The sequence below is a fragment of the Trichomycterus rosablanca genome, chromosome 1, assembly GCF_030014385.1.
Source record: "Trichomycterus rosablanca isolate fTriRos1 chromosome 1, fTriRos1.hap1, whole genome shotgun sequence".
Classification (NCBI taxonomy): Eukaryota; Metazoa; Chordata; class Actinopteri; order Siluriformes; family Trichomycteridae; genus Trichomycterus; species Trichomycterus rosablanca.
In genome coordinates this window covers 317,675-380,903 of record NC_085988.1, presented here as the reverse complement: position 1 = coordinate 380,903, position 63,229 = coordinate 317,675, and the positions used below count along the sequence as shown (strand labels likewise).

The following is a 63,229-nucleotide window of genomic DNA, read 5'->3' as shown; positions in this document are numbered from 1 at the left end:
CCTTTACCACTGGTGACCATGATGATTTCTGAGCTCACTGACAAAACGAGGACCAACAAACTGGACCAAGTCATGTGACCTACATACTCATACCAGACAAGACTTTTGATTAAACATTTTTACCCAATAAAGTTATCATTAATTATTGGTGCATGCTGCCATTAACACAACAACAGGCCCAAACTAGCATGCATGGCTAATTTTAAGATATTAACTGTCAAAACTTAATGAAAGAAAACCACAGCGAGAGCCAGAAATAGCTGCGATGAACTGTTGATGTTTATGAATCTTTAACACCCTGTGTTTATGTAGCGACTGAGTTTTTGTCTGTGTCGCTGCTCAGATGGATGTACGATAAATGTCACACTTAAAAAATGATTATAGTTTTTAAGGTTTATTTTAGTCCAGCGCTCCCCGACCTTATTTGCTTCTCGGACCGGTTTCATATAAGATATTTCACTGACCGCAGGGGATGGGGGGATTTAAAATAGAATAACTATAGCTTTTTTTGCTGCAACGAGACTCTGCTCCCACCTAGTGGTGATTGGAGACAATAACACCTCAAGAGTATTAGAAATTGAACTGCTCTTGTAGTGTCTCTAATTATTAATTCTTTCTGTGCGGCCCGGTCATAAATGACCCACGGACTGGTACTGGTCTGCAGCCCGGTGGTTGGGGACCACTGCTTTAGTCTATTTACTTTGTGAAGTTTCAGTTAACACTTAAAAGAATAAAGATGTTTTTGTATCTACGTATTTGACCTTATCTTACCACTCTGGAATGGAAACTAAGGAACCGATAAGGACAAGCAATGCACCTTTGCTGGCCAGAGATGTCAGGAGTCCTTTATGTTTGCTTGGTTTGTGTTAGTTACCCTCCTTGGCCAGGAGTGGAGGTAAAATACAAATGGAGAATTGGATGCGACTAGATTGGAAAGAAAATTGGGGTAAAATGCTAAAAAAAGAGACAGAACACGGCATCACGTACGAGGCAGCTGATAAACTGTGTACCCTGATTTTTTAGTTCTGCTAGAGATGGACGAGAAACCCACCGTCACGTTGTTAAACATCCACAAACAGACACGCGATCATAAAGAACATGCACAGCTTTCTTGTCATGTATGTACAGTCAGTGATGGACTACACAGGGATGAAATGTGTAGATGAGTGACTTCCCTCCAGGATTTTTATTTGTGGTCAGATTTGTGGTTTTTTTATGCTCTGTAGATACGAGCATTTTTTTGCTTAGCGTCAGGTAAACCATGGCAACCAAACGCCCACAGACGACAGTGACATTTACATTTTCCACATTTAGCTGAAGGTTTTATCCAGAGCGACTTACAGACGTGCTTCAACAGTAAACAATTCCCTACTCTAGTTGAAGTAACAGAATCAAATAAGTGCGTAGTAAAGAGGTGAAGAAGATCTTTAATCGTCTTTTGAAGACAGTGAGAGACTCAGATGTTCTAACAAACAGGGCCGTCTGATTTCCACCTGTTTGGACGCTCAAAGAAGTTTAAAGGGGAAAAAGATTTTCATGTGATGTGAAAATGTGATGTGAAAGCAGCGGCGCATCAGCGGCTACGAGCTCAACCAAACACATCATTTGCTGATGGCATTAAAAAGTCGATATGATGCTGGAAAAATGCATCAGAAGAGACGATGTAGAAAAGTGCAGAAACTTTTTGAAGATCCTCGTATAAATAGGACTAGTTTGACTATCCATTTTAAGTACATGGAACAGTGGTCTCTTTTTAAAGGTTTATAAAAGAGTCCCAAACTGTTTTCTTCTTCTGACTGAATATTTCATCAGGGCAACCACCAACAAACTGTTGTATAACTGTTGTAATATATGAAGTGTCCCTGTCCAATAATATACAGCAACCACATCGTTTTAAATGTAAGCGCACTATTACATCTGCAACTGCAGCAGCGTTCATAAACTGCCTACCAGAATTACCAAATATATCAGCATCAGAACCTAAAGAACTAGATCAGGCAACTCAAAACCAAGAGACCGTACTGCGCACAACCTTAGATAACGTAGCCCCACTCAAAACTAAACTGATTAGGGAGAAAAAACTTGCTCCTTGGTACAATGACCACACATGCGCACTTAAACAAGCAGCACGGAAATTAGAACGCAAGTGGCGTCACACTACACTGAAAGATGCTCTAACTGAGTATAAACACGCCCTTATAAAAGCTAAATCTTTATATTATTCGTCCCTAATAGAGAAAAATAAAAACAATCCTAGATTTCTTTTCGAGACAGTGTCCAAATTAACTAAAAACGTCAATGAAACTGAATCTAATATACCGCCTGACTGTACCAGCGATGATTTTTTAAAATTCTTTAATGACAAGATAGAAAAAATACGACTTCAGAGTCAAAGTGTGTCACTTCCCAATGTTAAGTATAAACTCACTCCGAGCAGCATTGGTGATAATAGTAACGAGTTAATCCAACTAAATTCCTTTAATCCAATCTCCCAAAATGAACTAACTGTGTTGATTAAATCATCGAAGTCATCATCGTGTATACTCGATCCTGTTCCAACTCGTTTACTTAACTAGAATGACTATGCTTGCGCATTTTTGCGCAAGGGACTTTTGCCTCTCGATTCCCCGCTCCCCTGTTGTGAGCCACTTAGTACCCATTATCATGGTAATGACCCACAGCCTGTCTACACACAAACACCTCTCATCCCCCTCTGCCCAAATTCTACAGACAGGCCTGAGTGAGCTAGTTTCAAGAAACATTATACAGGAATTGGCAGCAAGATTTATTTAAAATAATATTCACAGGAAAAAAATCTTACAAAAGCAATAGACACATTTGCAATTTAGTTTTTTTTGTTTGTTTATTTAATGTTTTTACAAAACTATAGGTACTACTATATATATACAGTGTATCACAAAAGTGAGTACACCCCTCACATTTCTGCAAATATTTCATTATATCTTTTCATGGGACAACACTATAGACATGAAACTTGGATATAACTTAGAGTAGTCAGTGTACAGCTTGTATAGCAGTGTAGATTTACTGTCTTCTGAAAATAACTCAACACACAGCCATTAATGTCTAAATAGCTGCAACATAAGTGAGTACACCCCACAGTGAACATGTCCAAATTGTGCCCAAAGTGTCAATATTTTGTGTGACCACCATTATTATCCAGCACTGCCTTAACCCTCCTGGGCATGGAATTCACCAGAGCTGCACAGGATGCTTCTGGAATCCTCTTCCACTCCTCCATGATGACATCACGGAGCTGGTGGATGTTAGACACCTTGAACTCCTCCACCTTCCACTTGAGGATGCGCCACAGGTGCTCAATTGGGTTTAGTCCATCACCTTTACCTTCAGCTTCCTCAGCAAGGCAGTTGTCATCTTGGAGGTTGTATTTGGGGTCGTTAGCACTGACAGGCTGACCTCCCACGTCTTCAACCTCTGCAGCAATGCTGGCAGCACTCATGTGTCTATTTTTTAAAGCCAACCTCTGGATATGATGCTGAACACGTGGACTCAACTTCTTTGGTCGACCCTGGCGAAGCCTGTTCCGAGTGGAACCTGTCCTGGAAAACCGCTGTATGACCTTGGCCACCATGCTGTAGGTCAGTTTCAGGGTGTTAGCAATCTTTGCCATCTTTGTGGAGAGCAACAATTCTAGTTCTCACATCCTCAGAGAGTTCTTTGCCATGAGGTGCCATGTTGAATATTGTTACGACGAATTTTTTTGTCGAGAGGCCTTGAAGAAGCAGTCGGAGAATCCAGAAAGTACTCTTCAAAAACACTTTATTAAGTGAAAGAAATGATCTGTGAATATATGTCAGAGCTAAGCCGATCGGCGCTCTTTTTCTCCTGCAATCCAGATGATCACCAGCCAAAAAAGACAAGAGCGCCTTGCGTCTGAGCGCGCGGTTTTTTAAATTAAGCTAGGCTCCTCCTCCTTCACTGCTGGTGGAGCCAATGAAATGTGCAAAAAAAAAAGGCCCAGGGCTCCGCCCCTCCCCTACGGCAGACATCTGGAGGGTCCCTAACGGGGGAACATGGTAGGCGCCATTTTGAGTGCACCTACCAGACAAAGAGCCACGTGGGGAAATGTCGTAAAACTTCTCACATTGAATTTATGTTTAATAATGATGTTATGTTCCAAAAAATCCTAACCATCCCCCCATCCCCCCACATTAACTTTTAACTTTAGGTTAGGTGTTTCTAGATTCCAGGAGAAAAGGATAGCCGTCAGCGACCCCCAATTTAACCCCTTCTGACTACATGGCCACTGGGCTAAACTTTTACAATAAAAGGTATCTAAAAAATAAAAGGCTGCCAGTCAAATTAAAGGAACCGTACCTATCGCAACAGCTCCTACCCCTAAACCAAACAAACAAACAAAAAATAATAAATAAAATAAAATAAGAATAGGAAAACAAAATAAAGCAATTTAAAAATAGGAAATCAAAAGCGAGAAGAAAAATAAAAACAATGGGTGCGTAGCTTCTACAGGAAGTCCGTTCAGGTTGCCCTCCACCGGACGGAGCTGCAGATATTCAGAAGGGGCCCATAGCTCCTGTTTCTCTGCATGGCTTCTACTGTCTCATGGATTCTCCCCTGTCGGTCTTACCTGTTTCCGCAGCACCAAACATATATACATCGTAAACAATCCTGAACTAACCCCTTGCGTTTTGTAGCTAAACTATGTGTGTTGCACTTAACTAGTGTTTTCAAAGATGGTCTATGTGTCTGCGAACTATATGTTTATGTTTTTCTCTCCTAGTCTAACTAAATCCTCCCCCATCTTCTTGTTCCGTTCCGTTGACTCCACTGGACTCTTCTTCCACATAGTCGGTTTTGTCGGGCTTTCTGCTGTGTTTTGTTCCCTGTAGGCAGGTCCAGTTGGTGGCACTTCTGTCCCTTGGAGTGGGTCTTCCAGTCCCCACAGAGTCTGCCTCTGCCAGTCCTTCCAAGTCTCCTTCCTTCATCACGGTGTATGATCAGTAGTGCTGGTCCTCTCTCCTCTTGTCTGGTCGGTTTTACCAAAAGAGTGCACTTTCAAACCCTGCAGCAATCTGGTTCCTAGCCTTAAATTCATCTGGGACCCCCTTGGGACCCCTATATCATCAATTCACACGGTCTTGTCGAAGGATCCGCCAGGTTTGACCTCTCGGGTGTCTCTTCGATGGCTGTGGTGATTGGTCAGGACGTCCGCGGCATCCTCCACTCCGTGCTGCTTGTAAATCCTGAAAGGCATAATCAGAAAGACCAACGCACACTCCCCAGACCAATTCCCATGCAACCTTCGCCGGATTCTCATATCTCCACACAACCACACTAAATCCGCCCTACTGAATTTTTGTGCATTCAGCTGGCTGCCTGTATAATTCCCATCACTATCCAGGATAATGGTTTCCTTACACCATCCTTCTGAAAAATGTCCCCTGTTTATCGGTCCTGGTTTGTTGCTCCTGAAACAGGTGTAATTGCCTTTATAGGCTTTGATGTTAGTTGGGGTTGGTTCCTGAGTTAATGGGTGGGACATGGATAAGTTCCCACACCCTACTGGCTCAATCTCATTGAACAATGACAGTAGGCATGTCCAATTTCCTGAAATTACTGGATGAGTGGCCAAATTAGGTTTTGCAGCTGCGCATACAAAACAATCTTTAACATCTATGCTCTTTACTGTAAATCTGACCCATTCTAACCACATATTAGGCTCCTCATACCCAGTTTCCACCGCTAACTGATCGCGCCAGGCCATTATTTCCGTTGTCGCTATGGCAACCGGCTGTGACTTCTGACTACTTTCCCCTAATTCCTCTATCTTGCCAGTTATGTTGTTCGTAACTATGGTTGTCTTTGGTTTTACACACACTATGCCCAATGGGTCCTCGCCTTGTACATCTACTCCTAAGGTAAAATAGTAATTACGTTGGGGACCCCACCCATAGCTAGACAGCTTGGGTAGGGTTAGAAGAACTGTCTTTCCTCGCAACTGAAGTTTTGTGCCGAGATAGGCTTGGGGCTTGTCGTCCAAACCTAATGCATGCCCCCTTGATGAACGGACCGTCGGGTCATAATGAAATCTATAATTTGGGTTCGAATGAGTGAACACTGATCCCCAAGTGGGACAGTAGGGTTCTGGTGAGGGATAGGAGACGCAGCCATAAATATGATGACCCCTCCACCTATTTTCTTCACCACAATCCACTACTCTGCACACATCAAACAACACATTGGTGGATCGGTTGTAATCTATCTCAATCTCGAAGCACTTGGTGGGGATTCTATGGTTTTGCTCAAGGGATCTTTTTGATCTCGACCCTGGAGCAGTTATATTCACAAAGTCGCACAATTCGAAAAGTCCCAGCAGGTGACACAGTCCTCTGAAAGTTAAACACCTCATGGTTATTACTGGGCTACTCCCGTATCTAAGGTCAAACATCAATTTGTGTTATACTCACCACCTTGGTTTGTCTACCGCTTTTCCCCTTTCTCTTACTAGTCTGACCCGCCTTAAGCAGAATTAAGAATTACCCTCAAGGATGGGTGCCTGCAGATCCTGTCCAGTCCCTGCGAGTGTTCTGGTCGGAGGTTCAGCACGGACGCAGTGGCTCAGATGATACCAGTTGTTACCTTTCTTCCCTCTTACTCTGACTGCATGTGAAGTGGCTTCAGTCACCTCCCAAGGTCCGGTCCACCTCGGCTGATCCCACTTTCTTTTGTGTACCTTGATCCTGACCCACTGTCCTGGTTCCACCTTAGACAGCAATGGTACTCGTTCCTCTCCTTCTTCCGGTTTCTGGGGAGAGATACTGATAACAAACTTAGTTAAAGCTTCCATGTAATTGTCTACCTCTTCAGCGTCTACTCTACCAGGAAGTGTGCTGGTCATATTAACAGTCTTTGCAGGTGCAAAGGTGATGCTTGGCTGAAGCAGGGCGTCACTAATCTTTGAACGCCTAGCATTAGATAGTGTAAACGCAGCTGAGGTCAAGAATGCTACCACCCCATGCGATGTGTTGATTACCAAAGGATGACACATAACAATGTGGGCTGTTTTGTCCACTGCTGTGGCTAATGCTGCCAAATGTTTAGTGCATTGTGGTTGTCCCTGTACTACAGGATCCAATTTTGAGCTATGGTATTGGAGAATTTGTCTTTCCCCATTCCTCCCCCCTCTCTGAAAAAGAACAGCATTTACAATGCCCTCTTTTTCAGAGACATCCAGATAAAAAGGTTTAGTGTAGTCAGGGGACTGCAAATGCTCTGCGAGTGCGAGTGCTTGTTTTACTTCTACAAAACTGGCTTCCAGGTTGGTATTCCACTCAATTAGAGCAGTGAGGTTACGTTGACCCAATCTGGTCACTTCAGACCTCAGTGGTGAGGTTAGGCCTGTGTAATTTGGGATGTAATTTCTACTATAGCCTGTCAGACCTAAAAAAGATAACATCTGGCTGACTGTTTTAGGTTTAGGGAAGGCTCGGATAGTTTGTACAGCTTTCAAAGTCAATGTGTGTCCCTTTGGAGAAATGCAACGACCTAAGAAGGTGACAACGGGTTGGCAAACCTGTAATTTGGATTTGTTGACTTTATATCCTGATTGTGCTAGCCTACAAAGGACCGTCTGTGTGTCTGTCAGGCCTTTTCTGCCAGTTCTAACTTAACCAGGCGTTGTTGCATATGTTGTAGAAGGTCCGCCTGGTCTGACTCCTTTTTATTGTGTTTGGTGATGCAATGAACCACAATGGCTGTCCACTCGTCCTCTGGTTTATTCAGCAGTCCCACTACATCATCTAGTTTGTCCTGTATAGCAGTTGGGAGTGCTTTGACAACTTGCGTCTTAAATAATAACGAGTTTACTGAATTATGGTCATGTCGCTCTCCCGTACACTGTCTCCAGGTCTTCTGAGCTCGCCTCAAAAATTCACCTCCCTCTTCACCCTTATTCATAGTCATACCATCTAACGCCTGTAGGTTCTGTTGTGTGGGATACATGCTGCGTAACGCATCCCAAACATCTCCTCTATGGCATGAAAAAGGGGTACGAGAAGACAATGCGGTAGTTCCTAGCTGCGTTTCTATTCGCCCAAAGGGTTCCTTGTAATCCATTCTCAGCATTATGGCTCTAAGATCACCCATACATAAATTGTCAGCTGCGGTTAACTGTTCAAACTCCTCTATCCAAGGTTGGGCTCCTTTAACTAGGGGAGGTAAACTATTCACTAATGCTTGCATATCGCGGTGAGACCATGGAACAAAAACCTGACCCCCGGAGGCAGTTTCAATCAGTGGGAGTTGTAGGTGTTTCCCGCTTCTTAGTCTGAGTCCGTCGTTAGGGTGGTTGATGGGCTGTCGATGCATTTTATCTAGCATATAATCGTCCTCTAGGTGTTCCGAGATTGACGAATCAATGGGGTTCACAGGTGGTGGAGTTACAGTCATAGGAAGTGCCCTATAGTCTGTACTAGGGGATTTAAGTGGTGCAGTGGGCATGGCTACAGGGTGGGTCCATGTGACAGTCAATGTGGTGGGGTGACAGTCCTGCTGGTTTACCTGGGGGTGTGTCATTGGGTGGGGGCCAGCTGATGTCAAGTGATAACCAGTCACTGTTATCTGTTCAGGGGGTCCAGGTGGCTTGGATATGAGGGATATAGTCGGGAGAGCTTGGAAAGAGGATCTGGTCTGGTCAGAGCATACACTTTCTTGTTCTGATTCACCACAATCACTACGGTTACCTTGAGGTGAGTGTGTAGGTACCTGTTCGGGGAATCTTACAGTGTTACTTTCAGGTCTCTGTTGTCTAGTGCCAGCTGGTGACTGTTGTAAATCAGCCATTCTATCTGAGGTTTGTTTCTGTTTCTGTCTTAGGTTAGCCATCTCGGCGTTTAAGGCGTCCAACATGGCCAAGTGTACATTTAACTGCCCTCCGGTCACTACCATCGTAGTCCCTTGGGCTTCCGGACGGTGATGTGTGGGTGGAGCAACATCATGACTGAGTATTGTAGTTGACTGGGTGGGTGGTTCAGTGGAATGTGTACACATGTTAGGGTCATTGTGGTGGTGCAACTCCTTAGGTGTAGTTACCTGCTTAGTAGGATCTGAATGCTCCTCATCCCTTAGCGACATCTGCTGGAGAACTTTTAACATATTACTTACATTTTCATATGGAGGAGGGGCCTTAGGTAGGGGTACTGCACCAGAATTCAAAACTGATGGATCAGGGACTGGTAATTTAGGCTGAGGTGCGTCAACGTCTGGAGTCACAAGTCCTTTGCTCATTTCTCTATCTGCCTTGCTTATTACAACTTTCATATGTTGCAAAGCCACCTTAGTTCTAACTAGTTGGTCCTGCAGCTTTGTCAGCTGTCTTCTGTAGGCTAAAGACTTCAGTAGCCCTCCTCGATCTAATTTCTCCTGCTGTGCCCCAACTTCTCCCTGCTGGTGTTCCAAGATTTGTAATCTCTGTGCAGCTGGAGGAACAGGCTCACTTGAAACTGGATACAATCCCCTAGTTACCCAATTATAAAAATTTTTTTTTATATTTCTCACCTTCCTTGTCTCTACCTTTTGCTGGTGTGGTGTCTTTGATCCTATTGATAACTACCTGCTGCAATTGTCTTGCTGTTAGATCTCCCATTTTAGGTTAAGTTTACTGTATATATTGCTATCAAAGACCTGAGCCGTCAAAGTCAAACACAAGTGTGATGGACTGGATAAAGTGTCAAGCTAAAAGGCAACACACACCAAGTTATTCACCTGGGGAAGAACTGGTCTTACTCAGAAATGGGGAGTCGCAGATAATGTCAGTCACTCGTGATGTCACTTTAGCTCCGCCCCTTGAGGGTCGTCCAGGGCCCCCAGTGGGATTCCTCCAATTCACTATCAACTACAGAGGGGAGCACATACAGTATTTCTAAAGTTTAACATCAACACTACAATGGAGGCCTTAAACTTTTGGATCACGTAGACATGTGTTCCTAACTTCACAACCCCCACACATTAGAACAAAGAAACAATAGAACAATCTCTCAACAATACATGCACCAACACACCCAGCAAATCTCTTATCACAATCAACAAGCACTGTGTTACTCTCAAATAATTTTAATCTTATTCATTTACATTACATTTTCAGCATTTAGCAGACGCTTTTATCCAAAGCCACTTACACAATGACCTGAACACGATGAGCAATTGAGGGTTAAGGGCCTTGCTCAGGGACCCAACAGTGGCAACTTGGTGGTGGCGGGGCTTGAACCGGCAACCTTCTGCTTACTAGTCCAGTACCTTAACCACTGAACTATCACTGGCCCCTATTCACTATAACAATAGGGGAGATTGATTAAGGAGATTTTCCTTAATTACTTGTGAAAATGTTTTACTCTTTTCAGTTGTGAGGGATAATACTTTTCACAAATGGATGAATTCTACTCTAAGTGCCCCCCCCTTCCTAGTTTAAGAATTAAAACCTATTGTTCGGATACAATATGCCAGGGCTTGCAAGTCAATGGATTCTTCCAGACGCCACCCACCTTAAAACACACTTAATAAGGTACCATATCATATACTTCGTCTCAACTCATAGTTATCTTAAGATTATAAAATTAAATTATCTACAACAACTTACACACCCCAGGCATACGAAGACAAAATAGCCGATGGACAAGAGATACGGCAAGCTGCGCACAAAGAGCCAAAATGGTCGGCGGACAAAAGATAACACGCTGCGCATCCAGAGCCAAAATGGCGCCGACGAACAAAAGAAATCGAATCCCGTTACCAAAACAGACAGATTTGTTAGAATTTAGAACGATCGAATCAGGCGAGTCCCGTTACCAAAACAGACAGACTCTCCTTTCACTCCGATAGTGCCCCGGGCTCCGACCCAGCCGAACACAATGGTGCCCTGTACAGTTTATTTAGACCGGTCTGGTTCAAACTCAGCAATCAGGAAACATACATTTTAGCTCCAGCATATATTCACAGTTTTAAACTATCTAATAATACTTTAGTAATTTAATCAGACACTTACGGATTCTGAGATTCAATTTCACACTCACTACGCTAAATAATAAGTGCAGCTAATCTATACAGAGAACGTCTGTTTACCTTGTGTAGGCGCGCCTTGTACCGAGTACAAAAGATTCTCAGAATCCAGGTCTTAGCTCAGTCAGCTGAATCAATTTGATGCTATTTCAGGCCTCTTCGAACCATCCTCTGCTACCATCTGTTACGACGAATCTTTTTGTCGAGAGGCCTTGAAGGAGCAGTCGGAGAATCCAGAAAGTACTCTTCAAAAACACTTTATTAAGTGAAAGAAATGATCTGTGAATATATGTCAGAGCTAAGCCGATCGGCGCTCTTTTTCTCCTGCAATCCAGATGATCGCCAGCCAAAAAAGACAAGAGCGCCTTGCGTCTGAGCGCGCGGTTTTTTAAACTAAGCTAGGCTCCTCCTCCTTCACTGCTGGTGGAGCCAATGAAATGTGCTAAAAAAAAAGGCCCAGGGCTCCGCCCCTCCCCTACGGCAGACATCTGGAGGGTCCCTAACGGGGGAACATGGTAGGCGCCATTTTGAGTGCACCTACCAGACAAAGAGCCACGTGGGGAAATGTCGTAAAACTTCTCACATTGAATTTATGTTTAATAATGATGTTATGTTCCAAAAAATCCTAACAATATCCAGTGGCCAGTATGAGAGAATTGTACCCAAAACACCAAATTTAACAGCCCTGCTCCCCATTTACACCTGGGACCTTGACACATGACACCAGGGAGGGACAACGGCACATTTGGGCACAATTTGGACATGTTCACTGTGGGGTGTACTCACTTATGTTGCAGCTATTTAGACATTAATGGCTGTGTGTTGAGTTATTTTCAGAAGACAGTAAATCTACACTGCTATACAAGCTGTACACTGACTACTCCAAGTTATATCCAAGTTTCATGTCTATAGTGTTGTCCCATGAAAAGATATAATGAAATATTTGCAGAAATGTGAGGGGTGTACTTACTTTTGTGATACACTGTATATGTGTGTGTGTATGTGTGTAATTGTAGATATACATGTTATTCACACTTATCACACACCTAGTTTTTCTCAGTTCTACATTTGCGACAGGTGTACTTGTTGCAAACTCCAAACTGTTTTGTGCTGCGGTTTCTAGTGCAGAGCGTCTGCACCTGACACTGCGTCGTTTTTCCAGGAACAGGCGAGGGATGTTGCTTTTGTGTCATAGCCTTTCCCAGCATAAAACGCTGCCGAAGTTCCAGTGCAAGGCCATGTATAAAATCTCTTCTGCTTTCGGTGGACCTGGTGCATGCTCTGTACAACACATATGCGTTCATCGCTGCTAGGTCAAGCATGTTGTAAAATACGACAACGGGCCACCTGCGTGTGGCTGCACGTACCGTATACACACACGCCATCTGGTCCATTATGTCGACACCACACTGCAAAAAAAATATTTTAAGAGGTGAATGTTACATTTTGAAAACAGTGCAACATGTATAAGTACATTAAACCAGTGCGGCATCATTATGCATATACATACCTTCATGGAGTTGTGATCTGTAATAGTGTTTGGTTTCCGTTTGCGCTCATCGCCAACTAGCACATGCTGGTGCATGGTGCTGAGAACGCAGACCAACTTGTTCTTCCTAGGAACATACACTGTCAGTGTGGCACTGCCAGATTTATAAACTTGTGTGGACAATTCAGCGTGGCCCTTGGCACTTTTTGCTGGAGGGGGAATCTCCCGTCTAATTTTGTTGATTGTGCCGAGCAGAGTTGTGTTATGGTTCAGCAGTCTGTTAGCCAGTGCCATAGATGTGAAGAAGTTGTCCATGGTGACAGTTCTTCCCATGCCCAGAAATGGCTCCATGAGCTTCATGACGACATTCTCAGACAGTCTTTCACCCTTGGGACGACTGGGGTCCTTTACTAAATATGGAATGGCGTTGCACATATACTTCGTCTCCAAGTCTGCAGCAATCCAGAACTTTATGCCAAATTTATCAGGCTTAGTTGAGATGTACTGCGTGAATGGACAGCGGACCTTGGTGGGAAACAGCTGCTCGTCGACAGTAATGTGTTGTCCCGGTACGTAACACAGATGACAGTTACATATGAAACGTTGCCAGATGTCCGAAACTGCAGCGAATCTGTCGGTCTTCACACGTTCAGCACGGGTGTCTTTGTTGTCAAACCGCAAATACCGCATGATTTCTTTGTAGCGGTCATGGTACATCGTCTCCTTGATTGCAGGCACGGCATAATTTTCTGACCAAGACTCTATCATTGCACCAATTGGGCAGAGCGTTGCTCGAAGAAACAGAACTGATATGAAGGCCATCAGCTCACTGACAGAAAGGCTCCAGCATTCGTTTGTTCTCCGGGCTTCGTGGACGGTGCAGTCTGTGATGATCCGGAGCATCTCCATGCTGAACAAACACAGAAAGCTCTGGAGTCTACTCGTTATCCTCCGCTGCATGAAAGAAAAGAACATTTAAAAATGTTAATTACATATAACTTTTATTTTACTGCACTTTGCTTGGCTTAAATTGTATTACATGTGACAAATTAGATTTATCTGAAATAATACAAAGAAAAAACGTACACAAGCAATTGGGAAAAAATGGGAAAAATGGAAAATAATAAATAAATAAATAAATAAATAAATAAATATTTATAAACACAAGAAAAGGCTCACAAACAGTAACATTACCTTGGCATACTCTGTGGGTCCTGCTCTCTCATGGAAAGTAACATCTGTGCTGAATTCATTCTGCAGAAGGGGTTTAGCATCTACCGTCTCCCAAACTGTCCCGTCCTTTGCTTTCAAGCTTGGTGTAGGTGTCTTGTTCTCTGCTCCCAAACGTTTCTTTCTGGGAGGGCTGCAAAGCTCTTCATCGGATTTATTATTGCTATCCCCATCTGTCGACAGTTCTGAGCTCAATGATTCTCGGTGTCAGAATGAGCTACTTCATCCAAAGTTAGTACCTCTCCTCCATCTGACTCACAGTCATCAATAGCATTCAGTAACTCCAACACTTACAAAGGAGTATAGGTCCTCTTATGTGCCATTGTGTTTCCGTTAGCTCCACACAGGATAGCAGGAAAATGAAAATGATCTGTTCTCATCTGTGTCTGCTTTTATTCAGAATCATAAGAACAGGACTACAGCCATGCAAATAGTTGTAAATCATTTCACGTTGGAGGTGTAAATGTGTGTACTACATGTGTGGTATGTGTAACATCAGCAATTAGAAAATGATTAACGGCAGTCATTTACATTAACTTCTTCTTCTCCGATCTCCATCTCTGGTTTACACATATATGCATCTCTTACTTTATATACTTGAATTCTATATACTTCATATTCAATTCTATATACTTTATACATATATATATATATATATATATATACAAAACAACCCGATGGCCCTCCGAGAGGCGGGGTGGAAGAAGGGCCAAACCAGACTGACTTCTTGGCAACGACTGGAACGGATATAGGAAATGATTCTAAGATTATGAGAAGATGCAGGTGTGGATGGGAGAAGGTGACCACTTTTAGGGGTTTAAGGATTCACGAGGGGAAGAAGAAGTGTGAAGGAGAAGGCCAGCAGCAACATTGCACTGCAACTGCAGGTCAGACAAGAGGAGCCCAAAGCCAGGTCGCTAACCACAGTGCTGAGGGTTCCAACGTTGCCAAGGGAAGGCAGGCGGAGGACATAGGAGGGCCCGTGGTGGACACTTATCCCATAGAGGGTGTCGCAGAGGAGAGCACCCCTGGAAGATCTTCCAACCCAAGCTGTCAAGAGCCAGGCCAAAGGACAGATAGGAAAGAACCTGGGCGGAAGCAGCCAGTCAAATGGCCTAAAGCAAACGAGGTGGCAGTTTGGCAGCAGCTTGACAAGGAACTCAGCATCATATTAGAGCATGCTCTGCGTGGCCAGGTGGAAACCAAGCTAAACCGCATGGGAGACATCCTGTACGAGGAGTGCAGAGGCAGGTTCGGAGTAGTGCCAGCAAAACAGAGCAGGGGCCCAAAGCAGAAGGGAAGGAGGGAAAGAGAGATCGAGGAATTGATAAAGAGGCGGCGCCAGCTTCGAAAGCAGTGGAGGAAGGCAAGTCATGAGGAGAAGGAGGGCCTAAAGCCACTGTGGGAAGAGGTGAAAAAGAACCTTGCCAGCCTGCGGAGGGCAGAGCGCATCAGAAAACGCAGAAGGCGGAAAGAGAAGGAGAGGAGCAGCTTCTACAAAGATCCCTTCAAGCATGCGAGACAGCTCCTGGAGGACAAGAGAAGCGGGAAGTTGGAAATCACGCAGCCGGAGCTAGAGAGTTACATCAAAGAGCAGTACAGTGATCCAGCAAAGTCAACTCCTCTGGGTTCACCAGGTTATGTTCCTCGCCCAGCCCCCCCATCCTTTCTGTTCAATGCGGCTCTCCCAAAACTCAGTGAGGTAGCAGAAGTCATCCGGAAAGCGAGAGCAGCCTCAGCCCCAGGCCCCAATGGGATACCTTACAAACTGTACAAGTACTGCCCAGGGGTCCAGAGACATCTGTGGAACCTTTTGAGAGTGGCCTGGAAGAACCAAATCATCCCTTCAGAGTGGCAACGAGCGGTGTCAGTTTTCATCCCAAAGGAGGCGAACTCCACCACCATTAGCCAGTTCAGGAGTATCGCGCTCCTGAATGTCGAAGGGAAGATCTTCTTCTCCATCTTGGCCAAGAGGTTGACTACCTATCTTACAAGCAATGGGTACATTGACACCAGCTGCCAGAAGGCAGGCGTGCCAGGCTTCCCAGGGTGCGTGGAACACTCTGCAGTCATATGGGAGCAGATCCAAAGAGCAAAAAGAGAGAAAGGTGACCTACATGTGGTGTGGCTAGACCTTGCCAATGCGTATGGGTCTGTTCCCCACCAACTAATCGATTATGCTTTGGACTTCTTTTATATCCCTGTCTGCATTCGTGCCCTGGTAGCCAAGTACTTCGAAGACCTCAGGATGTGTTGCACCCATCAGGACCTCACCACAGGCTGGCAACAGCTGGAAGTAGGCATTGCCATGGGATGCTCAATCTCACCCATCCTGTTTGTTGTAGCCTTTGAGATCATCCTAATGGGGGCAAGGAAGATGGTCGGAGGAATAAAGCTACCATCAGGCCAAAGGCTACCACCAGTGAGAAGCTATATGGATGACATCACCACCATTCTTCAAACAGCAGCATGTACATCGAGACTGCTAAAGAGGATCGACGAGCTTCTAGGGTGGGCGAGGATGAAGATCAAACCTGCCAAATCGCGCAGCCTGTCCCTTAGGAAAGGGGTCAGAAGTGACCATACCATCTTTTTTGCAGGCGGTGAAGAGATCCCATTGCTCTCAAGCCAGCCCGTCCGTAGTTTGGGTCGTACCTACACAGCAGACCTCTCTGACAGTCAGATGGGGGAAGCAGTGAGGAAGCAACTCGCAGATGGTCTGGCTAGTATCAATCAGAGCCAGCTCCCTGGAAAGTATAAAGTATGGAGCTACCAGTTCATACTATACCCAAGGGTAATGTGGCCTCTGAAGATAAGCGAAGTCCACTCCTCGGTGGCAGACAAGATGGATAGATTGGCCAATTCATTTATCAGAAAGTGGCTGGGACTGCCGAGATGCCTATCAGAGGTAGGCCTGTTTGGCAGGAACGCGTTACAACTGCCACTGCGATCCATTGGCCTGGGATATAAGCAGGAGAAGGCGCGGATGGTGCTGGAGCTGAGGGAATCCACGGACCAACTGGTGAGAGCAGCTGGATCCCAGGTACGAACAGGGAGGAAATGGAAAGCCCAGGAAGAGGTTGATAAGGCTATCAGCAGGCTAAAACACAGCGAGATAGTCGGCCGAGTCCAGGAGGGTCGAGCAGGACTTGGAAGGAGCGAGACCCCCCTCTTCTGGTCAAAGGCATCCAAGGAAGAACAGAGAGCTATGGTGGTGGCAGAAGTGACAAGAACAGAGCAGGAGCACCTTAAAATCAAAGCGGTGTCTCAGAGCCGGCAGGGGGGATGGTTGTCATGGGAAGGCATAACAGACAGGTCTCTGTCATGGTCGGATCTGTGGAAGATCCCCCAAGCCAGGCTCAGCTTCCTGATTAGGGCCACCTACGACACCCTTCCTTGTCCCAGAAACCTCCATCAGTGGTTCGGCACAGAAGAGGTCTGTCCCCTCTGCAGTACCAGCAACGCATCCCTCCAGCATATCCTGTCAGGCTGCAAGACTGCATTGTCCCAAGGCCGCTATAGGTGGCGACATGACCTGGTGTTGAGGAAGCTGGCAGAGGTGGCAGAATCATGCAGACAGAAGGCTAATAGCAGATCTGCTGCTCCAGGAAAACAGCCAATTCTGTTTGCAAGGGCTGGAGAGAACGTCAACCTCTCTCCCCAGCGGGTAACATCTAGAATCCTCACAGCTGGTGGTGAGTGGACCATGAGGGTCGACCTGGGGAGGCAGCTCCAGTTCCCCAGGGAGATTGTAGAAACATCACTCCGGCCAGACCTGATTATGTGGTCTGAGCCACAAAAGACCATCCTGTTGGCAGAGCTCACAGTTCCGTGGGAGGAGGGTATGGAGGCTGCCAACGAGCGGAAGCGTTCCAAGTATGCAGACCTTGCTGAAGACTGCAGGGAGGCTGGCTGGAAGGCCATTACGTGCCCCGTCGAGGTGGGATGTAGGGGCTTTGTCGGGTCTTCAACTGTTCGCCTGCTCCGCGACATGGGATGCACGAGAGATACAATTCTCTCATACTGGCCACTGGATATTCAACATGGCACCTCATGGCAAAGAACTCTCTGAGGATGTGAGAAATAGAATTGTTGCTCTCCACAAAGATGGCCTGGGCTATAAGAAGATTGCTAACACCCTGAAACTGAGCTACAGCATGGTGGCCAAGGTCATACAGCGGTTTTCCAGGACAGGTTCCACTCGGAACAGGCTTTGCCAGGGTCGACCACAGAAGTTGAGTCCACGTGTTCGGCGTCATATCCAGAGGTTGGCTTTAAAAAATAGACACATGAGTGCTGCCAGCATTGCTGCAGAGGTTGAAGACGTGGGAGGTCAGCCTGTCAGTGCTCAGACCATACGCCGCACACTGCATCAACTCGGTCTGCATGGTCGTCATCCCAGAAGGAAGCTGACGCACAAGAAAGCCCGCAAACAGTTTGCTGAAGACAAGCAGTCCAAGAACATGGATTACTGGAACACCCTGTGGTCAGACGAGACCAAGATAAACTTGTTTGGCTCAGATGGTGTCCAGCATGTGTGGCGGCGCCCTGGTGAGAAGTACCAAGACAACTGTATCTTGCCTACAGTCAAGCATGGTGGTGGTAGCATCATGGTCTTGGGCTGCATGAGTGTTGCTGGCATTGGGGAGCTGCAGTTCATTGAGGGAAACATGAATTCCAACATGTACTGTGACATTCTGAAACAGAGCATGATCCCCTCCCTTCGAAAACTGGGCCTCATGGCAGTTTTCCAACAGGATAACGACCCCAAACACAACCTCCAAGATGACAACTGCCTTGCTGAGGAAGCTGAAGGTAAAGGTGATGGCCATGAAAAGATATAATGAAAGATTTGCAGAAATGTGAGGGGTGTACTCACTTTTGTGATACACTGTATATTGAACAGACGGTGCTAGTTCTATGTAAGATTTATGTAAGCAAATGTGTGTTTTGTATTTAATGTGTTAAAACTGTAAGGGACTGTGCACCCAAGATTTTCACTCACCTTTTACACCTGTGTTAATGTGACGTGACGATGAAAGTGATTTGATTTGATTGTACCACCTGACTGCAGAAACTGTGGGTTTATTTATTACAATAAACAGAAACAGGTGCACATGCTAAACATTACAGCTGCTGCTACATTAACAGGAACACTTGGTGATTGCTTTGGGAATGTGGTATTAAAAATCAAACCCTTCATTTATTTGGTACAATTACATTTTTACATTTTCAGCATTTAGCAGATGCTTTTATTCAAAGCGACTTACAGTAGTGTGACAGTATACAGTCTAAGCAATTGAGGGTTAAGGGCCTTGCTCTAGAGCCCAACAGTGGCAACCTGGCAGTGGTGAGGCTTGTACCGGCAATCTTCTGATTACTGAACCAGTATTTTAACCACTAGGCTACAGCTGCCCACAATTGAATGTGTCACACTTGTGTTTCTTAAATGTTATTAAATGAGCAAAGCAGTTCCCACACTGTGAGCACTGATATGGTTTCTCTCCAGTGTGAATGCGCTGGTGATTTTTAAGAGCACTCTGTATATAAAAGCTCTTCTCACACTGTGAGCACTGATACGGTTTCTCTTCAGTGTGAATGTGCTGGTGGGTTTTGAGACTACTCTGTTGATTAAAACTCTTCCCACACTGTGAGCAATAATACGGTTTCTCTCCAGTGTGAATGCGCTGGTGGGTTTTCAGATGACTCGGTTGATTAAAACTCTTCCCACACTGTGAGCACTGATACGGTTTCTCTCCAGTGTGAATGCGCTGGTGTATGTTGAGATTACCCTGTGTATTAAAACTCTTCTCACACTGTGAGCACTGATATGGTTTCTCTCCAGTGTGAATGCGCTGGTGTATGTTGAGATTACCCTGTGTATTAAAACTCTTCTCACACTGTGAGCACTGGTATGGTTTCTCTCCGGTGTGAATGCGCAGGTGTTGTTTGAGATGACTCTGTGCATTAAAACTCTTCCCACACTGTGAGCACTGATATGGTTTCTCTCCAGTGTGAATGCGCTGGTGACTTTTGAGAGCAGTCAGTGTAGTGAAACCCTTCCCACACAGATTCTCATGTTCAGTCTCAGACTTCACCAGAGTCTCATATTCATCATCATTGCAGCTCTTGATGTGATTGTGGAGGTGATTTTGGGTTGTAGAGGAACATGGACACGAGGAGCAGGAGGAATCATCGTTCAGTTCTGAAGCAGAAAGAATCAAATATATTTCTATAAATAAACATTGTTAGTAAATGTTAAAAAGGAAACACATTTTTCACCCAAACTGAGATCGTGTGTTAAAGTCCTGTAACCTGATTCATCCTGAATTATTAACACACACAGTTAAACACAGTTGTGGTGAATATTATCATCACCCTCGTATATTAAATATATCATTTAAAATTACGTCTTTACTGAAACTACTTGGACACAAAAACAAAATCAGACTAACCTGTGATTCATTACAAATTAGACTCACTGCCACCGGTCACATGACCTTAATTAGCCTATGAATGAAGATTTTTAACCAGTTTTATTCACTGTTCCTTTCTTCACAATGGCGTAATGTTTAATCTATCATTATTTACATGACATGTAACTTGTTCTGACATGACATGACATGTAACATGTAACCACTAGGGTGGTACGCACGCTGAGACGCTAGCCTAGTTGTTTGTTTGTAGCCTTTAGCTAAATAACTTTTTATATACGTATGTTTTAAACATATAATTTATACGTTAATCTTCCGTGTGTTGTTGATTTAGTTTTATTTTGTTTATCGTAAAAAAGCGCTTGTGTTTACTAACGTAAATTCGTGCTGTGTTGGAAACTAGGAAACTTCTGCTACCGGCATCCGAACGAAGCCGGTTTTGTTTGTTTTTGTACTTCAGCGCATAAACATCATAATTATCCAGAATTAAAACCGTTTTCGGTCCGCACGAAGCGCGTTTGTGTTTGGTTGTGTTCTGTATTTCGGCTCTTAAAACACCTCTGTTTTGTGAGGAGTTATAACCGTTTCTGTTCGTAGGAAGCGCGTTTATTTGTTTTGTACACCAGCGCATAACACCGTTTTCCTTTAGAATTACAGCCGCTTTTGTCCGAACGAAGCGCATTTGTGTTGCTTTGGTTGGTGGTTTTTGTATTCCAGCTTATCATCGCCTGTTTCATCCGGAATTAAAGCCGTTCTTCTGTGACTACCAGCAGAATGAATCCAACATAAACATCATCTCCAACTCATCTTGTAAAGCTAAGTATATTACTTTGTTACTATGGCCCCAGCAGGAGCTTTGTATCCATGTTCCGAGTGTAATATGTTCAGTTATTCCTTCTCCGTGTTTAGTGATAACTTTACATGTGATAAGTGTAGATTAGTGGTTAGTCTGACGGAGAAGATCTCAGTGTTAGAAGGGCGCATTCGGGCGTTAGAACAGACTACTACTAGTGAGGGCTTAGATTCAGCTGTAGCAGTCCCGAATGCCAGCAGTTCAGGTACAGAACCCCAGACTCCGGCATTAGAGCCCTCACAGCGGGGCGACTGGGTGACGTCTCGGCGACATAGTCGTAGGGAAAAGCACCGACCATCTCAGTTGCACGTGTCCAACAGGTTTTCCCCACTCAGTGAGCCACCCGCTGAGAAGCCTGTTAATGTAAGTGCTCTGGTTATAGGAGATTCTCAGCTCCGACACGTGCGTATTGCGACCCCCATAGAGACACCAGCAACCATAGTCACTTGTATTCCGGGGGCCAGGGCGCCTGACATCAGAGCAAACCTGAAAGTGCTGGCTAATGCTAATCGTAGATTTTCGAAGATTGTTATCCACGTCGGCACTAATGATGTTCGTTTACGGCAGTCTGAGGTTACTAAGAGTAATGTTAAAGAGGTGTGTGAGTTAGCTAGGTCGATGTCTGAGGCAGTAGTGTGCTCTGGCCCCTTACCGATTCGACCCAGTGGCGAAACCTACAGCAGGTTGTTGTCGCTGAACCGCTGGATGTCTAAATGGTCCTCATAAAACTGCATCGATTTTGTAGATAACTGGTCCACCTTTGAGGGAAGGCCTGGTCTTTTGAAGCGGGATGGTGTCCACCCCACGTGGGAGGGTGCTGCTCGCATTTCTTGCAGCATAGGTGACAGGCTTTACCACCGCGTTAGTGTAGCGGCAGATAGTGTTAAATGACTATCCAGAGCCAAGACCAGGCAGCAGACTAACAGGCCTAACCAACTGTCTGCGAGTCACCATCGGACGTCACCCGGAATCCTTAGGTCACAAACCATTGAGACTGTGTCTGTTTACCGTGGCAGGTGTAAGCCAAAACAAAATCAAAAAGTATGTCATAATAACTTAATTAAAATTAATCTAAATGAGCATCATGAAAACCCTAGTAAAGTTAAACTAAAGTTAGGACTTCTAAACATCAGGTCACTTGCATGCAAAACAGTAATTGTAAATGAAATAATTACAGATAATTGTCTTAGTGCCCTGTGTTTAACCGAGACCTGGGCTAGACCTGATGAGTATCTAGGTTTAAATGAAGCATCTCCGCCGGGTTACAGTTATGAACATAAGCCACGTCTTAGCGGTCGTGGTGGAGGAATAGCCGCAATTTATGATAAAGACATAGGTCTTACTGTAAAATCAACTCCCATAACAAACTCGTTTGAAGTTCTTATCTCTGACATAACCAATAAATGTTCATCTGATAAAAATAGTATGTTTAAACTGGTTACTGTTTATCGACCCCCTGGTCCTTACTCAGAATTTCTTAACGAATTTGCCGATTTTCTTTCTAAATTAGTCTTATCAACTAAGAAAGCTCTAATTGTTGGTGACTTTAATATTCATTATGAGGATAAGTGTAATCCACTCAAAATTGCATTTGATTCTATTTTAGAATCCTTAGGCATCACCCAAAATGTAACAGGACCCACTCACCGCTGTAAACATACCTTAGATTTAATACTTACTTATGGTATAAACATAGACAACCTGGAAATTATACCACAGAATGACTTAATCTCTGATCACTCCCTACTAATATATGAAGTGTCCCTGTCCAATAATATACAGCAACCAAATCGTTTTAAATGTAAGCGCACTATTACATCTGCAACTGCAGCAGCGTTCATAAACTGCCTACCAGAATTACCAAATATATCAGCATCAGAACCTAAAGAACTAGATCAGGCAACTCAAAACCTAGAGACCGTACTGCGCACAACCTTAGATAACGTAGCCCCACTCAAAACTAAACTGATTAGGGAGAAAAAACTTGCTCCTTGGTACAATGACCACACATGCGCACTTAAACAAGCAGCACGGAAATTAGAACGCAAGTGGCGTCACACTACACTGGAGGTGTATAAGATTGCTTGGAAAGATGCTCTAACTGAGTATAAACATGCACTTATAAAAGCTAAATCTTTATATTATTCATCCCTAATAGAGAAAAATAAAAACAATCCTAGATTCCTTTTTGAGACAGTGTCCAAATTAACTAAAAACGTCAATGAAACTGAATCTAATATACCGCCTGACTGTACCAGCGATGATTTTTTAAAATTCTTTAATGACAAGATAGAAAAAATACGACTTCAGAGTCAGAGTGTGTCACTTGCCAATGTTAAGTATGGACTCACTCCGAGCAGCATTGGTGATAATAGTAACGAGTTAATCCAACTAAATTCCTTTAATCCAATCTCCCAAAATGAACTAACTGTTGATTAAATCATCGAAGTCATCATCGTGTATACTCGATCCTGTTCCAACTCGTTTACTTAAAGATTTACTCCCAGCTATTGTAAAGCCCCTGCTTACATTAATCAATGCATCCCTTAGCCTTGGATATGTACCTAAACTGTTTAAAAGTGCTGTTATTAAACCCCTGATTAAAAAACCTAATCTTGATCCACATGTTTTATCTAATTATAGGCCAATTTCAAACCTTCCTTTTGTCTCAAAGATATTAGAAAAAGTCGTTTCCAAACAGCTATGTTCTTATTTGAATGAAAATTGTATTCATGAAAAATTTCAATCAGGATTTAGACCCAACCATAGTACCGAAACCGCATTAATTAGAGTAGTTAACGAGTTGTTAATGTCTTCTGATAATGGATGTGTCTCTTTTCTTGTTCTATTAGATCTTAGTGCAGCGTTTGATACGGTCGATCATAACATTTTACTGGAGAGGCTAGAAAATACAGTAGGTGTTAAAGGACTCGCACTCTCTTGGTTTCAATCATATTTGACTGACCGCTCTCAATTCGTTTATGTAAATAATAAATGCTCAGAAACTACAAAAGTAAAGTGTGGTGTTCCACAGGGGTCGGTACTTGGACCGCTATTATTTACACTCTATATGTTTCCACTAGGTGAAATTATTCATAAACATGGCATAAACTTTCACTGCTATGCAGATGACACACAGCTGTATATATCAGCCAAACCAAATGATACTGACACAATCAGTAAGATAGAAGATTGTGTAAACGACATAAAAAACTGGATGTCGTGTTATTTTCTTTTACTTAATTCAGATAAAACTGAGGTTTTACTTGTTGGCTCTAAAGCTGCAAGAGACAAGTTGTCTAACCTGGTGCTAAACTTAAACACGTTCTCTGTTACTCCCAGCCCAGATGTAAAAAACTTAGGTGTCACAATAGATTCAGATCTCTCCTTTGATACACACATTAATAATATTACTAGAGTTGCTTTCTATCATTTGCGTAATATCTCTAAAATAAGAAATATACTATCTGTTAATGACGCCGAAAAACTGATCCATGCGTTTATAACTTCTCGGTTAGATTATTGTAATGCTCTTCTAACTGGATGCTCTGGTAGATCCTTAAACAAACTCCAGTTAGTTCAAAATGCAGCAGCTCGAGTGCTAACTAGAACTAAAAAATTTGATCATATCACTCCTGTTCTATCATCTCTACACTGGCTGCCAGTTAAATTTCGCATTGATTACAAAATACTTTTACTAACCTATAAAGCGCTACATGGTCTGGCTCCACAGTATCTGAGTGAGCTTATTAATTACTACAACCCAGCACGTCCACTTCGTTCACAAGATGCAGGGTTACTTATAGTTCCTAAAATTAAAAAGACCAAAGCTGGTGGAAGAGCATTTTCTTACAAAGCTCCACAACTCTGGAATAATCTTCCTGCCTCTGTTCGGTATTCGGACACAGTCTCAATGTTTAAGTCTAAACTGAAAACATATTTATTTTCTCAGGCTTTTGATTAATATAGACAAAGGTGCAGAGCTTGGGGGTTCTTGGTCATAGAAACTTGTGGTGATCAGGGATGTTGGGTCGCTGTCGTTCTGCCTCTCTTGTCCAATCACTCTGGTTTGGGTAGGAGAGGTGGGCGCTGATGTCCTGTGAAAGCCTTCATGACCTTGTTACCTGCTCGCTCTCCCTTTTAGTTATGCTGTAATAATTAGGGCTGCCGGAGTCTAAAACTCTCTGTAAAACTGTTTGTCAACTAGCATTGTACATTATTAACTACATTCTCTGTTGTTTTACCCCGAGGGCATTCTGATGGAAACCTGTTTACCCGCCGAGGTTAAGGATTAAAGTCGAGACTGCCGGGACAACGATGCTGCTCCTGTCAGATGTGACGGGTCTGGAGTAATTGCAACGACAAGAAATCACTACAGACTTTATTGAAGACTAGAGCGGATAACAACTCTATTATTATTTAATTGTTTATTTATCTATTTATTACCACTGTATGACTTTTAGATCATTCAATTCTGTGTTTGTATGATTTGTGTAAATCGTGTATTTATTTAAAGTATCCTCCAGACCACCCAAGAAGGATGGGCCCTGCTGAGTCTGGTTCCTCTCAAGGTTTCTTCCTGTAATTTTCAGGGAGTTTTTCCTTGCCACAGTCGCCCTCGGCTTGCTCAACAGGGGTTTTTGTATCTGTTGGTCCTGGATTTTGTAAAGTTGCTTTGAGACAATGTATATTGTAAAAAGCGCTATATAAATAAAGTTGACTTGACTTGACTTGACTTCTTATTTCCATGTCCTATCAGTTTATAAGTCTATTAAGTGATCCCTAAAGTGTTTATCTCAAACTTCTATGAGAGTACAGCAGTTATTGTGGGAATACATTTCTCTGTCACATATTTGTTTCTGCACAAACATAGACGTCGTTTCTGTTCCTGATTTCTAGACACATCTCTGATGCTCGGAGCCCGGCACACACCATAATTCAAGGAGTCTGTAAAGAATTTGTAGCCAACTCATTTGCCGAAGTAGTCAGTGTGAGATATTATTGTACATTTGGCTTTTGTCCACTTCCCCCTCCCTTCGCTGCTCTCTAACTGTGATTTCTTGCAGGAACACTGTGACCTTCTAACAGTCGACCTTCACTCTCCTCTCTAAACACTTTCCACTTTTCACCCAAGCTTTTACCTTGTAAAGTTTTTTGTAATAGTACCATCAGGGGCTGTATTATTTGGTATGAAAGCACAACATGAACCTCCAATCATTACACAAACGCCCCCTTTTCTGCTTATATCATGTCTAACGCTAAACGCTTCTCACAAACTGTTAAGATAAATTATCAGTGTTCATAAACTTTTGGTGACTTGTTCTCCTCTAGCCTCTGTGTTGCAACAGAGGTTTTTATTTCAGCACTAGTTAACCACGCCCCTGTTTAATCAGGTTTTATGTCCCCACTAGATCCTATCCTATCTGAGCAGCAGATCTAACAAATGGTGGAGAATGCGAGCAAGTCAGTTCAGGTAAGTGATTTTTCTCAGAAATGTTCTTATCTGCTGGATTGTCAGTCTGGAGAGGAAACGGTGAGCTGAAACTGGTCAGCATTTAGAGTACGGTTCAGAATAAAGTGTTGATTGGAGGTTCCACACACCTATCTGATTACTCTGGTCTGGGATCCCTTATTTATTGTTGTTGTTTTAGGTTTCCTCTCTTCTACTCCTGTTGTGTCATTAGTTATTATTTGGTTGATTATTATTGTTACTCAATTTAGACTCTAATTCACGATAAAGCTGCCCACACCAGAGACCCTGAGGTGCAAATAGATTGGTCCTGCTTGACTACCACCCTGTCTGAAAAGTTTTCTACTTCACCTTTATTGTCTTTACAGGTAGAGGATGAAGTTTATGACTTTCTTGTGGACACTGCTGCCACCTGTTGTTCCTTAAGTGGTCGCCAGTACAATAGTCCAGTCTCTAACAACAAATTAAGGTCTGTGGGTATAGAAGCGGTCTCAACCAACTGTCCAATTACACATCTGTTATCTGTTGATACGGTTTTAGAACCAATCATTTCCTTTACTCATCGATTCGTGGTCATTACAAACTTACCTTTTAATTTGGGATGCGATTTAATGCAGTAAACATGGCGTCACTATTTCCTTATTCTGAGTAACACTAATTCTGAGGCTCGTGGTTTCTCTGTTTCAAACGATCATCCACAGTTACAGGATGTACAATGCTCTCATGCTCTTTCCTCTTTCTCTATCCCTGAACGCCTGTTCTCAGTTCCTATTTCATTGTAGACCACCCACAAGAACGAGGCCGGTCTTATTCCGTGTAATTCTTTAAAGACACAGGAGCCAGTATTTGTAAAACAATATCCCCTGTCTGTTGATAAGGAGAGTGGAATACAACCTGCCATCTTATCATGTTTAGCTCAGGGCATCATTGTTCCTACTGTTTCTGCCTATAACAGACCTGTGAACCCACGACTGTTTGGCTATTATTCATGAATCTTCTAGTATTAGGCCAAGAGGCGATACACATCTTCCAATAACTCCACCTGTAACCTTCCTCCTTTAAAGAGATGTACACAAAAAAATAATCTGAGAGAGGTTCCCTGCACTTCTTATACTGTGTTATGTTTTTTAAATAAATATCTTCTTCCCAAGATGATGCAAAATAAGTCCAAACAGTTGATCAAAGTAGACTTTGTAGGGTTCAAAGCTTATCCACCTTACCAGGAGTCCACATCAAATGAATCTGAGTTATTCCGCATAATGCGGTCCTTGTCCAAACCCTTAGTTAGTCCTTATTAAAGTTTTATGTCCTTTTCCAAAATCCAGCAGTTAATAATGGGTAGTGGATTCCCAAACAAACTCATTTTATCTAAACATCAAAACAAACCGAGTAGCAAACCGCTTTAGCTTCCATCAGGAAAATGCTGTGTCTAATTCCTTTCACAAAAGAAAATATAGGTAATTACCTCTCTGTTGCCCCCTAAAGGAGACCAAGGGAACTGACCAAACGTAACTTTATGGTGTTGGCCACCATGTCTGTTACACACCTTCCTTTGTGGATATGCTGTGTGTAAATTACCCAATATTGTGGTTGAGGCTTCTTCTCTCCCTTACAAGTCTGCACAAGCAGCTGAACTTGTAGCATTGACACGAGCCTGCACTATTTTCTCTGGACAGGTTGTGAGCATTTACACAGACTCAAGGTAGGCGTATGGGGTTGCACATGATTTTGGGAAAATATGGTCAGAAAGAGGATTTGTTTCTGCCGATAGTAAGCTCATTGCCAATTCACAGTTAATTTAACTCGTCCAATTCTGAAATTGCCAAAAGTAACGCTCTAGCTGATGCTACAGACAAACAGGCTGCTCAAGGTCTGATGGTTACAGACAATCTCTCCTTTCCTTCTACTGATGTGTTTACCCCAATGGAGCATCCACTCGACACACTTTTTGGATATTACCTACCTGTATCTTCAGGTTCTTCCTTCTTCACAGGCTTCATCTGGAAACCTCCACACTGTTGGTCCACTTGGGTGAGATGTTCCTCAGAGATGACTTGTTCCACAGGAATTAAAGATCCTTCACCTGAAATTCCATCAACATGTGAAGAAGAAACTCAACAACTGGAGGAAATGTAAAATTGTGGGTTTGGTTTTCCAATCACAAATAAATCCTAGTTAGATTTAAACCTTAAATCCAGACTGGAGTGGAGCAGCACTTCTCCACAGGACAGTACGGTACAGTACAGGTTCTAATCCCACTATCCCCATTCTCTTATTATTCCTACTGATTAGTGACTACAATACTAACCACACTGTACTGTACCATACTGTACTGTACCACACTGTACTGTACCACACTGTACTGTACCATACTGTACTGTACTGTACCGTACTGTACTGTTCCACACTGTACTGTACCATACTGTACTGTTCCACACTGTACTGTACCATACTGTACTGTACTGTACCGTACTGTACTGTTCCACACTGTACTGTACCTCACTGTACTGTTCCACACTGTACTGTACCATACTGTACTGTACTGTACCGTACTGTTCCACACTGTACTGTACCATACTGTACTGTTCCACACTGTACTGTACCACACTGTACTGTACCACACTGTACTGTATTACACTGTACTGTACCACACTGTACTGTACCACACTGTACTGTACCACACTGTACTGTATTACACTGTACTGTACCACGCTGTACTGTACCACACTGTACTGTACCACACTGTACTGTTTTACAGACCAAATCCTCGTCACGTCACTTCCGGTGGTACGCACGCTGAGACGCTAGCCTAGTTGTTTGTTTGTAGCCTTTAGCTAAATAACTTTTTATATACGTATGTTTTAAACATATAATTTATACGTTTATCTTCCGTGTGTTGTTGATTTAGTTTAATTTTGTTTATCGTAAAAAAGCGCTTGTTTGTACATGTTTTTGTACTTCAGCGCATAAACATCTTAATTATCCAGAATGAAAACCGTTTTCGGTCCGCACGAAGCGCGTTTGTGTTTGGTTGTGTTCTGTATTTCAGCTCTTAAAACACCTCTGTTTTGTGGAGAGTTATAACCGTTTCTGTTCGTAGGAAGCGCGTTTATTTGTTTTGTACACCAGCGCATAACACCGTTCTCCTTTAGAATTACAGCCGCTTTTGTCCGAACGAAGCGCGTTTGTGTTGGTTTGGTTGGTGGTTTTTGTATTCCAGCTCATCATCGCCTGTTTCATCCGGAATTAAAGCCGTTCTTCTGTGACAACCAGCAGAAGCGCCGGTGAATCCAACATAAACATCATCTCCAACTCATCTTCTACAGCTAAGTATATTTCTTTGTTATTATGGCCCCAGCAGGAGCTTTATATCCATGTTCCGAGTGTAACATGTTCAGTTATTCCTTCTCCGTGTTTAGTGATAACTTTATATGTGATAAGTGTAGATTAGTTGTTAGTCTGACGGAGAAGATCTCAGTGTTAGAAGGGCGCATTCGGGCATTAGAACAGACTACTACTAGTGAGTGCTTAGATTCAGCTGTAGCAGTCCCGAATGCCAGCAGTTCAGGTACAGAACCCCAGACTCCGGCATTAGAGCCCTCACAGTGGGGCGACTGGGTGACGTCTCAGTTGACCATCTCAGTTGCACGTGTCCAACAGGTTTTCCCCACTCAGTGAGCCACCCGCTGAGAAGCCTGTTAATGTAAGTGCTCTGGTTATAGGAGATTCTCAGCTCCGACACGTGCGTATTGCAACCCCCATAGAGACACCAGCAACCATAGTCACTTGTATTCCGGGGGCCAGGGCGCCTGACATCAGAGCAAACCTGAAAGTGCTGGCTAATGCTAATCGTAGATTTTCGAAGATTGTTATCCACGTCGGCACTAATGATGTTCGTTTACGGCAGTCTGAGGTTACTAAGAGTAATGTTAAAGAGGTGTGTGAGTTAGCTAGGTCGATGTCTGAGGCAGTAGTGTGCTCTGGCCCCTTACCGATTCGACCCAGTGGCGAAACCTACAGCAGGTTGTTGTTGCTGAACCGCTGGATGTCTAAATGGTGCTCAGAAAACTGCATTGATTTTGTAGATAATTGGTCCACCTTTGAGGGAAGGCCTGGTCTTTTGAAGCGGGATGGTGTCCACCCCACGTGGGAGGGTGCTGCTCGCATTTCTTGCAGCATAGGTGACAGGCTTTACCACCGCGTTAGTGTAGCGGCAGATAGTGTTAAATGACTATCCAGAGCCAAGACCAGGCAGCAGACTAACAGGCCTAACCAACTGTCTGCGAGTCGCCATCGGACGTCACCCGGAATCCTTAGGTCACAAACCATTGAGACTGTGTCTGTTTACCGTGGCAGGTGTAAGCCAAAACAAAATCAAAAAGTATGTCATAATAACTTAATTAAAATTAATCTAAATGAGCATCATGAAAACCATAGTAAAGCTAAACTAAAGTTAGGACTTCTAAACATCAGGTCACTTGCATGCAAAACAGTAATTGTAAATGAAATAATTACAGATAATAGTCTTAGTGTACTTTGTTTAACTGAGACCTGGGCTAGACCTGATGAGTATCTAAGTTTAAATGAAGCATCTCCTCCGGGTTACAGTTATGAACATAAGCCACGTCTTAGTGGTCGTGGTGGAGGAATAGCCGCAATTTATGACAAGGACAGGTCTCACTGTAAAATCAACTCCCATAACAAACTCGTTTGAGGTTCTTATCTCTGACATAACCAATAAATGTTCATCTGATAAAAATAGTATGTTTAAACTGGTTACTGTTTATCGACCTCCTGGTCCTTACTCAGAATTTCTTAACGAATTTGCCGATTTTCTTTCTAAATTAGTTTTATCAACTAAGAAAGCTTTAATTGTTGGTGACTTTAATATTCATTATGAGGATAAATGTAATCCACTCAAAACTGCGTTTGATTCTATTTTAGAATCTTTAGGCATCACCCAAAATGTAACAGGACCCACTCACCGCTGTAAACATACCTTAGATTTAATACTTACTTATGGTATAAACATAGACAACCTGGAAATTATACCACAGAATGACTTAATCTCTGATCACTCCCTACTAATTTATGAAGTGTCCCTGTCCAATAATATACAGCAACCACATCGTTTTAAATGTAAGCGCACTATTACATCTGCAACTGCAGCAGTGTTCATAAACTGCCTACCAGAATTACCAAATATACCAGCATCAGAACCTAAAGAACTAGATCAGGCAACTCAAAACCTAGAGACCGTATTGCGCACAACCTTAGATAACGTAGCCCCACTCAAAACTAAACTGATTAGGGAGAAAAAACGTGCTCCTTGGTACAATGACCACACATGCGCACTTAAACAAGCAGCACGGAAATTAGAACGCAAGTGGCGTCACACTACACTGGAGGTGTATAAGATTGCTTGGAAAGATGCTCTAACTGAGTATAAACATGCACTTATAAAAGCTAAATCTTTATATTATTCATCCCTAATAGAGAAAAATAAAAACAATCCCAGATTCCTTTTTGAGACAGTGTCCAAATTAACTAAAAACGTCAATGAAACTGAATCTAATATACCGCCTGACTGTACCAGCCATGATTTTTTAAAATTCTTTAATGACAAGATAGAAAAAATACGACTTCAGAGTCAGAGTGTGTCACTTACCAGTGTTAAGTATGGACTCACTCCGAGCAGCATTGGTGATAATAGTAACGAGTTAATCCAACTAAATTCCTTTAATCCAATCTCCCAAAATGAACTAACTGTGTTGATTAAATCATCGAAGTCATCATCGTGTATACTCGATCCTGTTCCAACTCGTTTACTTAAAGATTTACTCCCAGCTATTGTAGAGCCCCTGCTTACATTAATCAATGCATCCCTTAGCCTTGGGTACGTACCTAAACTGTTTAAAAGTGCTGTTATTAAACCCCTGATTAAAAAACCTAATCTTGATCCACATGTACTAGCTAATTATAGGCCAATTTCAAACCTTCCTTTTGTCTCTAAGATATTAGAAAAAGTAGTTTCCAAACAATTATGTTCTTATTTGAATGAAAATTGTATTCATGAAAAATTTCAATCAGGATTTAGACCCAACCATAGTACCGAAACCGCATTAATTAGAGTAGTTAACGAGTTGTTAATGTCTTCTGATAATGGATGTGTCTCTTTTCTTGTTCTATTAGATCTTAGCGCAGCGTTTGATACGGTCGATCATAACATTTTACTGGAGAGGCTAGAAAATACAGTAGGTGTTAAAGGACTCGCACTCTCTTGGTTCAAATCATATTTGACTGACCGCTCTCAATTCGTTTATGTAAATAATAAATGCTCGGAAACTACAAAAGTAAAGTATGGTGTTCCACAGGGGTCGGTACTGGGACCGCTATTATTTACACTCTATATGCTTCCACTAGGTGAAATTATTCATAAACATGGCATAAACTTTCACTGCTATGCAGATGACACACAGCTGTATATATCAGCCAAACCAAATGATACTGACACAATCAGTAAGATAGAAGATTAAAGTGTAAACGACATAAAAAACTGGATGTGGTGTAATTTTCTTTTACTTAATTCAGATAAAACAGAGGTTTTACTTGTTGGCTCTAAAGCTGCAAGAGACAAGTTGTCTAACCTGGTGCTAAACTTAAACACGTTCTCTGTTACTCCCAGCCCAGATGTAAAAAACTTAGGTGTCACAATAGATTCAGATCTCTCATTTGATATACACGTTAATAATATTACTAGAGTTGCTTTCTATCATTTGCGTAACATTTCTAAAATAAGAAATATACTATCTGTTAATGACGCCAAAAAACTGATCCATGCGTTTATAACTTCTGGGTTAGATTATTGTAATGCTCTTCTAACTGGATGCTCTGGTAGATCCTTAAACAAACTCCAGTTAGTTCAAAATGCAGCAGCTCGAGTGCTAACTAGAACTAAAAAATTTGACCATATTACTCCTGTTCTATCATCTCTACACTGGCTGCCAGTTAAATTCAGCATTGATTACAAAATACTTTTACTAACCTATAAAGCGCTACATGGTCTGTACCACAGTATCTGAGTGAGTTTATTAATCACTACAACCCAGCACGTCCACTTCGTTCACAAGATGCAGGGTTACTTATAGTTCCTAGAATTAAAAAGATCACAGCTGGTGGAAGAGCGTTTTCTTACAAAGCTCCACAACTCTGGAATAATCTTCCTGCCTCTGTTCGGGATTCGGACACGTCTCAATGTTTAAGTCTAGACTGAAAACATATTTATTTTCTCAGGCTTTTGATTAGTATAGACAAAGGCGCAGAGCTTGGGGGTTCTTGGTCATAGAAACTTGTGGTGATCAGGGATGTTGGGTTGCTGTCGTCCTGCCTCTCTTGTCCAATCACTCAGGTTTGGTGACGGTGGGGAGATGGGCGCTGATGTCCTGTGAAAGCCTTCATGACCTTGTTACCTGCTCGCTCTCCCTTTTAGTTATGCTGTAATAATTAGGGCTGCCGGAGTCTAAAACTCTCTGTAAAACTGTTTTACTCAACTAGCATTGTACATTATTAACTACATTCTCTGTTGTTTTACCCCGAGGGCATTCTGATGGAAACCTGTTTACCCGCCGAGGTTAAGGATTAAAGTCGAGACTGCCGGGACAACGATGCTGCTCCTGTCAGATGTGACGGGTCTGGAGTAATTGCAACGACAAGAAATCACTACAGACTTTATTGAAGACTAGAGCGGATAACAACTCTATTATTATTTAATTGTTTATTTATCTATTTATTACCAGTTATGACTTTTAGATCATTTAATTCTGTGTTTGTATGATTTGTGTAAATCGTGTATTTATTTAAAGTTTCCTCCAGGCCACCCAAGAAGGATGGGCCCTGTTGAGTCTGGTTCCTCTCAAGGTTTCTTCCTGTTATTTTCAGGGAGTTTTTACTGCCACTGTCGCCCTCGGCTTGCTCAACAGGGGTTTTTGTATCTGTTGGTCCTGGATTTTGTAAAGTTGCTTTGAGACAATGTATATTGTAAAAAGCGCTATATAAATAAAGTTGACTTGACTTGACTTGACTATTACACTGTACTGTACCACACTGTACTGTACCACACTGTACTGTACCATACTGTACTGTACCTCACTATACTGTACCACACTGTACTGTATTACACTGTACTGTACCACACTGTACTGTACCACACTGTACTGTACCACACTGTACTGTACCATACTGTACTGTATTACACTGTACTGTACCACGCTGTACTGTACCACACTGTACTGTACCATACTGTACTGTATTACACTGTACTGTACCACGCTGTACTGTACCACACTATACTGTACCACACTGTACTGTACCACACTGTACTGTACCACACTGTACTGTACTGTACCTCACTATACTGTACCACACTGTACTGTACTGTACCTCACTATACTGTACCACACTGTACTGTACCACACTGTACTGTACCTCACTATACTGTACCATACTGTACTGTACCTCACTATACTGTACCACACTGTACTGTACCACACTGTACTGTACCACACTGTACTGTATTACACTGTACTGTACCACGCTGTACTGTACCACACTGTACTGTACCACACTGTACTGTACCATACTGTACCACACTGTACTGTACCACACTGTACTGTATTACACTGTACTGTACCACACTGTACTGTACCACACTGTACTGTATTACACTGTACTGTACCACACTGTACTGTACCACACTGTACTGTACCACGCTGTACTGTACCACACTGTACTGTACCACACTGTACTGTATTACACTGTACTGTACCACACTGTACTGTACCATACTGTACTGTACCACACTGTACTGTACCACACTGTACTGTACCATACTGTACCACACTGTACTGTATTACACTGTACTGTACCACGCTGTACTGTACCACACTGTACTGTACCATACTGTACTGTACCACACTGTACTGTACCATACTGTACTGTACCACACTGTACTGTACCACACTGTACTGTATTACACTGTACTGTACCACGCTGTACTGTACCACACTGTACTGTACCATACTGTACTGTACCACACTGTACTGTACCACACTGTACTGTACCATACTGTACTGTACCATACTGTACTGTACCACACTGTACTGTATTACACTGTACTGTACCACACTGTACTGTACCACACTGTACTGTATTACACTGTACTGTACCACGCTGTACTGTACCACACTGTACTGTACCACACTGTACTGTACCATACTGTACTGTACCACACTGTACTGTACCACACTGTACCACACTGTACTGTACTGTACCACACTGTACTGTACCACACTATACTGTACCATACTGTACCATACTGTACTGTACCACACTGTACTGTATTACACTGTACTGTACCACACTGTACTGTACCACACTGTACTGTACCACACTGTACTGTACCATACTGTACTGTACCACACTGTACTGTATTACACTGTACTGTACCACGCTGTACTGTACCACACTGTACTGTACCATACTGTACCACACTGTACTGTACCACACTGTACTGTACCACACTGTACTGTACCATACTGTACTGTACCACACTGTACTGTACCACACTGTACTGTATTACACTGTACTGTACCACACTGTACTGTACTGTACCACACTGTACTGTACCACACTGTACTGTACCACACTGTACTGTATTACACTGTACTGTACCACACTGTACTGTACTGTACCACACTGTACTGTACCACACTGTACTGTACCACACTGTACTGTACTGTACCACACTGTACTGTAACACACTGTACTGTACCATACTGTACTGTACCACACTGTACTGTACCATACTGTACTGTACCACACTGTACTGTACCACACTGTACTGTATTACACTGTACTGTACCACACTGTACTGTACTGTACCACACTGTACTGTACCACACTGTACTGTACCACACTGTACTGCACCATACTGTACTGTACCACACTGTACTGCACCATACTGTACTGTAACACACTGTACTGTACCATACTGTACTGTACCACACTGTACTGTACCACACTGTACTGTACCATACTGTACTGTATCACACTGTACTGTACCACACTGTCTGGTGGAGAAATGGCTCATTACTCCATATTTACTTACAGACGAAATCATCGTCCTCATCTTCATCTTCTTCCTTTTTTATTATTTTTATCTGGAATCCTTCATGTTGTAGATCCTCCGGGGTGACGTGTCCCTCTTCTGCTGACTGCATTATTAAAGATCTAATACAAAGATAGATAGATGTACTTATTTCTCCTTTAAGGAATATTCTGCCTCATTCTTTTAGACTCTTTTAATTGGCTATTGTTTATTCTGTGAGGCTCTAAACACGGTGAGAACGTTACAACTATTGTGGGCAGCATCTGGCAGAAAAGACCTCCAATAGAACTTCTTACATCTTCAGTGAAATAAAGATTGAAGAGAATGAACACATCACACATTCTTCTTTTTACTGGGTTTGAGCTTTGTACCATTTGTCTGAATAACTAAATGTAGAATAATAAATGTGTTTTAAATCATTGAACTCCACTAAATATCATAAATGTAAATAAAAATAGAACTCAATGTGTTTCTATAAAAATGTTAGATTTAGTTCTGATAAACTGATTCATTTTGCTGGATCGGTTCAAATGAATCGGTTCATCAGTACTGAATCATGTGAGATGCTAACAGTTAGCGGAGAAGCTAGTAGTTTGTGTGAAAAGGAAGTTAAAGCTCCTCAAATCCTCACAGTGATATTTTATTATGAACTCTAGTTTTGTTATTAATTAGAATGTAGTTAATAATTAAAGTGTAATAAATAAATAAATCAATATTTTACTTACAGATGATTCACTTCAGTACAAACACACCAGCTGCTGCAGCTTCTTCTTCTTCTGTTTGAATTGAGGTGGTTGATCTACAACGTTCAGGTTTATTAGCGCCCCTACTGGACTGCAGTGTAAGTACTGATACTAACTCATTCATTCATTTAGCTTTATTAAGCCTGATCATATTATGATCTTATTATTATATTATTATATCTTATTATTATAATTTATGTTATGCTAATACAATTCAGTGTGGTCAGACATATTGAGAACATTAACATTTAGTTCAGATTAGAATTAGGTTTATACGCTAAGTATGTTTACACACTCAAACTCAAAAGAAGCTTTATTGGCATGACAAATAAGGACATTCGTATTGCCAAAGCAAGTTACAGGGAAATATAAACAATAAAAATAAGAAAGAACAAAAATATACAGAACAGTTACATGTGCAAAAAAATATAGAATAGAATAAAATATTAATAAAAACAGTGCAAAATAATAACAATAAAAAGTATAATATTTACAATAATGAGGTAGTAAAACAATCAGTTTGTGCATGTGCGTGTGTGTGTGTGTGTGTGTGTGTGTGTATGAGACATGGTCACCCACTGTCCCTCACCTGGTGGCAGGTGTGTGTATAGAGTGCTGCTAGTGTGCAGCTCTCTCTGTGCTCCCCCAGTAGATGGGGCAGTTTGTCGGGGTCTGGGAGGGAGGTGAAGTTGGGGATGATGTTATTAAATTTAGGGAAGAATTGGGAGCGGACGTGGTGTACACACACAAGGAATTTGTTTCTGGCTGTTGTAAAGAAATGAAAAACCTTCTCAACAGGAAGAAGAGGGCCTTCATGTGTAAGAACAGAGAGGAACTTCACGCTGTTCAAAAGGAACTTAAGAAGAAACTAAGAGAGGCTAGAAACTGCTAAAGGGAGAAGATGGAGGCTAAAATGGGACAGAACAACACAAGAGCGGTGTGGAACGGGATGAAACAGATGACAGGCTGCAGTCGGCCTGCGCATGGAGTACAGGGAGACCTGAAATTTGCATCTGAGCTAAACCTGTTCTTCAATAGGTTTGATACAGCCCCCACCACTGGGTGCTCAGACAGTGAGGACAGGTCTTCACTCAACACCCATAGCCCCATTCACACCTCTGCAGGAGTCAATGCATTCCAACCCATCGACACATCTGCCCTCACACCCTCTCTTAGCAGACAACTGACCTCTGACAGCCCAGACTGTTCTACAATCTCCACTCAAGCAAACATTAACATAACACTGAACACTGGCAATTCACCACTCACACCATCTCTTCTACCAACTAGTCACCCACAGCCAGAAACCCACAGCTTTCTCCACCATGCTCTACCTTCACCATCAACCAGGTACAGCGGGAGCTCTCCAGGCTTAACACTAGCTTGACTGAAAATCTGAGATTCTGAGGACAAACCCCTCCTTCTACACAACCATTAGAGCGCTATCAGTCCTCTTTTGTCATGCAAATGCTTGCAGATAACACACTATTCAACCCACCCCCAACTAATCTATGATTCTCTTGCTAGCCTTCATGGTCAAACAAAGGTTTGTGCTACAGTTTTCAAATAGTATTCATATATACATATGTAACGGGGGTGAGGGGGTTTTCTTTTTAAATAAATCTAGAGGTACCAATCAGATAAGCAAAAATCAAACTGGCTCGCCACCCCTTCCTTCTTTGTTTTTTTTCTTGTGGAAGAAAGAGGAAACAAATAAAACTTAGTATACACTATGAAATTTCCATAATCTATTAGGCTTTCTAATTAATCTAACTCACCCAACAGCAATTAATCTAAGCTTAGGTTCGTAAAAGAGACTGGCTTTTTGACTGACAAAAAAACTACTGTAATACCACACAAAAATAATACACAATAGGAGCTTTATGTTACTGGAAAAAAAAACATTCCATCTGTATTTGAATATTCTGTAGTCTACATATGTTCCACTTTAAACAGTATGCTGATTAACTTTCATAAAGGAAAATAAAACCTAAATTACATTTGGTGAAATAGATTTGAAATAAAACAGTTATTTAAATAGACATCTCACATGTTAATCTCCGGAATGGAATAAAAAACAAATAAAACAAAATATCCCAAAATGTCCCAATTGTAAGTCCTTACTGAGTCTTTACAGTGGTACAGTTCTCAGTTCCTACCACCCTTGGTTGATGAAGGGTCCACAAAGATGTGTTGTGCCAGTGAATTAGTGCGGTAACCAGTTCACAGTCCAGTGGAAGATGTCCATGGTGGAAATGATGGCAAAAAAAACAGTCTGCACAAATGCAAATTCAGTTGCATGAGTATTGAACCATCCAGAACCAAACATTTTTAAAACACTTATATACAAAATTCATAGGGTACAAAATAAACACCACCACCAACAGTTAACTTTACATTAATATCTTGCATTTTCAATAGATTAATAATACAAACAGTCTAATATCTGGGCACACACACCACATGGCCTCAAAGCTAGAACTAGTTAAATTGTTAAGTCACATTCACAGCAAAACGTTGGCTTTAAAATTTCCTTTACATATTGTTCACAGATTCATAATATTATTCAAAACCCTTGACCAATAACTAAGAATATTCTGACTAGTAATGTAACAATAAACATAACTTATATAACTTAATACAGCAACATTAGCTCACATTGCAATGATATGAAAAAACTCACCAGGATTCCCTCATTCGTGTTTGGATAATGCAAAAGAAATCGTTCTACTAGTTCAATTTACCTAAAAAAAAACAAGAAAACAGCTCCGCATGCAATACTTGGGTCTAAGAAAACTAGAAAAGTTTTTTTTTTTTTTTATGAATAATGCTTCCCGAACACCTAAGAAATCTGTGTGAAACGGTAGAATCACATGAATGAGCAAAACTCTCATGTAGCTTCTCTTAAAGGGGAACACACCCAATTAAAGACTGGTCTAATACTGCTACTATTGGAAATTTCCCATTATCACACTGGCACTTGCATTCACATTAAAGCTCATCTTTACCATTCAAGTCATCAAAATTTACTTGGGCTACACTATACATACATATATGTATGTATGTAATTATACACATACACACACACACATATATATATACAGTGTATCACAAAAGTGAGTACACCCCTCACATTTCTGCAAATATTTCATTATATCTTTTCATGGGACAACACTATAGACATGAAACTTGGATATAACTTAGAGTAGTCAGTGTACAGCTTGTATAGCAGTGTAGATTTACTGTCTTCTGAAAATAACTCAACACACAGCCATTAATGTCTAAATGGCTGCAACATAAGTGAGTACACCCCACAGTGAACATGTCCAAATTGTGCCCAAATGTGTCGTTGTCCCTCCCTGGTGTCATGTGTCAAGGTCCCAGGTGTAAATGGGGAGCAGGGCTGTTAAATTTGGTGTTTTGGGTACAATTCTCTCATACTGGCCACTGGATATTCAACATAGCATCTCATGGCAAAGAACTCTCTGAGGATGTGAGAAATAGAATTGTTGCTCTCCACAAAGATGGCCTGGGCTATAAGAAGATTGCTAACACCCTGAAACTGAGCTACAGCATGGTGGCCAAGGTCATACAGCGGTTTTCCAGGACAGGTTCCACTCGGAACAGGCTTCGCCAGGGTCGACCAAAGAAGTCGAGTCCACGTGTTCGGCATCATATCCAGAGGTTGGCTTTAAAAAATAGACACATGAGTGCTGCCAGCATTGCTGCAGAGGTTGAAGACGTGGGAGGTCAGCCTGTCAGTGCTCAGACCATACGTTGCACACTGCATTGACTCGGTCTGCATGGTCGTCATCCCAGAAGGAAGCTGACGCACAAGAAAGCCCGCAAACAGTTTGCTGAAGACAAGCAGTCCAAGAACATGGATTACTGGAATGCCCTGTGGTCTGACGAGACCAAGATAAACTTGTTTGGCTCAGATGGTGTCCAGCATGTGTGGCGGCGCCCTGGTGAGAAGTACCAAGACGACTGTATCTTGCCTACAGTCAAGCATGGTGGTGGTAGCATCATGGTCTTGGGCTGCATGAGTGTTGCTGGCACTGGGGAGCTGCAGTTCATTGAGGGAAACATGAATTCCAACATGTACTGTGACATTCTGAAACAGAGCATGATCCCCTCCCTTCGAAAACTGGGCCTCATGGCAGTTTTCCAACACGATAACGACCCCAAACACAACCTCCAAGATGACAACTGCCTTGCTGAGGAAGCTGAAGGTAAAGGTGATGGACTAAACCCAATTGAGCACCTGTGGCGCATCCTCAAGTGGAAGGTGGAGGAGCACAAGGTGTCTAACATCCACCAGCTCCGTGATGTCATCATGGAGGAGTGGAAGAGGATTCCAGTAGCAACCTGTGCAGCTCTGGTGAATTCCATACCCAGGAGGGTTAAGGCAGTGCTGGATAATAATGGTGGTCACACAAAATATTGACACTTTGGGCACAATTTGGACATGTTCACTGTGGGGTGTACTCACTTATGTTGCAGCTATTTAGACATTAATGGCTGTGTGTTGAGTTATTTTCAGAAGACAGTAAATCTACACTGCTATACAAGCTGTACACTGACTACTCTAAGTTATATCCAAGTTTCATGTCTATAGTGTTGTCCCATGAAAAGATATAATGAAATATTTGCAGAAATGTGAGGGGTGTACTCACTTTTGTGATACACTGTATACATGTAAAGCTATGAATGTACAGATATACAGCATTAAGGTATAATCTACTGTGAGTCTGTTAATGTAAATGTTTCAAGTATTATTCCGGCATATAACGTTTTCGTTTAGTATTAGAATAATTTTATAATGTCCAGATGTGCAGGTATTGTACAGAATAAGTTATGTGTATCAAGTCAAGGCAAGTCAACTTTATTTATATAGCGCTTTTTACAATGAACATTGTCCCAGATCAACTTTACAGAATCCAGGACCAACAGACCAAAAACCCCTGTTGAGCAAGCCGAGGGCGACAGTGGCAGGAAAAACTCCCTTAAAATTACAGGAAGGAACTTTGAGAGGAACCAGACTCAACAGGGACCTCCATCCTCCTTGGGTGGCCTGGAGGAGTTCTTCATTCATTGTTCAGTCCAGTCTGTGAAAAAGTCCGTTGTAAGTTCTGGACATTTTTGGTGCAGACACGCCAGGTTCCCGTCCCATCAAGCAGGAGCACGCCATAAAAACAATAGAAGATGTAGTTACAATGTGAAATCTTTAAGAGTAAAATATCAGTGTACAGAGAGTAGCGGCAGGGAGTAAATCTTTGAGTAAACGAGTTGGAGTACAGAGCACCTACAGGAGCCGTAGTAACAGAGAAAGCATACTTAGCTTTAGAGGAAGCGTTGAAGTTGGATTCATTGGTGCTTCACCGGAAGTCCTGGGAAGGTGCTGTCCATCCATAGAGTGAGTATGGAGATCATTGTAATGGTAATGAGTGGCTTAGCAGGGTTTCCTCACACCTCCCAAAAACATACCAGTATGTGGACTGGCTGATATAAATCTTCTAAATGCTTCTTCTTGTGAGTGAGTGAAAGTTTTCCTTTAAAATTCTACATGTAAAAGTTCCTTTTCTTTTTACTTTAAATTATCTTTTAAGTTTTTTCTTTTATAAATGTAGAATATTTTGTGCTCACTGGTTTTTTTATGTTTTTATTTTATTTAGTTTTTTTTTATTATTAGATTTTTTTTATACAAATAAAATTATTTGTTAATTTTAGTGTCACTTCTCTATAAATGCGGCTATGAAGTAAAAATGCTTTAGCCTAACTGCAGCGGTGCTAGCACACAGACTTAGGCTAAGCATACGTTTCTGGTTGGTGAAGGCATCAGGCTCTTTCAGATTGCTGAAATCAAACTAGAGTAAAACTCTACTGTAGGACACCTGAAAGGACTTCTAACTGTAGTGACCAGCTTGAAACAGCAACTTTTAGAGAACCTAGACTTGGGAAGATGAAGACTAAACCGAGTTGTTCTAGAGGTTCAAATTTAATTAGGTGGATCTCAGAAGTTTAAAGTTTCTTTTCTTCTAGACCTCAACTTTATTCTTTTTTCCAAATTTTGCCACGCCTTTATAATGAGGGAAAATGGTTGTTATGCCCCTACTATGTTCCTCTTGGTTTAAGGGTGTAGTAGGGACAGTAACTGTGGTGTGTAGGTGGAGGAAGAGTAACAGGTGAGGCAGTGCACAAACCCAAACAAGGCCAGTTAGTATAGACTACAGCTAGACAAAACACTAACAGATGGGTAACTAAAGCAAACAAAACTAAGAAAGACAAGGCTAAATCAGAATCAGCTTTATTCGCCAAGTATGTTTACACACACAAGGAATTAGTTTCCAGCTGTTGTTAGCTCTCTACAATTTACAAACAACACAATATACAGACAAGACTATGTAGACTCTACAATTTACAAACAATACAATATACAGACAAGCAGTGATGTATAAAGTACCGGAAGGCCATACTTGAGTAAAAGTACAAGTATCTTACCAGAAATTTACTTTGATAGAAGTAAAAGTCACCTTTGCTGTTAGTATAAATGGAAGAATATACATTTTGAATATAAAGATTGTTCTTTTAAGCCTGCACTCTAAAAAGAAAAGTGTTAAAAATGACACACACTGTGTGGAATTTCAACACGTGATAAGTGTGCTCAGGGACGACACATACTGTGTTGATTTAAACACAGTAAATGTGTCATCCTGTTTTTGCACGCCCACTGTGTCAGGATGTGTGTTGATTATGTGTAATCAAGAAAATGGGTAAAATAAAGACTAATACAAATGGAAACAGGTGTAAAAATACGTAGCCATTTTATTTGACTGTATAATATTACTGTTTAAATAACATTTTTTGTGACGAGTAATAAATTAAAACAAGATTACAAACAGTTTAACAGTAAAGTTACAAAAATGTATTAAAATATTCAATATTTTGTAATGAATAATGGATTAAGAATGTATTGAAAGTACAAATGGCTAAATAGTAAAGGCCCAAACACATTTTTAAATATTCAAATGCAGTTTCTTTTGTGTTCTTTTCCATTCTTAAAGATGGTTGCAAGAACTCGTAAAACATCTGTTTCTCTGTCCTAAAAGAAAGACAAAAAAATATTACAAGGTGCTGTGATTCTCTCTCAGTCTTGTGTACACAATACAAAATATTAACTGAATTAAACATTTACATTTAATATTTTGAATAACATTCCGATTATTCAACCAACCAAATGAGTAATCAGCTAACTACTAATATTCCTCCAAATTTGTCATCAGCTGTCTAATTATTCACATCGGCTGTTTAACAAATTATTAAACAAGTCACCTGAAAACTACAGTTACAGCATTCAAGCTAAAATGTTTCCTTTACCAGAATAAAGTAAATCGGAATTAACTAATTATTTGAAGTTTTCGTTCCACCTTAAGTAGTTTAGCATTTACATCCAGGCATCCACTGTTGTACTGTTTAAGGTGGAATGTAAGCCAAATAAGCAGCTGTGATTAAGGAGTCAAACGTTCGATTCTTATGAATGAACTCAGCCTCTTAACAGTCCTAATGAATCAATCGATTCAGTTTTTTCAATTCGTTTAAATGGATGATTTAAAAGAACTGATTCAGTAAAACGAACTGAGCTAAACTAAGCTAAAAAATTTTAAAATGATTAAAATTCGCTTCTCATAATGAGATTTAACTCAAATAATGTTACTCAATCACTGTAATCACACAGTCTCAATAGGTCAGTTAAGTAAGTTACCTTGAGAACACTGAAAACACAGAGGGTTGCTATGGTAACCTCATCCACAGTCAGTCTGTTTTGTGCCATTTTGAGCAAACTAAAAGTCCAATTAACGGCTAACGATAAATAATACCAATAAAAAGAAAGACTAGTTAGGTTTAACAAAACATTTATTGCTGAACAGGAACAGAAAAGCAAACTTAGGTTTATATTAATGTAATTCAGTGCCTCCTTTTTTACCTCAGTCAATTGTCAATTAAAGTCGATTGTTAAAACAGGTCACAGGGTTAAAACCTACTTTTTATAGCTTTGCTTGACTTCATAAAACACAACAAAACACTGATAAACATGAACTAAATAAACATTAATAAAACATACTCAATACCCAATACTAGCTCTTTTTGCAACTTACCAATAAGGGTATAAGGACGGATCCTGCTCCTTTCCTTACATGGTCCAAAAAGAGGGAATCAACCATGAAACACTGAGATATACTTGATAGGAGAAATGTGATTGGTTAACGCATATTTTTATTTATTAATTTATTTTTAATCTTACATGTGAAATAACCTATGTTTTAGTCATAAATGCCATTATTTTATCCAACAAATTTAAGTAAAATTGAATAAATATATATTTTTAAACAATGTATTTTCTCACAGTTCTACACATAAATGTGTAGACTAACTATTGGGTTACTTTACACGTGTCTGTGTAAGAAGTGGCCAGAAATGACACATAGCGTGTTACAGACCGCAGGACACAGTAGCTGTGTAGAAAAAATGACACATTACTTCTTAGAGTGTGTAAACCACCTTAACAATTAACCTGTTTTCTTCCTTTCACCTGAACATGATTTGTGCCAATTCATGATCATAATCAACTGTTGACATCACCTGTTTGAAATCATGACATTATTTAGTTGTTTTTTTAACTTATTACTAGCCCTAAATGTTCCTGTTCCAACGTTTTTAGAATGTGAGTCGATGTAAATGTAAGAAACACTGCATCTATTTTATTTGCATTTTCTATACTGTCCCATTTTTTTATTTGGGTAGTATATTTCAATAACAAAAAAATAATTTTGGCATAATCAATTTAAAGCAAAACTCAAGAGAGTTTAACAAAACGTGGCACTTTTATCCCTTTAATGATCTGGTCAACCATTAATTTAAATCAAAATATTTGAGTAAAATAAGCTGTATTTAAATAATCTTTTTGGGCTGCATCTACTCACTGAATGGCATGTGTTAAACTAAAAAAAATATTGATATTCTTACTTTAAGAAAACACCATTTCTAACTTGAAGCCAACAGCTGAAAAATCATGAATAATAAGTTAGATAAGTTGAGTTCTTGTTGAGATGATTAAAGGGTTAAAGACGTGCTGCATGTTCCTCAGCACCATGAATCTCTCCTCTGCCGGTCTAATACAGAAGTTATCTGAGGAAATATTTGTCCGCAGGTGAGTTTTTAAAAATAATGGACGTGTGTTCATGAGTTTTGCAGTCAATGAATTCCAAACAAATTTAGTGAAACGTTTTATTTGTGGTTCGAATGTAATCGGTAACAATGGTAGGTAGATATCTGAACAATGTTAATGCTAATAATATTTAAAAAACGCTGATGCTGCAGCTTTATTTTGTTAATCATTGTTAACTTACATCAGTGTGTTGGAGCTTCTGAAATCTCCATATTTGCGTGTCTTTGGGTGAACGACTCACTTTAAGAAAACTCCGAAAGCGTTTAGAGAACGTTTGCACATGCGCATTAATGTCTTTAACCACCGTCTAACTTACAGGCGCAGATTCACCAAACCAGCTTCGTTACTATACACCACTGCAGACAAGACTATGTAGACTCTCTACAATTTACAAACAATACAATATACAGACAAGACTATGTAGACAATGTACACATTTACATGTTCAGCAGAATTTGCATATGTACAGAAAATAGAAAAATAGTGTAAAATAAATAGTTGAGTAAGGTAAGGTGCAGTTACAGTATTATACAGCATGTATAAAGTGCAGTGTGGCATGTAAACAACAGTAAACAGCAGTTAAATTTTTGTTATTGATGAGTTTGATGGCATTTGGAAAGAAACTGTTACAGTGTCTGTTTGATTTTGTGTTCAGGGCTCTGTAGCGCCTGCCAGAGGGTAAAAGGTTAAAGAGTTCGTGTCCAGGGTGTGAGGAGTCTGTGATAATTTTTTCTGCCCGGTTTCTGGTCCTTGTTGTGTATAAGTCCTGGAGGGTGGGCAAAGGAGCACCGATGATTTTTGCCGCTCTATCCACCACTCTTTGCAATCTGCATCTGTCCTGTTTTGTGGCTGAACTGAACCACACTGTGATGGATGTGCACAGGACAGATTCAGGGACTGTGGTGTAGAACTGTTTCATCAGCTCCTGTGGCAAACCGTGTTTCCTCAGTTAACGCAGAAACTACATCCTTTGCTGGGCCTTTTTGAGGATGGAGTTGGTGTTGGCCTCCCACTTTAGGTCACTGGAAATAGTAGTTCCCAAGAACCTGAAGGTCTCCACGGTAGACACAGTTCTGTTGAATATGGTGATGAGGAGCAGTGTTGAAGGTTTCCTTTTAAAATCCACTGTCATCTCTACAGTCTTTAGTGTGTTCAGCTCTAGGTTGTTCTGACTGCACCAGAGCACCAGCCGATCAATCTCCTGCTGATATGCAGACTCATCTCCATCCTAGATTAGTCCAATGATCGTAGTGTCGTCTGCAAACTTTAGAAGTTTCACTGTTGGGTCTGTAGAGGTACAGTCATTAGAGTAGAGAGAGAATAGCAGTGGAGAGAGGACACAGTCCTGTGGTGCACCAGTGCTGACTGTTCTTATGTCAGAGGTAATATCCCCCAGCCTCACCTGTTGTGTCCGGTCTGTCAGAAACCTGGTGATCCACTGACAGATGGCGGGGGACACACTGAGCTGAGACAGTTTGAGGTGGAGGAGTTATGGTATGATTAACGCTGAGGTAAAATCCACAAAAAGGATTCTTACATAAGTCCGTGGGCTGTCCAGATGTTCTAAGATGTAGTGCAATCCCATGTTGACTGCATCATCCACCGACCTGTTTGCCCGGTAGGCAAACTGCAGAGGGTCCAGCAGGGGGCCAGTGATGTTCTTCAGATGTGTCATAACCAGTCGTTCGAAGGATTTCATGACCACAGATGTTAAAGCAACGGGTTTGTAGTCATTAAGTCCTGTGATGGAGGGTTTCTTGGGAATTGGGATGATGGTGGAGCGTTTGAAGCAGGATGGGACTTCACACAGCTCCAGTGACTCGTTGAAGATCTTTGTAAAAATAGGAGCCAGTTGGTCCACACAGGCTTTGAGACATGACGGTGAGAGTCCATCTGGGCCTGGTGCCTTCATGGTTTTTTGTCTTTGGAAGAGTCGTCTCACGTCCATCTCACCTATTTGTAATGCAGATTGTGTATCCATGTGGGAATGTGTGGTGATAGCTGATGGTGTGATATAATCTGTTGATGTGCAGGGGTGGAGGGTGGGTGTGAATGTGTCCTTCTCAAACCTACAATAGAAAACATTAAGGTCATCAGCCAGGTCTTTGTTTGCCTCAATGGGGTTGGGTGATCTCCTGTAGTTGGTTATCTCTTGCAGGCCTCTCCATACTGATGTAGAGTCGTTGGCTGAAAACCTGTTTTTCAGTCCTGCAGTTCCTGCTTTGCCTCGCTGGTCCACTTCTTCACAGTTTTAACCACAGGCTTAGCTGATTTAAGTTTCTGCCTGTATGTTGGAACAAGATGAACCAAGCAGTGATCAGAATGTCCCAGAGCTGCACGGGGCACAGAGCGGTACGCATCTTTAATTACAGTATAGCAGTGGTCCAATGTATTATTGCCCCTGGTGGGACAATTGATGTGTTGTCTGTATTTTGGAAGTTTGTGGTTCAGTTTTGCCCTGTTAAAGTCCCAAAGTATGATAAAAAGTGAGTCCGCATATTTCTGCTCCAAACAGGTTATCTGGTCAGCCAGGCTTTTCTGTGCAGCATCCACCTTAGCCTGAGGTGGGATGTAAACACCGAGCAAGATAAAACGGCTTGCAGTTAATAAACAATGTTTCTAAATCCGGGCTGCAGTGTTTGTTTAATACTGTGACATCTGTGCACCAGTTTTCACTGATGTAAAAACATATTCCACCACCTTTAGTTTTACCTGAGAGTCCCGTTACGCGATCCGCTCGGTGTAGATGAAAGCCCGGCAGAAGTAATCCACTGTCAGGAACGGATTCGCTGAGCCAAGTTTCAGTAAAACAAAGTGCAGCGGAATGTGCAAAGTCTCTTTTAATTTTGTTCAGGAGAAGCAGCTCATCCATTTTGTTGTTTAGAGAGCGGAGGTTCGCCAAGTGAATCGATGGAAGCGCAGTTCGAAATCCTCGCTGTCTGAGTTTCACTAGCGCACCGGCGCGCTTTCCCCGTCTGCGTCTCCTCCATGCCACACAGAGAGCCGCTGCTCCACAAACAAAAATGTCCATAAAACTATCCGAGTTTGTAAAAATTGGCGAGAAACTGTTAGCGGTAAGCTGCCCGATGTTAAGCAGCTCTTCCCTGGTGTATGTTATCGGGTTTGCATGACAAAACACACATAAAATAAACAAAAACAAAGAAAAAAGAAGAGCGCTGTGCCGAGGCTGCCATCCGCAGCGCCATCGTGAAGCTCTAAAGAAACAAAAAGGTCAAAAGAACAAGAGACAAACAAGATCAAGCCATCAAAAACAACAACCTAGCTTTTAAATAGCAGCATCAACAAACAGCCAAACAACTGAGCCCCAAAATGGCTGCTGTGCAGATCTCAGGAGCATCTTATAAGTCCCAGGCCCCTCCTATTCAGGGCCAATAGGCTGCTGTGGCAAGAGGTGATTGGCTGAGACTGTCTGGAAGACCAACAGAGTCAATGATGAGTGACAGACTCCTGCACCTATAGAGAGCAAGAGGGAGAACAAGTAGAAAAAAACAAACAAGAAGACACCACTTCCTGTATACGTGCTCACACGTAACACGCCCACCCTCAAAGAGCAAACATAGTAAAAAGTTTGTTAGGACCTAGAGACACAGGAGCAGCAAGCACAGGAGTATTACAAAGCAGAGCTTTCACATTGTCAAAGGCATGTTGGCAAGCAGGACTCCACTCAAAAGCCTCTGAAGGACTAAGCAAGGAGGTAAGAGGAGCTACTACAGTAGAAACGTTTCTACAAAAACCTCTGTAGTATCCTGCCACTCCCGCTGAGTAGGTACTCCAATATGGCAGATACCTGAACAAGTTTTTTCAAGGTAAACCACAATGGCTTGGGCAAACTCACATTTGGCTACATTTAGGGTTAACAAAGCATTCCATAAGCACTTAAACACGGATGTCAGGGTCTTCACATGAGTGGGCCAGTCCACTGTATACACCACAAGATCATCTAAATATGCAGAACAATTTGGGACATCAACTAACACTGTATTAATAAGTCTTTGAAATGTGGCGGGAGCATTTTTAAAACCGAATGGCATAACTGTATCCACGATTTTCCTGAACTTTGACCTTTCCTGTGATTCGTAGCTGAAGCTGGTTTTTGACTTCCAGTTGCAGTGTTTACGTTCTGAACGACAGAAGTAGTGGTCATTCGTAACTGTTTTTTTTTTTTTCTTTACAAACATGGCCAAAAACGCTAGGTGGTTGCATAGTAAGGACATTTTAAGAAGCTGTGTTGACCGTGTTCTGACAGTGCCCCACTCTTCCATGCTTACAGAGTGGGTAGATGACATGAAATTGTGGCCAGAGCTATATTGATATAGTGAACCATTTTGTCTTTTCCGAAAGTGTAGACGGTGAGGAGCTACGGAACTATAAAAGCACAGAGGCAAACAATGACCTATATAGCAACAAAATAGGAAAGACATTATTATACTGAGTTGAATGCACTCACAAGGTTCCTCGTCTGCATCTTTATTAAGGCCAGTGGCAGTAGATGTCATCTGGTTTACCCGAACTAGCTTTCGTCTCTTCTTTTGGGGTGGTCTGTCATAACCCAAATACAGCTCCTGATCAGGATGCATTTCTGTTGGCTTCTTTTCAACTAAGTGAAATGAGCAAACATATATCCTCTTTGGAGGATATTTCAGTTTTAAAGCTGCAAGCCACGCTAGTTTTTTTTCCTTCTTTGTTGGCATGGAATGTAACTCATAAGGCGCAGGGCACGGACAGTGTTTACAAATCCGCTGGTGTTCAAAGCACGTACTTTCAAACTTCAATTTTTTTGAGTTGTTGTGGCACCCGAGAGCGTAACACGTTGAGTCCGAGCTCATATTTGAACCATGCAGTCCTTACCAAAAGTAGTTTAATTATTCTCATTAGAAATGCTGTAATTAGTACTACAGCAAATCTAACACGTCCAGAAACAAAAAAACGGCAAACGGGAGGCGTCATGGCAACCCCCATTGGGTTGCCTGGAAAATCGTGGATACTGCACAAAGGCGTCTGGAGTAACAAAAACTGAAATCTCAGATGCACGTGATGTCAAAGGCACATGCCAATGACTTCATAACAAGTCTAGCTTAGTTACAAATTTAGCAGATCCCACATTGTCTACACAGGCATCAATTCGAGGCAAAGGATATGAATCTGAACTGGTGACGGCATTCACACGTCTGTAGTCTGTACACAGGTGATACGTACCTTCAGGCTTTGGTAGCAGAATACAGGGAGAACTCCAAGGACTGTAGCTTGGCTTGGCTAGGCTGTGTTCTAGTAAGTAGTCTACCTCCTTTTTCATAGCAGCCCTCTTCACAGAATTTAGGTGGTAAGCATGTTGTTTTACAGGTTTGGTGGTGTTAACGTGGATATCATGACCAAACATCTGTAACTAAGGAAAACTACAGATGAGTTCTACAATGTCCTTTTTTGTGACTCAGGTAGGTGCGCTAATACAACAGGTAAGTTCTGCAACACCAGAATTAGAAAGTCTACAAGAAGCTTGAGGAGACTTGTGTAACAACTCTAACCCATCTATTTCTTAATTTCCAAGTCTGGTAGTTACTATTGCACCAGAAACAACTGCATTGGTAGACATCTTACTATCATCAACCATAAGAGACTCAGGGGTATGGTAATCTTTCAGCATATTAATGTGACAAACACATTTCTTACGCTTACGGTCAGGAGTATGATTAAGATAATCCGTGAGACTGAGACGATCCTCTACAATACAGTGGGGCCAAAAAGTATTTAGTCAGCCACTGATTGTGCAGGTTCTCCTACTTAGAAAGATGAGAGAGGTCTGTAATTTTCATCATAGCTACACTTCAACTATGAGAGACAAAATGTGAAAAAAATCCAGGAAATCACATTGTAGGATTTTTAAAGAATTTATTTGTAAATTATGGTGGAAAATAAGTATTTGGTCAATTACAAAAGTTCAACTCAATACTTTGTAACATAACCTTTGTTGGCAATGACAGAGGTGAAACGTTTCCTGTAAGTCTTCACCAGGTTTGCACACACTGTAGCTGGTATTTTGGCCCATTCCTCCATGCAGATCTCCTCTAGAGCAGTGATGTTTTGGGGCTGTCGCTGGCCAACACGGACTCCACAAATTTTCTATGGGGTTGAGGTCTGGAGACTGGCTAGGCCACTCCAGGACCTTGAAATGCTTTTTACGGAGCCACTCCTTCATTGCCCGAGCGGTGTGTTTGGGATCATTGTCATGCTGGAAGACCCAGCCACGTTCCATCTTCAATGCTCTCACTGATGGAAGGAGGTTTTGGCCTAAAATCTACCGATACATGGCCCCGTTCATTCTTCCCTTAACACGGATCAGTCGTCCTGTCCCCTTTGCAGAAAAACAGCCCCAAAGCATGATGTTTCCACCCCCATGCTTCACAGTAGGTATGGTGTTCTTGGGTTCTTCTTCTTCCTCCAAACACGACGAGTTGAGTTTTTACCAAAAAGTTCCATTTTGGTTTCATCTGTCCACATGATATTCTCCCACTCCTCTTCTGGATCATCCATATGCTCTCTGGCAAACTTCAGACGGGCCTGGACATGTACTGGCTTAAGCAGGGGGACACGCCCGGCACTGCAGGATTTGAGTCCCTCTCGGCGTAGTGTGTTACTGATGGTAGCCTTTGTTACTTTGGTCCCAGCTCTCTGCAGGTCATTCATCAGGTCCCTCTCTGTAGTTCTGGGATTTTTGCTCACCGTTCTCATGATCATTTTGACCCCACGGGATGAGATCTTGACCCCAAGGAAGATTATCAATGGTCTTGTATGTCTTCCATTTTCTTACAATTGCTCCTACAGTTGATTTATTCACACCAACCTGCTTGCCTATTGTAGATTCACTCTTCCCAGCCTGGTGCAGGTGTACAATTTTCTTCCTGGTGTCCTTCGACAGCTCTTTGGTCTTGGCCATGGTTGAGTTTGGAGTCTGACTGTTTGAGGCTGTGGACAGGTGTCTTTTATACAGATAACGAGGTCAAACAGGTGCCATTAATACAGGTAACGAGTGGAGGACAGAAGAGCTTCTTAAAGAAGAAGTTACAGGTCTGTGAGAGCCAGAAATCTTGCTTGTTTGTTATTGACCAAATACTTATTTTCCACCATAATTTACAAAAGAATTCTTTAAAAATCCTGCAATGTGATTTCCTGGATTTTTTTTTCTCATTTTGTCTCTCATAGTTGGTGTACCTATGATGAAAATTACAGACCTCTCTCATCTTTCTAAGTAGGAGAACCTGCACAATTAGTGGCTGACTAAATACTTTTTGACCCCACTGTATATGGATTAGAAACCTTGAACCTGAAAGTGATGGACCAGGGACAGGAAGTAGAACCGTAACTTTTTCACCTGGTTGAAAATGTCTGGATACTGCATGTTTCATTCTGTCCTGAGAAACACCTAGAGTGTCACGAGCAAGAGCACAAGCTTTATGCAAATGCTCACGGAAAGGAAGGACTTTTAATGGACCATGCACAGAATGAGCAAAAACTAGCTGGGCAGGACTAAATCCTAAAGAATCCTGAATAGCCCCATGAGCAGTGATGAGCACCAGGGGCATGCCTTCATCCCAGTCTTTTCCAGTATCTAACCAGTATCTAACCAGGACATAAACTTCAGTGACTGGTGAAATCTCTGTAGGGCACCTTGTGACTCAGGGTGATATGGACTGGAAACTTGATGTTTGATATTCAAAGTTGCCATAACCTGTGAAAACAGTTTGGACAGAAAGTTTGTACCTTGATCAGTTTGTACGCCTTTAGGTAGACCAAAAGTTGTGAAATATTGATCAAAGCTTTAACTATAATTGGGGTGGCTATCTTCTGTAAAGAAATAGCTTCTGAAAAACGTGTTGCAACATTATGGTCAATATGTACTGATTTCCAGAGCGAGAGGAAGAGGTCCCACACAATCTAGAGGTACTTTCTCAATCACAGGAATAGGGCAGAGAGGAGCAGGAGGGATGACCTGATTTGGCTTTCCTGTTTACTGGCATGACAAACATGACAAGACCAGCAGAAGTCCACTACATCTTTCCTAAGAGCAGGCCAAAAGAAGTGCTTAAGGATACGAGCATATGTGTTAGTAATACCTAGACGTCCGGACCAAGGGTGATCATGGGCTAAACTAAGCACATGTTGCCAAAAAGCCTCAGGCACCATGATCTGATAAACAGAAGCTGCATCTGCATTTGCACGAGGTGACCAATCATCAAGGTTACTTGCACTGTTCACTGCAGAGAAACTCTTCTTCAAACTGGGATCAGGTAAGAGGAGGTAAGAGGAGCTACTACAGTAGAAACATGTCTACAAAAACCTCTGTAGTATCCTGCCATTCATAAGAACCGGCAAACCTCCCGCTGAGTATAAAGGTTGGCAAACTGGGATCAGCCACGACTGATGGTTAAGTTTCCCAATTCCTGGTCTACAGTCTTCTGCATTAATGCTGCATCACAGAAGTGTAAATGACCTTTGCCAAGGACACTGCCATGATACACCCTGGTACTGACACACCCCCATACCATGATACACCCTGGTACTGACACACCCCCATACCATGATACACCCTGGTACTGACACACCCCCATACCATGACAGACCCTTGTACTGACACACCCCCATACCATGACAGACCCTGGCACTGACACACCCCCATACCATGACAGACCCTGGTACTGACACACCCCCAGACCCTGGCACTGACACACCCCCATACCATGACAGACCCTGGCACTGACACACCCCCATACCATGACAGACCCTGGCACTGACACACCCCCATACCATGACAGACCCTGGTACTGACACACCCCCAGACCCTGGCACTGACACACCCCCATACCATGACAGACCCTGGCACTGACACACCCCCATACCATGACAGACCCTGGCACTGACACACCCCCATACCATGACAGACCCTGGTACTGACACACCCCCATACCATGACAGACCCTGGTACTCACACACCCCCATACCAGGAGGAGCTAAGGAGTGTACAAAAGGAGCTCAAAGTCTGCTTGCGTGAAGCGAAAGAGTCCTACAGGAGGAAGGTGGAGTGGAAGCTGCAGGAAAATAACATCAGGGAGGTCTGGGATGTATGAAAACCATTACAGGCTACAAGCAGAGTAATGACAGGGCAACAGATGGTAACGTGGAGAACGCGAACGAGCTTAACCTCTTCTTCAACTGGTTTAACTGCCCTGTTCCAAAACTTACTGCTGGTGACTGTTCAGTCATCACCCCCTTACCCTCCCCCTGCCTGACCACCACCGCGCTGGAGGGATCAGCAGCTTGTTGCAGCTGCTCTTACCTACTTTGCTTTTTTTGTGCTCTTTTGGTCTTTCTTTCTGCTCTATTTTTGTACAGTTTTTTATTGTAGTGATTTAGTATTTATTTAGTATTTATTTTTAACAAACATGACAACTTACACCCGTGACGAGCTTCTGCAGTACCGGAAGGGAGCCGGTATCCCCTCTGCTCACATACCTGAGGAGGAGATACGGAGACAACCCCGTCGTGGAAAAAGAGCTGGAGTGAAGGTACGGGAGAGGATTGAGAGGAACAGGAGAATTAAACCTTTTCTTCTTTTGGTCATTTTTGGAAATGTGAGGTCTCTTACTAACAAGGTGGAAGAACTATCAGCTTTGGTGAACAACCAGCGTATCTACAAGGAATGTAGCCTACTGTGCTTCACGGAAACATGGCTGCATGAGAATGTACCGGATAGTCATATTGAGCTAGCTGGTTTCTCGCTAGCTCGAGCAGACAGAGGGAAGCAAAGCGGTAAGAAGAGAGGAGGAGGTCTTGCTGTATTTGTCAACTCTAAATGGTGTAATCCCGGACATGTGACTGTGAAGGAATGTATCTGCATTCCAGAATTGAACTTCTGGCAGTGGGTTTGAGACCGTACTATCTACCACGGGAGTTCTCACACACCATTGCTATTGTTGTTTACATCCCTCCATCGGCTGCAGCAAAGAACGCCAGATACGTCATTCACTCAATCACTGCAGGACTTCAGACACAACATCCCAGCGCCCTCACAGTGATCTGCAGGGATTTTAACCATGTCTCCCTCTCTTCTGTACTGACCAACTTCAAACAGTATGTCAACTGTGCAACGAGAGAGAACAAGATCCTGGACCTCTTTTATGTCAATGTGGAAAGGGCATACAGTTCCTCTGCTCTTCCCCCGCTGGAAGAATCTGACCATAACCTCGTACACCTAATGGCCACTTACTTTTTGTTTGTTTGTTTGTTTGGGTTTATTTCCATATTAGCAACACATTGGCTATTTTATGGCATAAACATTAATTAGATCTTACTATTAGAAATTTAGTAAAATTTTAGATGGAGAAATCTTCTCGAACAGTTCTTTTATGTTCTCAACCCTGTAAAAATGGTCTCTAATGGCTGAAACTGTAGGACATTCTAATAAAATATGTTTGATTGTTTGGGGTGTACCACAGAATTAACAGGTTGGTGTGGCCACTTACAAGCCACTGGTTATGCAACAGATGCCCAGCAAAAAGACTGTGAAGGTTTGGTTTGGTCCAGAGAAGCCGAGGAGACTCTTCAGGAGTGTTTCCAGAACACAGACTGGGAGCTGTTCCAGAATGACTTCGAGGGCCTCTCTCACTGCATCACGGACTATATTCGCTTCTGTGAGGACACTATTGTACCCACCAAGAAGGTTCGTTGCTACCAGAACAACAAGCTGTGGATAAGTAAAGAAATTAAAAACCTTCTCAACAGGAAGAAGAGGGCCTTCATGTGTAAGAACAGAGAGGAACTTCGGGCTGTTCAAAAGGAACTTAAGAGGAAACTAAGAGAGGCTAGAAACTGCTACAGGGAGAAGATGGAGGCTAAAATGGGACAGAACAACACAAGAGCGGTGTGGAACGGGATGAAACAGATGACAGGCTGCAGTCGGCCTGCGCATGGAGTACAGGGAGACCTGAAATTTGCATCTGAGCTAAACCTGTTCTTCAATAGGTTTGATACAGCCCCCACCACTGGGTGCTCAGACAGTGAGGACAGGTCTTCACTCAACACCCATAGCCCCATTCACACCTCTGCAGGAGTCAATGCATTCCAACCCATCGACACATCTGCCCTCACACCCTCTCTTAGCAGACAACTGACCTCTGACAGCCCAAACTCTTCTACAATCTCCACTCAAGCAAACATTAACATAACACTGAACACTGGCAATTCACCACTCACACCATCTCTTCTACCAACTAGTCACCCACAGCCAGAAACCCACAGCTTTCTATCTACCACCATGCTCTACCTTCACCATCAACCAGGTACAGCGGGAGCTCTCCAGGCTTAAGAGAAGCAAAGCCAGGGGACCTGATAACATCAACCCCAGGATGCTAAAGGTATGTGCATGGCAGCTGGCAGCTCCCATACAGCACCTCTTTAATCTCTCTCTGAGACTGAAGAAGGTGCCTACACTGTGGCAGACCTCCTGCATCATTCCGGTGCCGAAAAAGAATCGTCCCAGCGATCTCAATGACTACAGACCTGTGGCTCTGACATCACATGTCATTAAGACCTTTGAGAGACTGGGTCTACGGCACCTGAGGTCTCAGCTGACAGATTTCCTGGACCCACTGCAGTTTGCATACCGACCATGCATCGGGGTGGATGATGCGATCATCTATATGACCCACAAGGCCCTTTCTCACTTGGACAAGCAGGGAAGCACTGTGAGAATTATGTTCTTTGACTTCTCTAGTGCCTTCAATACCATCCAGCCCTGCCTACTGAGTGAGAAGCTACTGGAGATGCACCTGCACCCCGGTACCACATCATGGATTACAGACTACCTCACAGGCCGGCCACAATATGTCAGAGTGGATGGCTGTGTTTCTGAGTCTGTGATTTGCAACACTGGTGCACCCCAAGGAACTGTACTAGCACCATTCCTCTTCACGGTATACACCAATTTCCGATTTAACTCTGGTTCCTGCCACCTTCAGAAGTTTTCCAATGACTCCTCCATTGTTGGATGTATCACCAGAGACAACGAGGAGGAGTACAGAGGACTGATCGAGAGCTTCACTACATGGTGCAGTGAAAATCACCTGAAGCTCAACATCAGCAAGACTAAAGAGATTGTGGTAGATCACCAGAGAAACAGAAGCCCCCTTGTTCCGGTCTTCATCCAGGGAAAGGAGGTGGAGAGGGTGGACTCCTACAAGTACCTTGGGGTACATATAAACAACAAACTGGACTGGACACATAACACTGATGCCATCTATAGGAAAGGACAGAGTAGACTGTTTTTTTTGAGGAGGCTGAGGTCCTTCAATGTGTGCAACAGACTGCTGAAAGCTTTTTATCAGTCTGTGGTTGCCAGCGCCCTCTTTTTTGCTGTGGTGTGCTGGGGTGGTGGCATCAAGGCTGGAGATAACTAAATAAGCTGGTCAGGAAAGCCGGTTCTGTTGTGGGTCTACAGCTGGACAGTCTGGAGGTAGTATGTGAGAGGAGAACAAAGGACAAAATCAGGGCCATCCTGGATAATCCTTCTCACCCTCTCAGTGAGGAACTATGGCAGCTGGGTAGTTCATTCAGTCATAGACTAATTCCACCAAAGACCAAGACGGAGAGCTTCAGACGTTCTTTTGTGCCAACTGCCATCAGACTGCATAACAATAGCAGAATACACAGACTGTCCTCACACTAATGAGCCAGCTCCCCCCATACAATAACTCAAGATCTCCCCCTACCCTGGACTCTATATTTCATTATTCACGTATATATCTACATATAGTATATATAGTGTTTTTATTATACTGTTGTAATTACCATACTTTTGTGTAACAGTAATTTTTGTATAATTTTTTATTTATTTTAATTATTTTATTCTACTCTATTTTTATTTACTGTATTTACTGTACTTACACTGTACTGGAGCTGCTGTAACACTCGAATTTCTCCCATGGGGATCAATAAAGGAATCTTATCTTATCTCCCCTGGGAGGTTAACACAGTCCCCCCTTCCCCCCTTCCACCTACCATCACTGCAGACCAGGTCAGAGGTGAACTGAAGAAAATTCGTACCAGGAAATCAGCGGGACCGGATAAAGTATGTTCAAGACTACTGAAGTCCTGCGCTGCTGAACTGGGTGAACCACTTCAGCACATATTCAACATGAGTCTGCGACTAGGAAGGGTCCCCACACTCTGGAAGACATCGTGTCTTATTCCTGTGCCCAAAAAGAGGTGTCCGAATGCGCTAAATGACTTTAGACCAATTGCGCTCACCTCGGACATCAGTAAGACCATGGAGCGTCTGCTACTCCGCCTCCTCAGACCCCAAGTACAACACACTGTAGATCCCCTACAGTTTGCCTACCTGGAAAAGGTGGGGGTTGAGGATGCCATCACATACCTTCTCCACAGAACCCACTCTCATCTGGACAAGGGATGCAGCGCTGTAAGCGCTGAATCATGTTTTTTTTACTTTTCCAGCGCCTTTAACACCATGCAGCCTCTCTTACCCAGAGACAAGCTGACTGGACTGCAAGTGGACCCACACCTCGTAACCTGGATCACTGACTACCTCACTAACAGACCACAGTATGTTAGTCTGAAGGACTGTACATCAGAGTCAGTGGTCAGCAGCACAGGAGTACCACAGGGGACTGTACTTTCCCCCATCCTCTTCACACTCTACACATCGGACTTCACCTACAACTCTGAGACCTGCCACATGCAGAAGTACTCAGACGACACAGCTATTGTGGGATGTGTCAGGGATGGCCAGAAAGAGGAGTACAGGAACCTGGTGAAAGACTTTGATGTGTGGTGCTGGGTGAACCATTTGCAGCTAAATGCATCCAAGACAAAGTAGATGGTAGTGGACTTTCGTGGGTCAGGGCAACCCTCACAGCCAACATCAATCGAGGGGTGCATCTGGATGACAAACTGGACTGGTCAGCTAACACAGAAATCCTGTACAGGAAGGGACAGAGCTGGCTCTACTTACTAAGAAGGCTGAGGTCCTTTGACATTTGCAGGAAACTTCTCCACATGTTTTATCAGTCTGTGGTTACCAGTGTCCTTTTCTATGCTGTGCTGTGCTGGGGTGGCAGTATTAAGAAGAAGGACGAAGCATGGCTGGACAAACTGATCAGCCGTGCTGGGGCAATGGTCGGCATTGAACTGGAATCTCTGGTGACTGTGGCTGAAAGAAGGACACTAAGCAAACTTCACTCCATCATGGACAATGTGAACCACCCCCTGCACACTGTTGTTATAAAACAGAGGAGTATGTTCAGTGACAGACTGCTGTCACTGAGCTGCTCCACGGACAGATTAAAAAGGTCATTCGTCCCCAAAGCCATTAGGCTCTATAACTCCAGCATTCGTGGACAACGGTGATCACTAAGGACTGAGCGTATATACATGTATATATGTGTACTTATATATATTCATAGTATATTCATACACATGCATATGTATGCTAATGTACATATAGTTATGGCTATATTGGCCCAATCCAATGTGCAATACTTGTCACTTATCACTTTATATTTAATATTTAATCTATATTTAATCTGGACTGTGTGTACTGTATATTTGGAACTGCACCTTCCTGCACTTTTAATTCCATTCGGTTATTTTGTCTATCTATCTATCTATCTATCTATCTATCTATCTATCTATCTATCTATCTATCTATCTATCTATCTATCTATCTATCTATCTACCTATCTATCTATCTATCTATCTATCTATCTATCTATCTATCTATCTATCATCTATCTATCATCTATCTATCTATCTATCTATCTATCTATCTATCTATCTATGTACATATCTATCTATCTATCTATCTATCTATCTATCTATCTATCTATCTATCTATCTATCTATCTATCTATCTATCATCTATCTATCTATCTATCTATCTATCTATGTACATATCTATCTATCTACCTATCTATCTATGTACATATCTATCTATCTATCTATCTATCTATCTATCTATCTATCTATCTATCTATCTATCTATCTATCTATGTACATATCTATCTATCTATCTATCTATCTATCTATCTATCTATCTATCTATCTATCTATCTATCTATGTACATATCTATCTATCTATCTATCTATCTATCTATCTATCTATCTATCTATCTATCTATCTATCTATCTATCCATCCATCCATCCATCCATCCATCCATCCATCCATCCATCCATCCATCCATCCATCCATCCATCCATCCATCCATCCATCCATCCATCCAATCTCAGATCCTGGTACTGACACTCCCCCATACCATGATACACCCTGGTACTGACACCCCCCCCATACCATGATACACCCTGGTACTGACACCCCCCCCATACCATGATACACTCTGGTACTGACACACCCCCATACCATGACAGACCCTGGTACTGACACACCCCCATACCATGACAGACCCTGGTACTGACACACCCCCAGGCCTAAAATGCAAGAAATCAAAAGCCTTGCCAAAAAAGCCACAATGCAAAGTGTTTAAACAAATCCTGAGGAACACGGTCATTATCCTAACAAAGTTCAGGGCTGATAAATGGCTGCATTTCCTCTTTATTCAACAAATCAACACCAGCTAAACATGAACTATGTTTAAATTTAGTTCCTTCCAGAATTACTGGTAACAAAGAGTGAAGAGAAATTTATGTTTCATAAATTATCTAAAACTAGAAAATATATTAATGAGAAGACACGTGGGTGGTGCATGGGTCCATTATCCTTGCCTACCATTGCAGAGATCTGGGTTTGATCCAGGATAAAGTTATCGGCCGGCCAGGCATCTATACAGACGTGATTGGTTATGTCTGCTATCAGCCAAGCTCATTATCCATGCAGAGCAAGCAGTGCTGAACCAAAGCCAGGAAGATGGTGAAAGACCTCAACTACCCCAACAAGAGGGTTTCTTCTTTAGTTCTCTAAGAAAACTAAAAAGAACTAAGAGAAATCATCTTTCCACAGGCCATGGGTGGGGTTAGTGTTTATTATCTCCCATAATAACAGAGAATGACTTTTTTTGCTGTTTCCACAATTCTGAGTTATTATAAATCCAGACCTTCAGTACAACATTCTTCTATTCCACGCTACAATAAATAGTGCAGAGTTTATATAAGTGTTAGTTCTACTGAACCAAGGTTCAGATCACAGCGGTGCTATCAGGCCTCTGCATGGACATGATTGGCTAATGTTCATGGAAGGGGGGCAGCCTCGCAATTAGGAGGGGCATTTCTCAGTGCACTCTCAGTGCCGGTCCCAAGCCCGGATAGAAATAGGAGGGTGTCCTGAATCCTGCACTGTGAGATCTACAGACATTCAGTTCATCTTCAGTGAGGTGAATTAAAATGAAAGCATGAAATGTAAACACAGACGGACTTTATTTGTTAGGATAATCAATCATTAGCATCAGAGTTTTGCATGGTAGTGGCAGAAAGTCCTGAACCCAGTCTGGTAGAAGAGAGTAAGAACGATTTATTTAAAGAACG

The 63,229-nt window shown here is 42.3% G+C and overlaps 2 protein-coding genes across 2 annotated transcripts; both read right to left on the bottom strand.

Moving 5' to 3' along the window:
- Positions 1-12,101: 12,101 nt before the first annotated feature.
- On the bottom strand, positions 12,102-13,261 carry LOC134319600 (piggyBac transposable element-derived protein 4-like). Its single transcript, XM_063000872.1, has 2 exons — positions 12,566-13,261; positions 12,102-12,464 (listed from the first exon to the last, which is right to left on the bottom strand). Exons 1-2 carry the CDS (start codon positions 13,259-13,261, stop codon positions 12,102-12,104), a joined length of 1,059 nt encoding a protein of 352 aa, XP_062856942.1.
- A 5,689-nt stretch (positions 13,262-18,950) lies between these two features.
- LOC134332244 (zinc finger protein 239-like) lies at positions 18,951-36,936 on the bottom strand. The gene is made up of 3 exons (XM_063013844.1): positions 36,697-36,936; positions 28,495-28,614; positions 18,951-19,979 (listed from the first exon to the last, which is right to left on the bottom strand). The coding sequence occupies exons 1-3, from the start codon at positions 36,806-36,808 to the stop codon at positions 19,180-19,182; spliced, it is 1,032 nt and encodes a 343-aa protein (XP_062869914.1). The 5' UTR covers positions 36,809-36,936; the 3' UTR covers positions 18,951-19,179.
- Positions 36,937-63,229: the final 26,293 nt, after the last annotated feature.

Bases quoted from the DNA above. Each gene is read 5' to 3' on its own strand.
- LOC134319600 (XM_063000872.1), bottom strand. From the start codon at position 13,261: ATGTACCATGACCGCTACAAAGAAATCATGCGGTATTTGCGGTTTGAC. The intron at 12,465-12,565 runs GTATGTATATGC...TTTTTTTTGCAG, and splicing joins CAGATCACAACTCCATGAAG to TGTGGTGTCGACATAATGGA.
- LOC134332244 (XM_063013844.1), bottom strand. From the start codon at position 36,808: ATGCAGTCAGCAGAAGAGGGACACGTCACCCCGGAGGATCTACAACAT. The intron at 28,615-36,696 runs GTAAGTAAATAT...ATGGAATTTCAG, and splicing joins TGAGGACGATGATTTCGTCT to GTGAAGGATCTTTAATTCCT. The intron at 19,980-28,494 runs GTAGGTAATATC...TTTCTGCTTCAG, and splicing joins GGAAGAACCTGAAGATACAG to AACTGAACGATGATTCCTCC.